The 55,407-nt window shown below is 61.8% G+C and overlaps 16 protein-coding genes across 16 annotated transcripts; all 16 read left to right on the forward strand.

The window, feature by feature from the left end:
- Window positions 1-1,461: 1,461 nt before the first annotated feature.
- On the forward strand, window positions 1,462-4,533 carry LSCM1_06526 (uncharacterized protein; the record flags this gene model as incomplete). The annotated part of the gene is made up of 1 exon (XM_067323946.1): window positions 1,462-4,533. The coding sequence occupies one exon, from the start codon at window positions 1,462-1,464 to the stop codon at window positions 4,531-4,533; it is 3,072 nt and encodes a 1,023-aa protein (XP_067180487.1).
- An 802-nt stretch (window positions 4,534-5,335) lies between these two features.
- On the forward strand, window positions 5,336-7,414 carry LSCM1_06527 (uncharacterized protein; the record flags this gene model as incomplete). The annotated part of the gene is made up of 1 exon (XM_067323947.1): window positions 5,336-7,414. The coding sequence occupies one exon, from the start codon at window positions 5,336-5,338 to the stop codon at window positions 7,412-7,414; it is 2,079 nt and encodes a 692-aa protein (XP_067180488.1).
- A 593-nt stretch (window positions 7,415-8,007) lies between these two features.
- On the forward strand, window positions 8,008-8,598 carry LSCM1_06528 (uncharacterized protein; the record flags this gene model as incomplete). The annotated part of the gene is made up of 1 exon (XM_067323948.1): window positions 8,008-8,598. One exon carries the CDS (start codon window positions 8,008-8,010, stop codon window positions 8,596-8,598), a length of 591 nt encoding a protein of 196 aa, XP_067180489.1.
- Window positions 8,599-9,337: 739 nt separating this feature from the next.
- LSCM1_06529 (uncharacterized protein) lies at window positions 9,338-11,218 on the forward strand (the record flags this gene model as incomplete). Its single annotated transcript, XM_067323949.1, has 1 exon — window positions 9,338-11,218. One exon carries the CDS (start codon window positions 9,338-9,340, stop codon window positions 11,216-11,218), a length of 1,881 nt encoding a protein of 626 aa, XP_067180490.1.
- A 2,124-nt stretch (window positions 11,219-13,342) lies between these two features.
- On the forward strand, window positions 13,343-13,876 carry LSCM1_06530 (uncharacterized protein; the record flags this gene model as incomplete). The annotated part of the gene is made up of 1 exon (XM_067323950.1): window positions 13,343-13,876. One exon carries the CDS (start codon window positions 13,343-13,345, stop codon window positions 13,874-13,876), a length of 534 nt encoding a protein of 177 aa, XP_067180491.1.
- A 1,214-nt stretch (window positions 13,877-15,090) lies between these two features.
- LSCM1_06531 (uncharacterized protein) lies at window positions 15,091-16,425 on the forward strand (the record flags this gene model as incomplete). The annotated part of the gene is made up of 1 exon (XM_067323951.1): window positions 15,091-16,425. One exon carries the CDS (start codon window positions 15,091-15,093, stop codon window positions 16,423-16,425), a length of 1,335 nt encoding a protein of 444 aa, XP_067180492.1.
- A 2,355-nt stretch (window positions 16,426-18,780) lies between these two features.
- Window positions 18,781-18,987, forward strand: LSCM1_06532 (uncharacterized protein; the record flags this gene model as incomplete). The annotated part of the gene is made up of 1 exon (XM_067323952.1): window positions 18,781-18,987. One exon carries the CDS (start codon window positions 18,781-18,783, stop codon window positions 18,985-18,987), a length of 207 nt encoding a protein of 68 aa, XP_067180493.1.
- Window positions 18,988-19,640: 653 nt separating this feature from the next.
- LSCM1_06533 (uncharacterized protein) lies at window positions 19,641-19,976 on the forward strand (the record flags this gene model as incomplete). Its single annotated transcript, XM_067323953.1, has 1 exon — window positions 19,641-19,976. The coding sequence occupies one exon, from the start codon at window positions 19,641-19,643 to the stop codon at window positions 19,974-19,976; it is 336 nt and encodes a 111-aa protein (XP_067180494.1).
- Window positions 19,977-20,605: 629 nt separating this feature from the next.
- Window positions 20,606-22,141, forward strand: LSCM1_06534 (uncharacterized protein; the record flags this gene model as incomplete). Its single annotated transcript, XM_067323954.1, has 1 exon — window positions 20,606-22,141. The coding sequence occupies one exon, from the start codon at window positions 20,606-20,608 to the stop codon at window positions 22,139-22,141; it is 1,536 nt and encodes a 511-aa protein (XP_067180495.1).
- A 4,346-nt stretch (window positions 22,142-26,487) lies between these two features.
- LSCM1_06536 (uncharacterized protein) lies at window positions 26,488-29,475 on the forward strand (the record flags this gene model as incomplete). The annotated part of the gene is made up of 1 exon (XM_067323955.1): window positions 26,488-29,475. The coding sequence occupies one exon, from the start codon at window positions 26,488-26,490 to the stop codon at window positions 29,473-29,475; it is 2,988 nt and encodes a 995-aa protein (XP_067180496.1).
- Window positions 29,476-31,545: 2,070 nt separating this feature from the next.
- Window positions 31,546-33,333, forward strand: LSCM1_06537 (uncharacterized protein; the record flags this gene model as incomplete). Its single annotated transcript, XM_067323956.1, has 1 exon — window positions 31,546-33,333. One exon carries the CDS (start codon window positions 31,546-31,548, stop codon window positions 33,331-33,333), a length of 1,788 nt encoding a protein of 595 aa, XP_067180497.1.
- An 814-nt stretch (window positions 33,334-34,147) lies between these two features.
- Window positions 34,148-35,425, forward strand: LSCM1_06538 (uncharacterized protein; the record flags this gene model as incomplete). Its single annotated transcript, XM_067323957.1, has 1 exon — window positions 34,148-35,425. One exon carries the CDS (start codon window positions 34,148-34,150, stop codon window positions 35,423-35,425), a length of 1,278 nt encoding a protein of 425 aa, XP_067180498.1.
- A 1,375-nt stretch (window positions 35,426-36,800) lies between these two features.
- On the forward strand, window positions 36,801-37,436 carry LSCM1_06539 (uncharacterized protein; the record flags this gene model as incomplete). The annotated part of the gene is made up of 1 exon (XM_067323958.1): window positions 36,801-37,436. One exon carries the CDS (start codon window positions 36,801-36,803, stop codon window positions 37,434-37,436), a length of 636 nt encoding a protein of 211 aa, XP_067180499.1.
- A 3,119-nt stretch (window positions 37,437-40,555) lies between these two features.
- On the forward strand, window positions 40,556-41,968 carry LSCM1_06541 (uncharacterized protein; the record flags this gene model as incomplete). Its single annotated transcript, XM_067323959.1, has 1 exon — window positions 40,556-41,968. One exon carries the CDS (start codon window positions 40,556-40,558, stop codon window positions 41,966-41,968), a length of 1,413 nt encoding a protein of 470 aa, XP_067180500.1.
- An 801-nt stretch (window positions 41,969-42,769) lies between these two features.
- Window positions 42,770-43,585, forward strand: LSCM1_06542 (uncharacterized protein; the record flags this gene model as incomplete). The annotated part of the gene is made up of 1 exon (XM_067323960.1): window positions 42,770-43,585. One exon carries the CDS (start codon window positions 42,770-42,772, stop codon window positions 43,583-43,585), a length of 816 nt encoding a protein of 271 aa, XP_067180501.1.
- Window positions 43,586-44,119: 534 nt separating this feature from the next.
- On the forward strand, window positions 44,120-50,080 carry LSCM1_06543 (uncharacterized protein; the record flags this gene model as incomplete). Its single annotated transcript, XM_067323961.1, has 1 exon — window positions 44,120-50,080. The coding sequence occupies one exon, from the start codon at window positions 44,120-44,122 to the stop codon at window positions 50,078-50,080; it is 5,961 nt and encodes a 1,986-aa protein (XP_067180502.1).
- Between the last annotated feature and the right edge of the window lie 5,327 nt (window positions 50,081-55,407).

A 55,407-nucleotide genomic window follows, 5' to 3' on the forward strand; every position in this document is an offset into this window, starting at 1 on the left:
GGCTCAGGGGCTGAGCGGCGGTGCGTCAGAGGCAACTGCGACCACGAACACGCTTGCGCCGTCCATAGGATAGGCAACGTGTCAGCGTGGCTGGATCACATGTCGCCTGGCCCCTGCTGTCCGCTGGTGCGGAGGGCGACGGAGGGGCGGACTCTGAGGCAGGTGCGGTGTTCGGATGACTTGGTCGGCGCGTCGGCGTAACACGTCTCTAGACGGCCGCGTCGCACGATGAGGCGCTGAGGCCTCGGTGTATGCGTGTGCGTGTGTGAGAGAGAGAGAGATGTTTGACAGGACTGAGCGGGGATGCAAAGTTAAATTCAGCTGTGGTGTTTCTCGGAGGAGTGACCCGTTGAGAGGGGAGAGAGGGTGCACACAGTCGAGCAAAGAAATGTGTGCGCTGACATTATTGTGTTGTGTTTTCGCTTTCGCGCACATCGGGAAAAAGCGGCGGTGGCGAAGGCGGCACTCGTCAGTAATCAGATCAGTGTGAAGCTCGCATGCGCATCTGCAGCTGCGTTCGACTAAGCTCCGCTGGTAGAAGGGGAGAGAAGGTGGGCCAAGAAGGGCATTGCCCTTCTCGAGGAAGCTGAGGGGGAACGTTTTTTAGTGTGTAGGCGCTCTCTCCTGCTCTGGAAGTGCGCTGCAGCTGTTGCGGGCGCGGTGGGCGCGCGAACTGGTACGCATGTGTCTGCTGCAGGGGATCACTTAACGAGGGATCGGAGAGTGCGAGACGGCTTGTGAAGTGAGGGACGTTTGAAGGAGAGTGAGCGAATCTTTCGTACGCATTGGGGCGGGCCCTTTCGCTGTGCCTCCTCCTCTGCGTCTTGGACGTGTGTTCCTCGTCTGTCATTAGGCACCCCACGCATCTGCCTCGCCTCTTTCCTGCGCTCTCGCGTAGTGCAGATTGAGTCCTCTGCTCGTGTGCAGGTCGGAGGCAGCGGCGATGCGGTGGCCTTACTCGCCACCGCTCCGACACACACACACACACAGACACACGAACTTCTCCCCGCCAAGCTTTAACTTTTGTCCTCCCCATCCGGCCACATTTCTTCCGAGATGTTTTCGTAGAGAGCCCACGAAGGACGAAAAGCACACACACCCTTTCCATTATCCGACCATCAACCCCTGTCCTCCCTCTTCAACCGCTACCCCACATCGAAGCCCGTCAGTCGCCCGGTGACACATCATGCCGCTCCATGAGAGCCTTCATGCATGTGAGCACGCCTCTGCTATCTGTATGTGCATCGCCCTCCCCTCCCCTCTCCTCCCCTCTCCTCCCCCCTTGTTTGCCAATCACCCGTTCTAAGTAAGCCACTCGGCCGCTAATGCGAAGAGTAGGTGGTGGTCGCTGGCTTCGTACACCTCGGCTTTCCTTGCACCACCACCTTAGGCCCATCCAGGCCCCCTCCCCTCCTCTTCCTCCCCCTCCTTGGGGTGTGCGCCTCGTCCTCTCACTGCACAATGGAGGATGCGGCGCCCACCAAGAAAGACCGTCGCATCTACAAAGTGCTACGCGACCACTGCGATGCCCCTCGCGTTCTCTTCTCCTCTGAGGACCCCCTTGTCATCGAGCGCCGAGGCGGCCGGCGCTACGTCTTCCTGTTCAGCACCAAGTACTACACCTACATGATTAAGAGTAAAGGCTTCAAGCTGTACGCGGTGTGGGCAAATCGCCAGCTGTCTGTGGCAGCGCAGTCGAACAGGGTCACACTCACGTCGCTGGACCCCCGCGCTATCAAAGCCACGCCACAGTCGCATAAGGAGACGACAGATGCCGCCCTCAATGAGTTCAGTAGGGTCACGCTGGAGACCAAATCGGCGCTGAAGGCGGCAGAAGTACAGGAGCGTATTATGTGTCTCGTGGAAAGTGCACAGCGCACGGCGGCGCTGCTGGAGCAGCAGGAGCGCGGCATTGCTCTTGGCGGCAGCCACCAACTTGGCGATAACGATGACGACGCTCGTTCCGGTGGTTCTTCTGATAGCGACGATGGTGACGGCGGCGGCACGTCCATGTCTATGGCGTTTGCCTCGGCAGCCGCTCGTGCAGCGGCTCAGCAGGGCGACGGGGCGCTCAAAAAAAAGGGCTGTGAAGGGGTGCTGAACATGGCCCCATCGCGCTACATCGCCATCACCTCTCTCGTGGACGGCGAGTTCGCCGACTACTCGACGCTCAAGACTGCGTACATGCGGCATGAGGAGGAGGATCTGCTGAGGGACTTGGGCGCCTTTATCAAAGAAAATGAAGGCCAAGTGGAGACGCTGTGCGAGCACCACTACCCAGCCCTCATCCACGCCACGCAGCAGTGCGTGAGCATCTCTGAGCGGGACGCCGAGCTGGTAGGCGAGGAGCTCAGCGGCGCCACCACCCTTGTGCGTGCCGCGGTCTTGAACATGAAGAAGGTTACCTCTAACCTCCTCTTGTCACGGAGCACCCGCGACAATCTGCAGCACGTGCGCAGCCTTCTGTCCAAAGCCATTGCCGTCGCCGAGTATCTCGAGACGGCGGAAACGCAGACGCAGCGCCAGCAGCTCGTTGGGGCTGTGGCCACGCTGCGCGAGCTGATTCGCCTCGCCGCGCCCCTTAGCGAGTACGCCATCGGTGATTATGTGCTTCATGTCCGCGTCCCGGCACTGACGCAGGATGTCTTCAGCTACGCCGTGCAGCACCTCAACAGCTGGTTGCGCGTCCTTCGGGACAAGGCATACCCCATTGGGAAGGCCACGATGGAGTGGCAGGGCACGGTGACCGCCGGCAGACTTTCCCCGCACCTCGTCATGTCTGAGGCAAGTGGACAGTGGTGGCTGAACGAGGAGTTCGTACCTGCGCGGTTGGAGCTGGCGCCGTTTACTGAGGCGGAGGCGATTACTGCGGTCTCGAACGGCGCCAGCATCCAAGCGGTCTTCATGGAGCTGCATCGCGCGGAATACCTCGATAAGTACTACGCTGAGGGACGCTGGCAGCAGGCACGCACCGATCTGCTCGAGTATCCACTAATGCTGGCGAGCCTGTCGCCTGCCGAAGTGCTCAGCAAGTTCCGCCAGTACTGCGCCACCGCCATGGGGTTCATGCTAATCGAGGACATTGTTTACTGCGCCACCTCGCCGCACCTCCGCTCCCGAGCTGAGATTATTCAGATGTGGGCCGTGCTCTCTGCCAAGATTGCTGAGCACGCGCTGAAGGTGCTGCAGGTCCTACTGGCGGATGCCAACGGGACAAGTGAAGCTGTGCAACAAGTCCAGGTACTGCAGTCGCTTATCCGCTGTGCCGCCGACAACGTGAAGTGTGTCGAGCTCAACAACCTGCCCCTCTTGCGCGTAATGGAGACGGCGAGCGACCAGCTGATCAGTTCATGGCTGCAGCAGGCCTGCGTGGATTGCATGCAGCTCATTATGAGCGATACCTTCGCCCCTGCCGTCGCTGCAGATGCCGCGCAGTTTGCAAGCCTCGTCACGCGTTTCAACTTCCACAGATGCACATCCCTCGAGCTGAGCATCCCAAACGCCTACACGGGCGGCGTCCAAACGCTGCCCTACAGCGCTCTTGTGCCGCGCACCGGTGAGTGCGTTCTTGGCTTCCTCGCTCAGTGCTACTCCACCATCATCACCGACACGTCCACCGCCGTGATGCAGTCGGAGCTGAACAACGTGGATGAGATGCTGCTGAAGTACCTGACCGTCCTCTTCCGCACAGTGGCCGAGTCAATGCAGGGTCAACTCATGACCATCGGCGCGCGAGCCGTGATGCAGCTCGCGGTTTTCGTGACCAGCTGCTCCATGATGCCGGTGCTCATGTCGTGTGCAGAACAGCAATACATGCTTCACTGGCAGTGCGAATACGAGCGAGAAAAGACGCAGACGATGGAGGCGCCAAAGCTGATGGCGCACTGTGTCAAGTTCTTCTCCAAGCCTCTGCAGCTGGGAATCGAGCGGCTGCTCTCAGCGTTCATGAGCGAGGTGGAGGACCGACTGAAGTCGATCGAGTGCTTGTCGTACTGGAAGGCGCAGGTGGAGGCGCGCAGGCAGAACAAAGCGGCCGAGGGTGAGACCTTCGCATCGTGCATGGAGTACATCCTCACGATGATTCCAAAGCTGAGCTCTGTACTGCAGAGCACCGTCGTGCGCAGTGTAGTGGGGACAGCAGTCACGCGAGCAGGTGTGCTCATGCAAACAAGTTTGCACACCGCCATCACAAACGCCTATCAAGAGGGTGCGCGTGACTTTAGTATATGGAGAGACGTCATCGAGGAGTACGAGAAGCAGTGCTCCATCGGCGTCCCTCTGTGGCAGCGTCGCCTTGGTGAACTTCTGCCGGGTATCAGCGGGGCCAAGCGCTTCCCGCTCAATGCGGCGGTGGCAGTGCAGGAGGTGCGCCAAATAATGGATGCAAAGGAGGAGACGTACAACGCGGAAAAGGCGAGCCAACCACAGATCTTAGCCGGCATCGAAGGCGCCGGCAAAGCTGTGGCGAAGAGTTTCCAAGCGATGGGCAAGGGCGTCGTCGCGAGGGCCAGCGTCTTTGGGAAGGGGATGTAGCCGCCATAGTTGCCGCAGCTGCTTTGATTCCGCTGCCGCCTATTCGCTCTCACGTGGGCGTGCACCGTCATATTCGTCTGTCTCCTCGTCATCCGCGCCCTCCCGTCCTGTCCTTCGCAGGTCGTGCAAGCCGTCGGCGTTGCGGTGCTTCCCCACAACGTTTTTTTGCCTCTCTCGATGTCCCCTCGTTGAGGTTGTCGCCGCCGATGTCCCCGCACATATGCACTCATCGAGTTAATAGTTCACGTCTGTGTTGACGTTCATTCTTGGCTTCTCTTGCTGCACTTCTTTGATGTTCAGTTGCCTCTTCTCTTCTTGCCAATGCGCTGCGTCCGCCACCCCCGCCTCTACCCCCGTTGGCTCCGCTCGGCGTGCGGGAAGAGCGAAGAGGAAAAGTAAGAGCGAGTCTCCTCCCTCGACGTCGCTCTTCTCTCGGCTGCCTTTGAACAGCGTGGCATGCATGTACTGCTCACGTGACCCAGCCAAGTGCCCCGCTCGCACAGGTGCCGAGAGGTCTATCACGGGAAGCACGTACACACGCCAACAGGAAAGCACCCTGTCGTCTCACCCTTGGTACCTCCGGTCTCCTTCGTTCTCCCTCACCTGCACAATTCCCCCATCCGGCGGCTGCCCCGCCGTGATGGCAGCGCTTGGCGAATGCACACTCCTGCAGCGGTTCAGCGGACACCGGCACGCTCTCCATCGCCCATAGCGACTTCTCGACACCGCTTCTGTTTGCTCAGCCCTTCCTTCGACGGCCATCACCGCTGTCTCGATTGCCCTCAGCACAGTCACCTTGGCAATGGCCTCTGCATTGGCCCACGCCCTGCAGCAGTTTCGTTACGTGACGGCCCTCAACAACCCACTGCCATGGCCGCATGTGCGCCACGTCAGCATCCCTGAGCTGCGCCACGAGCCGCCCAGCCTCCCCCTCATGGCGACCCTACTTTCCGCTCTCTCCGACTGCGGTATCTCCCTAAAGGAAATACGCGAGCACAACGACACCGACATCCTTCAGCTTGTACAGGTACTTCAAGCCTGTCTTCAGTTTTCGCTGTGGTCACAGAATATTCTGAAGGAGAAGGTGCACGAACTGCAGTCCACGCAGGCCGAGAAGGGGGTGTTGGTCCAGCAGTTGGAGAGCCTGGAGAAGCGCCACCACGAGGTGGAGCGGGAGATGGCCTCCATGCGCAAGGAGCGGAACGTATTTTCGCTGGGCACGGCACACCTTCGCACCTCCCTCTTGCAGATGGAGGCGACAATTAAGCTGCAGGAGCGCCAGCTAAGGCACGAGCGGGGGCGCAATGCACAGCTGGCGGCCAAGCTGGAAAGAGCATTGTGCGCGCAGGCGCCGTTGATGCCAGCACCGTGTTCGTCTCCCTCCTGGGGCCCACGGAGGTCTCCCGCTCGCGACCGGCGCGTGTGCGAAACAGCGCACCGCGCCAAGAAGGCAACGGCCGCCTTCGACGTCACACGACTTCCCTCATACGGCGTGGGCGCTCAGAGAGACGGCAGCACCTCGCCGGCGAGTGACACCTCCTACGGTGACAGCAATCTATCAGCAGAGGTCGCCGCCAGAGCAAACGCTCACACTCCCCGACCATGCGACACTCTTGATCCTCCCCCGCCAGATTTCCTGGATTGGCGCACCTTGGTGCGGTACATCATCCACGAAGAGCAGAAGCTGCCGGCGTGGGCCTCTGCCAATGTCTCTCACCGCGCTGCAGAAGTGGCGACCGATGAGAGGCGCGTTGCAGGCGAGCGGGAGTTGATGCCGGCGGCTCCGCGTGCGAGCCAACTGGAATCGGGCCTGGCGGCCGCATCTACGCCACGCGTCACAGAAGAGCAACTTCGAACCTTTTTCGAGGAGCTCACCGCCAGCGTCAGGACGGACGTCGCAGCGTACTCCCGCGCGGTGGCGGCGCACGCCGAGGAGATTGTGCGGGCCGCCACGCAGCAACGCATGCAGGAAAGCGCAAAGGCACAACAGCTGTTGGTGGCGGAGGTGCAGACCACCCTTGCCAGCTTCGCTGCTGAGCTGGCGGCGCACAAGCAGCAGCTGAAAGGGGAGACGCTGCTGCCTGGTATGAGAACTGTCGTGACGTCGGTCGCCAACTGTGCCACTTCTGATCACCAAGGGCAGCCTGCCCCATGCTCATCGGCTTCGGCATCCTCGACTGTGAAGAACGCCGCTCCCGCAGCGGTGCCTGCGCCCACCCATAGCTCCAGCGATGGGCTCGTCACCAAGACCGGCTCCCCGCCAATGAGCGACTCGAACCTGCTGGCGCCGGCTCTGCAGACCTCCGTATCGCCCCAGCTTCGCTCCACAACAGGGTGTAGTGTACCCGATAGCGACTCAAAGGCGCGGCGGTCTTTGCCCAACTTTTCGCCGGACATTCTACGGACGCCGCCCACCAGTGAGCGCGGCGACGGACCAGCGTCGTTAGGCGCCCGCAGTGACGAGCGACACAGCGTCGCCTCCCGAGCGGCTGGCGAAGATGAGCGAGACGTCGACGTGGGCCTCCTGCCGTTGGACAACTCCTCAACAGCCTCGCCACCGGACTCCTATCAAAGCTCCCACGACAAGGAATATGGCGCGACGGAAGTAGGCCACACACGCTCTCGCGTTCTCGCGAGGCCGTCCTCGGCGCCTCCAGTGTGTCCAACCAAGTCCCAGACATCAGCGGCTGACGTGATTCCACCTCCAGTGTCATCGCATCCATCCCCACACCACTCCCTCACCCCGCACCTCTCTATGAGCTCTGACGTGAACGAAGGCAGCTCCTACGGCTCGTCGCAGATGCTACGAGAGACACGCGCGCAACTGCAGGCGCTCTTGGAGGAGGAGAGGGTGGCGGGAGGAGCAGGGTACCATAGATGAACCTCAGCGTATCCGCATGCCGCGGGAACGAGTAAGAGAGGTGATGTTAGCGGCTACCTGCATGCGGCCAAAGCGTCTTCCCCCTCGCTGCGCGGCCTTCCTTGCCGTACGCACACACTCCCCGTGGGCACACTCACGCTGCCCCTCAGCGTATAGAATCGGCATCGATGGATAGCGCACTCCTGGTCTCGCGCGCCTTCGATGTGCTGCATAGAAGCCATACGCCCCAGTGGTTAACAAGTCCACGCCCAGCCCAAGAGATGCAAATCGGAAGGCGGCACAGTAATGATCGGAAGAGAGTCACCGCCGCTACTCTGCATCGAAGACGAGGTGAACGCCCGCGTGCGTGTGGCCTGATAGGCGCGTAGACATTCTCATGCAGGTGCTCTTACATCATTGTGCGCGTCGCCCATCGCCTCTTCCCGCCCCATCTCACTTCCGCCTCTCCGCTTGTTCATTTTTTCGTTTGACGTGCCTTCTCAACGCCGCAACGGCAGCATCGCCACACTGTCTCACGCCCGTACGCATAGGCGAACCCCCATTCCGCGCCCATCCAGCGCACGAATCATACCGCACGCGCCGGCAACTTCGCCATGACGTCATCGGCAGATCTCTTCAAAAAGTTCACGCTCGAGAACGTGGCGCAGATCGCGAGCAGCAGCCATAAAGAGCAGAAGGAAGTGCGTGAAGTGCTGGCGGAGCAGTTCCCCGCGCTAGGTGAGTATTGGGACGAGATTCTGCCCAAGAAATCAGACATCTACATAATCCGCTGCCAGGGTCAGGTGCACTGCATCACCCTCGTCAGCTCCCAGCCAGAGGTGCTCTTCTTCAACCACCACGGAGGGCCGTACCTGCCGCACCTGAAGCTGCTGCACAGATACCCCTTTATGCTCAAGGGGCATCAAGTGGACATTGGCGGATGCCGCTACATCGTCTCAGGCGCCAACATCATGTGTCAAGGCCTCACCTCTGCCGGCGGCGTCGTTGCGGATGGCACGGCGGAGGGAGAGGTGGTTGCGGTTTACGTGGAGGGCAAGGAGCATGCTGTGGCGGTGGGCATCATGCTCATGTCCTCCGAGGACATCAAGGAAAAGAATAAGGGGCCGTGCATAGAAAATGTCCACCACCTCGGCGACGGGCTGTGGATGAACCCCATTCTCAGCGCCTCGCACACTGGCGTTTAGTGTGAAAGGATGAAGGGCGCTGGCGTCCGCTTCTGGGGGCGATGAGCGAAGCACAGGTATGACGCCGCACAGGTGCGTCGGTGGTCAGACGTGAAACAGCGGGTAAGGGGCGTCGCGTCCACACAGTGCGTGCGGCTCGGTGTACGCATGCACGTTCATGCGCATCACTGGTGGCAGCGATGGGGGGGGTTGCATGAAAGTCTGTTACACGATGCGGTGCGCCACTGGCCACGTCACCACTCTCTGCTTCTTCCCTCTTCCCTCACCCACCCCACGCTCTCTTTCTAGATGGCGTTGGGCATCCGTCACGGCCCGTCAGTGGTATAGCGCCGGCATATTCGTTCAGCAGCCTGCTGAATTGGCTGTATGGCGTGTTGGCAGGGGCGATTTGTGTGTGTGTGTGTGCCGTTCTCTCGTTGCGCCCTGCGCTAAGGACTAAAAGGGGGCTCCAGACGCGAAGCTGAGCTGAGACAAAGTAAGGGGAAAGTGCGGGCGTGTCTGTGACCGGCATGTCTGTACACGTGCTAGCATCACGAATTGAGTCTGTGGTTCCTTCTCTTCCGCAGAGGGGTGGAAAGTGGGCCGCACGGTATCCACAACGGTGCCGATCGAGGACGGCACTCGCGCAGATGAGCCGTGTGTGCGCCCCCTCCCTATGATCACGCCGCTCCTCCCATTCTCATGGCCCTCCTCCCTATCTCGCCTTTCCCCTTCTGCCCTCACCGCCATCGTCGCACAAATGGCTGTCTCGCCTGTCAGAAGTGAAGAAAAGTTGTTCCCGACGATGCAGCGCCACTCCAGGCGGACACTACTCAAGTACCTCCGCGGCGCAAGGGTCGAGTACGGCGGGTCGGCTGCGAAGCTGCTTGACTCGTACCTTCACCAGGATGCCGGTGCGAGGCACGCCGCCAACCTGCCAGTGTCACAGCGGTACTTCTACGTGAAGAACATGAAAAAGGGCGCCCCCCCCCCGCGGTCGAGCACTGTCGGCGTCTCGCAGCGGCACCCGCCGACACGGCTGCGTCTCGGGGCCGCGCAAATGCTCAGCTCCTCACAGCACACCGACATCAGCAATCTCAACGCAGCACATCCGCTCTTCTACGCGCAAACCTCCCCGCGCGCGGCCGGGCTGACTGCGCCACTGGTTTTAGCTCTCAAGCGGCTACGCATTCATCGCCTGACGGAGCTACAAGGTGCGTTGGTGCCGCTGCTGCTAAAAGGGAAGCACGTCATCGCGCACTCAGAGACGGGCACAGGCAAGAGCTTTGGGATTGCGTTGGCCATTGCCAACCGCATCGTTCGCGATCAGCTCAACTACCGCCTCCATACCGTTGTTCTCGTTCCCACTGAGGAGCTGGCCCTGCAGTACGACAAGTGGCTGCGGCATTTCGGCGGATGCACGTCGCAGGTGGTGCAGGCGGCTATTGGCAGCATCCCTCTCGAGGCGCAGCTCGCCAAACTGCACAACATACAGCCTCACGTGCTGGTTGGGACGCCGCAGCGAGTGGCTGATATTTTGCGTCTAAGCCCCTCCATCCTTGGCGAAAAGCTGCGGCGGAAGGTGGACTGCGTCGTGCTGGACGAGGCTGACATGATCGTCCATGCGACCCTCACATACGGGCGACAGCAACTCAGCGGCGCCAACCTCGTGGACCGCCTCTTCCGTCATCGCCGAGAAGAGGTGCCTGCACAGCTGGTAGCGGCCAGCGCGACGGTCGACGGTGTCACAGCACAGATGCTGAACGCGTGGACGCGAAACGACCGTACAGTACGGCTGACGACGAGCTTTGTGGAGCACACAATTCCGCCAACGATTCAGTTTTACTTCTTCGGGGCGTCCAGGGTGTATCCGCTGGAGCGGTGTCTGGTGTTGTCGCTTCAGCTGATCTGCAAGCAGCGGCCCGACGCACGCATCTTGCTCTTTACTGAAGGCGAGCGCGTCGCCGAGGTGTGCATGCTGCTCACATCCGCGGACGTGGAAAGCGAGGTCCGCCGCGTCGCCCCAGGCGCGCTGTCGCCCACGAAGGCGATTGCTGGGGCCCTGCACGCTCTGCCGCAAAGCGCCCCCTCAGCAAACGCCGCGGCTTCCAGAGATCCAGACAACCCAGCGTCGCACCGCATGGAACCACTGGCAATGGCACGGCAGCGTGCACCCTCTGGCACCGTCACACGCGGGGGCGGCAGCGTGTATGAGGATGTGCGTGCCCACCAGGTTGTCCGGCAGCACGGCGACGTCTACGTCAAGAACAACAGCACCCTCTCTCGACTGAACGAGGGCAAACTGATGGTTGGGGTAGGCAGCTTCAACAGCAGCCGGGGACTGCATGTCAACGGCATCACTCACGTCATCCTCTACGGTGCATGTCCGTCGACTGCGTGCTTTGTTCACTGCGCAGGGCGTACAGGCCGCATGGGTGCCGAGGGCGATGTGCTGGTGCTCTACCCGCCTTCTTCTGGCCGTCAGGTTCAGCAAGTGTGCTGCTCACTGGAGCTTCCGTTTCATCCAAGTCGCATGAGCGCCGTAGAACACCTCCTCCGCTCTGGCGAGGCCCACGCAGCCGAGCCCGCTTCTGTTGCTACAAGCGAAACAGCGAGCGGCGAGGCGGCCTTCGTCGCCTGAGTGTATCCTTGCGCGTGTTGGCGCGCCATCTGCCGACTTGCAGCAACAGATGTCAGCGCCTCAGCAGTCACCCAAAGCGATTACGCGTACGATGGGGAGAATGGGAATGCGTGCATGAGCGCGTGTGCGTCGGTTAGGACGACGCTTCAACCCCGGATCACAACTTGCGCCCAGGATCGCTCTCTAGCTGAGGATGTTGCAGCGCGTCTCCGCGGGGGGGAGGGGGGGGCTGGGCAACAGGCTCAGGATAAGGAGAGGGGGTGCCACGCAGCAAGGCACCACACCCTCGCGCCTCCGCTCCTCAGTGTATGCGACGCAGAAGGTGGGGTCAGCGCGACGTATTGCCACTCTTTACTCCCGATTACTTCTTCGCATGGCGAGTCTCGCCTCCTCACACCCCTCGTGTCGAGAGCCGTGCAGCGGCCTTCCTTAGCCCCACGCACCGCGGCGCAAGCACGCACGCACACCGGAGTGCCGCCGCCGTGCACACCCCGACTGCGAACAGACCGATTCCACTGATATCAGAGCAGCAGCAATCGTCATGGATACCCCCCTCTCCTTCTCTACCGCCACCTCCCGGCCAGGCTGTGAGTGCGAAGCCGCCACAGCCACCATCTACTGCGGTACCGCACCGCAGCAAGGGGACGCGGAGATAGCGTTCGCACCACACATGCGGATGCTCAGGAGCGAGGAGACGGCGAGAGCATCTTCACACTTCCCCGCAGCGCACTGGAAGCTGAAGGAAGCCATGGCGCACATCGAGCAGGGGCTCATGGAGGTGCTGCTGAGCGGTGGCGAGGGTATCCAATAAGAGGTGCCGGCGCGCCTGCGTCGGGCCCACTGTGACGCAACGTACTTGTCGACGCTACAGCGGATCGCGGCGCTGGCCTGGGTGACTCTTGCCAACCGAAATGGCACCGTTTGCACGCACGTAGGCTGCGTTGCGGCGATCAGTGCCAACGGCACCCAGTCGAGCCGCTGAGGGTTGTCGAGGCCGCCGCTGCGCTTCGACGACAAGACGAATGAGGTTCCCTCTCTGCCGGGGGCGCAGCACAGGGCGCTTGTACCCTGGGCGAAGATATGCTGCATGACCTGGGTTTACCAGACGCTATCTACTCAGTGGTGCTGCGCAGCTCGACGCTGAAGGGTGCAGCGCCCCATTCCCTCCCCGAAAACACACACAAACACGCACACACACACGCACTCATCTCGGAGGTGCGCTTCTGCAGAGGAGGAGAGTTGGCAGGGTTTTCACCGCTGCCTTGCCGACACTGACGACCACGCTGTGGCACTCATCATACAGGCAGGCGACGGACGCGTTTCCCAGGGCAGACGAGGCGTACTCTTTTGGACGAGCAACGAGCCCAGTCGACAGCCCACCTGCTGCGCGTCAAAGAGGTTTGATATCGCATACAAGCGTACCGCCGGCGCTGGCCATGACGAAGCTGCCGCTTGCTGTGAAGCTTGCCGCGTTCATCCAAGCCGTCGTGCTCACCAGCGGCCACCTGAGCAAGAGGCAGCTGACCAGAGATCGGGTATCTAGTGGCGCCGCAAGCGGTATCGAGGGGCCAAACGAGTTATCACCTGACGCGCCCACGGCACTGCCGGCAGAAGCTGAATGTAAGGAAGGGCGGTGCATCTGCTGCAGAAAACCATTCTGCGGACGAGACGGGCAAGGCTGTCCTCTTGTCAAGGATGCGCCCGTGTGGCGCGGGTGGGAGAGCACCGCCCACAGAGTCGAGCCGACGTCCCGGCGCCCGTGAGCTTCGTCGGCGAAAAAGCGGCTCAAAAGAAAACGTCATGGCAGCACCGGTGCGACTCTGTATACAAGTGCGCGCGCTTCTGAGGGTGGCATGCGCTTGTGAGCTGCCGTACCCAGCCGCTCTGTGAAAGAGTGGTGTGCTTCTTTCAGCTCAGACGTATACGGCTATCCATGATGGACTGCCTGCCCACCAAACGAAACCTCTCTCCACACACGCACACGCACATGCAGTCCTCTACCACTCCCTCTTACGCTATCACTCGTTGATTTTGATCCCCACACACATCCCGCCCTCACCGCTGGTGCAGCACAGCAGCTGAAGCGCCAAAGGGCTTTTTTGGCACTGCCGGCCCGGCAAGACAATGGCCTCGACGGTCGGTGACGCAGCGGCTTCGCTGCTGCCTTCCATGCCACCCACATTACGCCAGCTCACCATCGCAGTGGAGCGGCTGAGCGCTGCCTCTTCTTCGCCTACAGATGTTAGCGCTAGCTCACTAATCGGGTGCTCGACAGCAGAGCTCCCAGAGCATTCTATATCAGCCCCTCCGGCAGATGACCACATCGTACCCACGGCAGAACTGCTGCAGCAGGTAGATGCATTGCAGGAGCAGTACAGGCGCCTCTTGGAGCTGGCGCAGGAGTCTTATCGCCCACAAAGTGCAGCCCTCGCTGAGTTACCATCGGGCAGCGGCAATCTTGAGGCGCAGGCGGAGGCTCTAATGGCACAACTCGAGGCAGCAGTCGGGCAGCTGCAGCGAGGCATCCGATCAAAGCAGGCGCAGGTCACCCGTCTCGTGCTGCTCAACACGCTGCGGCGCGAAGCGGCCGAGCGTCGCCAATACGTGGCCAAGATGGAAGGTATTCTGAGCGCCTCCCGCCAACATGTCCGTCTGTGACACATCGCACCCCCGTTGGTCCGTTTGGGGTAACGTGTAAGCCAATGTGTGGAGTGGGGGATGGAGACAGATAAGGCGGCCGATCATGGAAGCACTGCGAAGTTCGGCTCGCCATTCTGCAACCACTCCCCTGTGCCATCTGCCGGTCGCCCTTCTCTCATCATCTCTCCCGCGCCTCCCATCCCCTCTTAATCTCACCCCGCCGGGCACCGTACGCCTCCGCCGGCCCTGTCGCGCTGGTGGGCGGGCAAAGGACAGTGGGGGTGGAGAGGACAGCGACGGTTCTGCAGAGGGAGGGGGACTGCCGTAAGGGAATACGCGCGCTTTGCGGCCGCTAAGAATGTGAATGAGAGAGGGGGGAAGAGTGCAGCCGACCGCTTCTCATGCAGAAGTACTCACAGGGGGAGGGCCGTGTGTCACAGATACCGCTGTCATGGCGCGTCCTCCTTATCGATAGCTATTTCACCTCTTCAGTCGCTGCCGCCTCCACCACCACCCCTCCTCCCTCCCAGCTTTCAACGCCCAACTCCTCTTCCTCGCCTCGCCTTTTCAGTTTTCCTGCACTCCGCTCCCCTCCCCCCGCCCCACTCCAGCCGGGTCTAAACAGCAGTGTTGCCTCGCCGACGCAGAAAAGTGCACCCAACGCTTTCAGCTGCACACAGGCACACACACACACACACACATCTGCTTATACATACGTACCAGCGTGCAGTGGCACCTGCGGCCACCGAGTGCCAAACGGAGACAACAACGACATCGCCCAGTCCCCCATCATCTCCCTTTCCTCGCTCGTGGCCCCCGCCCCCGCCCCATCTTCCTCCTCCCCCCACCCACCCACCCCGACAAGCGTAAGCACGACGTGGTCTCTCCTTATCTTTACCTCATATTTTGCACACTTTTCCTCTGTGACTTCTTTCGAGAGCCCAGCGCGAACGCATCTGGGCGTCTGTCTCGCGGCACAGTCTGCTTCCCCACGCGGGCCTCTTTCGTGTGCGAACTCCTCTTTGGCCTCCGCGGACACGACGTCCGTCACGCGCGCCGTTTTCGCGTAGCGTTCGTTTTTTGTTTTTGGCGTTGCTTTCCTCCTCCTGATTGCTTGCACACGCACCTGCACATACAGGCAACGCTACTGACCCGCCACAGCGCCCTCTCTCCCCGCCCGTCCTTCCCATCGCTTCCCTCCACCTCATCATTCGATTTTCGAGAGGCTCAGCATGTCTGATGAGATGCACTACGTCTACCCGGCGCGTAGGGCCCACGCGATCGACCTCGGCTCCTCCCTCAACCCCGAGGGGGAGCAGAGGAACGCGTGGGAAAGCGTTGCCTCAGTCGCTGACATGATGTCGCCCACCGTGAAGGAAATTAAGCACAGCGCACCACAGGTGACTCACTTTGGCACCGGTCTTGGGACCCAGGGCTCGACCAGCGACCTTACCCTGCAAGACCTCGAGAGCGATGGCGACCAGCCCGAGGGCGTGAACGAATTTGACCTGGCCGCCTACTCGAAAGAGGATCTCACGCAGACGCTGCACAAGCGCATCATGAGCCGCATGTTCTCCGCCTTTGACGTCACGCAGGTGGGCCACCTGGACATCGACAAGCTCAAGGAACTCTGCGTATATGTTGGCCGCAACATGTCCCAAGAGGCGACAGAGAAGATGTTCGATGCGCTCAAAGGCATTGACGGGCACATCACGTTCGACGCGTTTTGGAATTGGTGGACGACGTATCCGGACACGAAGATGACAAAGGACACCTTCTCTCTCGTGTCCGCCGACTTCTCCGTGCCGTATCACCAGCAGCAACTGAAGATTAAAGAAGAGGGTGAGATCTTCACCCCGAGCTACCGCGTGAAGTACTATTTCAAAGATATGGAGACCGGCCTCCGCCGTCGCGTAAGCCCGTGGCACGACGTCCCGCTCTATGTGCGCGACCCGGTTCGAACGAAGCCGGAGAACATCCGCGCCAACCGCTTCAACTTCATCTGCGAGATTCCCAAGTGGACACGCGCGAAGTTCGAGATCGCCACCAGCGAGCCCTTCAACCCCATCAAGCAGGACATCAAGAACGGCGTGCCACGATTCTACAAGCACGGGGACATGATGTGGAACTATGGCGCCTTCCCGCAGACGTGGGAGAGCACGGAGGTGATCTTCGAGGACGGCGTCAGTGGCGACAACGACCCGATCGACGGTGTGGAGATCGGCATGCGCCAAATGCGGGTCGGTGAAATCCACCCTGTCCGCGTCCTCGGCGTCCTCGGCATGATTGACGATGGGCAGATGGACTGGAAGGTGATCTGCATGTCCGTCAACGACCCAGTCGCGCGCTTCATCAAAGATATCGACGACGTCCCGAAGTTCTTGCCAGGCTGCCTCGATGCTCTGCGCGAGTGGTTCCGGGTGTACAAAATTTGCCAGGGCGGCGTTGAGAACAAGTTCGCTTTCAACGGTGAGTTCAAGGACAAGGCCTACGCCATGAAGGTCGTGGACGAATCCCACTACATGTGGGAAAACCTGCGCAAGATTAAGAAGAAGGAGGAGGTCTGAGGCAACGCTGCGCACGCGTCGTGTGTGCCCTGTGCCGCGTGGAGGTGACAGCGCTTCTGTACGAAGATGTCTGGCATCCACCTTATCCCTCCCCGTGGGTCACCAGGTCTGTGAGTTGTGGGTGACCTTGATGGACCTGCGGGGGCAGTGCAGTACCTCGCCCTGCTGTCGGCGCGACGGCATGAGCCGCCTCCCCCTCCTTCCCTCATGCTGATCGCCGCCGCCTCTACCCCTCCCCCCTGTCGGGCCTGAGCACCTGAGTGGTCTATGGAGGTGTTTGAATGTATGAGAAGCCGTGGAAAGGAAGAGCCACTGGTCGCATGAGGCCCACCCAACAGCCGTCACTTACCTTCAATGCCTCCTCTGGCTCGCCTCCTCGTCTCCCGTGCCGCTTCGCCTGGCTCGTCAAGGTCGACGGGCCTCTTCACTGCTGTTGCGGGCGCCGTTGCGTCTATGTACTCTGTGATGGCGGCGGCTGGCAGCGTGCCCACTATTCCCGCTTCGTGCGGCGAGGCGAAGCAGCCCTCCTCCCCTCCCCCCTCCTGCCCTTCTTTCTCACCGAGCACTCAACCATACTTGGCCCATGTGGACGCCAACGTCTACAAGTAGGGGAAGAGAAATCGAAAAGGTGTTGCAGTAGCAGCAGCACTTCTGTCGCCCAACGCCTGGCTGGCTGTGTGTCGTGGGGCTCACGTGTGCGCTGCTGAAGTGTGTGTGTGTGTGTGGCGGCGGGGGGGGGGGGGGTAAGGTTACAGACGTGAGCGGACTCGGCAGCATCGCAGTACTTCCAGTACTGCGGCGCCCTATTGATCATCACGCTGACTCAGGTCCACATTTCCTTAACTGTCGCCTCTCCATTACATCCCCTTCACGTCACCGCCGCTCACACGTGACGCTTCCTATCGCTGAAGAGGTCAGTCGCCGTCGTGCCTCTCTCCTCGCCCGTTTTCCCCAGGTGCGGCGGCTTTTTTTTTGTCGGCTCAGCTGTCGGTGCAGTTCGCCAATCGATGTCCCTCTTCCCCCTCTTTCTCTTGCCTTCACCGTAAAAGTTTTGACGCAGAGCCCGCCCCCGTGTGGTGCCTCCCTCAACCTCAACAGATACGCGTTCGCGCACACATTAGGCAGGGCTGCAGCAACAGCGGTATCGCCCCCCCTCAGCGCTCATGTACTTCACGCCATGTAGCGGAACCGCAGGCGCATCCTCGCCGCATCCAGGCCTCAACTCATTCCTGTCACTTTAGTGTCGTGATGCGGGTTGCTTTCACGGCCGGCAAGCCCTGTGCCCGCACTAGCGCCAAGGCTATGTACTCTTGGGGCACGGGTGCTGCACAGGTGCGGTCAAGAATAGTTGGGGGGCGCCACGCCAGCCGGTCATGCAGTTCGGTCGGGAGCCCATTGGAAGCGCAATGTGCATGCTTAAGAACCCCTGCGCACCAGCAATACAAAAGTGCTCGTCCTTGATGCGCGCACCGCTCCTTCGCGCCCCGCAGGGGCGCACCGATTTCATTGCCTAGAGCCAGCGCGGAGGGCGGCATCGGTGCAGTGCTCAACTCTGCAACCTCTGCACTGACAAGCGCCTCGCTTATCCGCTGAGACCGTGCTCTCAGTGTCATGGGCACCACCGCCCGCTTCAACAGGAACGGCGTAGGCGGCAACGTGGCATTCCTCAACAGAAAGGCGGTCCCTTGTCTCCCACAAATCCGTCTTTGCAGCCGAGGCCGAGACCTGCATGGCGCTGCACGAGGCGTAAGCTGAGTGGTGCGGCGTACTTGCAGTGAAGTGTGGGCCCTCCACGAGTGACATGCACCATGGGTGGCCACGGCGGCAGAGAGGGCGACGTACGCGACTCCTCACCTCTGCTCATACCCGCGCCTTGCGCCAACTGCTGCCGTGAGCGTTATAAAGATGCCCATGTTGCCCCCCCTCGCCATTTCGGCCACCGATGCCCCTTCGCGGATCGGTACTGCTACGCCACGCCTGAACGGGCGACTTCCTTTGAATGGGTCTAACATTATGATGCAGCAGCCGCAGAGGTCTGGCCATACGGCCCGCCTCTTTGGTTTGGCCAGATTAAACAAGCGTGCCAACGCGCTGATGCAGAGGTGCAAAGTGTGCGCTGCCAACCCCATGTATCACTGGTAGGCGCTCGGCATTTCACGCGCGCGTGCCCTTGTGGATCCTCGAGTTGGCATCGCAAAGCTTCCCTTTCCCCCTCACTCCTCCCCTTCCCCATCCTCCTCCTCCCGTATTCTCTGTTCTCTTATCGTCAGCCAACGGCCGCACGCGCAGAGGTGTGAGGAAAGTAAAGGCGAGAGGTGCTCGAGAGGCGACGCCTTTGGTCAACCGAACGGCGCCATGTCGCGCTCCGTCTCGAGCTCTTCGGAGTCGCCACCTCCGCCAGCAATCGGCCACCTCGCAGACGAGACGCAGCGCCAGAGCCTCTTGCAGTACATCGACCAGCGTATCCAAGAGCTTGAGGAGGAGCGGTGTGAACTCCGCCAGCAGCTGAGTGATCTCAAGGCGGAGCAAAGCATCGCCAAGGCCAAAATTCGTGAGGCTTGACTGACCCGAGAAGGCAGTGGTGGCGCTTGGCCGACAGAAGAGGCTGCAGGGCATCTTGCGCGCGGCATACGCCCCTTTGAAGGCAAAGATTATGCCATGATCCTCGCACGGCATCCCCGAAAGGCTGGTCCACCTGCATTACGGGCACTCGCAACGTGCGTTTTCCTTTTCTAAAGGATCTGCGTGTGGGTCAGTTGCGAAGCGAGGGCCGCACTTCGTGATGCGAGCGCACGGCAGGCGCTATCCGTGTCGATGCAGCTGCTGCTGCTGCTGTTCGCCCTCCGCTGGCTCCTTCCGCCCACCTCCCTGTCGTCCCCCATTACCGCCGATGGGGATACCGAGTGTGGTCATCTCGAGTACCACCGGAGACGACGGCAGCCCTCGCTGTCGGTCCTCGCGCGGGTTGCAGGGGCTGTTCATGGCGGTGCACGTGCACGCGCGCGTGTACACGCCCCACGCACCGCTGTGCATTGAACGTCTCTCAGTGCGGGTGTCGTTTCTCCCCTCATACTCATCCCCTCAGCCCCCCATCTCTCGCCCTCTTCTTGTGCCCACGCCATCCCAAACACTTTGCTTGCTCTCTCACTACCTCTTCTCCTCCTCTCGCATCAGCGCAGCTTGGCGAGGTACTTGGCAACACCACCGCAACAGCAATGCGTCAGCTCTCCTTTCGCCGCGCCCCCAAAGCCTTTTCGGCACCGGAGGTCTCCCAAGCGCTTCAGTCACTGCCAGGCTGGAGGCTGAACGGAAGCAACCCGAACGCCATCGAGTGCGATTATGTCTTTCCCAACTTCGTAGAGGCGATGCGCTACATGAGCGCGGTGGCGCCCATGTGCGAAGAAATGCAGCACCACCCGTCCTGGTCAAACGTGTATAACCGCATCCACGTGCAGCTGACGACGCACGACGCCGGTGACAAGGTGACCCAGAGGGACGTGGATCTTGCGAAGACAATGAATGAGGCGTACAGCGTCATGCGTAGGAAGTGAGCTGTGGAGTACAGCCGAGGAAGAAAATAGAGGGATACCACCACTTGCCGCAACGGCGCAAAGCGTGCGCCGTCCACATCCCCTTTCTCGCCGTCGCCTCGTGGGCTCTTCCTGGGAATGGGCCACTGTTCGGCAGCGCGTGCGCCCATGCGTCGTCGCGGAGAGACCCAAGGGGGGGCACCTGATGCGTGCCGCCCTGGTGCAGTCGTCTCAGCAGCTGCTCCGGCAGGTGCACAGGCACCATTGACCATCTGTGTGCTCTCCTACCGCACTGATCCTCTCCTGCTCTTCATATTTCTTTGCCGGTCTTGCTCTTCCTCCCCACACTCACACACACGTACAAACCCGCTCTCTCTCCCTCTCCATCCCTTTTTGTCCTCACCGCACTGACTCCTGAGCGCCGATATATACGAGCACACCTGTCTCTGCAAGGATGACTGAGCGGCTCTGTAGGTGGCGCTTGCATGAGCATGTCGCACTTCTACACGCTGCATGGCGTGTACGGCGGCTTGCCTGAGGTGCCGCCTTCTGTAGTGACCAAACAGCGCCCCGACAGTCAACGCGGAGCGGGAGAGAGCGTAGCACTGGGCCAGCCCTCCTCAAATGCTGCGAGCGGCGCTGCTCGCGCCATGGACCTGCCCGGGGTAGTCCTGCCGAGCAGCAGCCAAGCGCATTTCGCTCACCGTTGCATTCCACACGACAGTCGTTTCTTGGTAACGCCAGACGCAGAGCTGTGCACGCGGCATCACACTTCGCTGGCACAGGTGTGGGCCTGGCGAGCGCGGCTGAGTCAACAACAGAGTCCTCCTCTTCCCAGCACATGTACAGGTAGCGCACCATCAGGAAGCGCTTACCGGGAACTGAAGGAAATATCAGAGACTACGCTGGAGGGTGGCGCACGCCCCCCTTCGCGCCGACCGTGCACGGCAGCGGACCTTCTCCGCAGCAGCCGGCAGTCGACTTCACCCCTCCCTTTGGCAGGTGGTGGCAGAGACGCTCACGGCTGTGCTTCTACTATGGCGCTGGCCGCACCCTCGTCCACACACACCTCTGTTCCGACTGGTCTGCGCTCCCTTGACGCAGGACTGCTTGGGGGACTGCGCCGCGGATGGGTAACGGAGCTAACGGGACTCCCAGGCACTGGCAAGACAACGCTCGCAGCGGCGTGGTGCCGCAGCTGCCTCCGTCACGCCGTATCGTCTGGAGTGGCGCACAGCTGCGTGTGGTTGCAGTCCGGCAGCGCCGTCGACTCTGCCGTGCTGGCCATTGCTCATCAAGAGGCGAACGTGGTCGGAGCACCGCCCTTGGCGGGCGCTGCGCACGTCGTCTGCCTCGCAGATCTCGACGAGTTGCAGCGGCTGATGGGCCGCTGGCAAATCACGGGCGCATCTGGGCCTCCGCTCACTACTGTTGGGCTAATCGTGCTGGATAGCATCACCGACCTCGTGCGGCGCAGCTTCCGCTTCCGAGACGACGACGTGCTGCAGCGGCATGATGCGCTGGCGATGGCATTGCAGTCGCTGAAGCGGCTGGCAGAGGAGCAGCACGCGGCGGTCCTCGTCATCACGCAACAGCAGCGCCATTCCCCGCCCGCGTTCGCGAAATCGACTACTTCGCGCACCTGCCGTGGCACGGACGAAGAGGACGGCAACGAGGATGAGGAGGACGAGGAGGCTTGGGGCAGCGGATGTGGTGGACGTGCGAGTGTCGTCGGCGCTCACGCCGGTGGTGGCAACTTCAGCGCCGAGAACGTGGGCCAGCTTGGCCGGCTGTTCTTCCACAATGTGCATGTCCGGCTACAACTGCGTGCCGGCGTGCCGTGTGCCGGCTGCGGGTCCTCGTCACCAACACCCTGTGACGCCGGAGACGGTAAGTATGAGGTGAATACTATGCGGCTTAGGTGGCAGCTTGAGGTGGTGAAGTCCCCACTCTGTGCGCCGTTCGCCGTTGCCCTCCGGCTGAGGGCTCCTTCGTCCCCGTGGTGTCCAGATGCCCCTCCCTGCGTGCCAGGGCTTCCTCTCTGCGTAGAGGAGATCAACGGCCAAGAGGGGAGCTGCGGGGCAGTGGGGCCGCCGGCGCCGAACACGCGGTTCGAGGAAGGGCTGGCCTTATTCGCACTGGGCCCGTGGGACTACACGGAAGCTCCATACTTCCTCTACCTGTGACAGGCGAGTGCGCGCGTCTGCGTGAAATCATTGCCGCCCTCGCCTAAGTAGTGGGGCCACGCGGCAGTCCTTCACGGGAGGCACGCATGCTGCGTGCGTGCATGTGGGTTTACATATTTTGGTGTACACGCGCGCCGCAGCGGCTCACAGCCAGCGCATGCCACTCCCTCCCTCCCATGCGTTGCGCACTCCTTCTGAGCCGCTGACGAACGCGTTTCATCTCCGCTTTCGGCATCCGCCGCCGGCCACGGCTCTCTTTTCCGTGCCCGTGCACGTACGCGAGTGATGATGTGTGCCCTGCCCCCCTCTCTCATCCTTCGCCTCGCCGCCCTTTCCGCGCGTATCGCCCGCGGCTCCCCGTGTCTGTCACCTGTCCTCCCGTGCTTCTCTATTCCTCCTGCGCCATACACGCGAACCAATTCAAAGGTTACCGCCCTTGTCGCCTTCAAGTCAGACCGTTTCCCCTTCTCCTCCCTCGGCAAGTGAAATTGCATATACGCGGTGTAACGGTGTCCGTGCGCGCGCTTTTGTGTCATCTTGGGCTGCAGCTTCCTGCGCCTCCGTCACACACCCATCACCCACCCCGGCACCCCCTCTCTTACGCAGCAGCAGACCCTCACAGCGCTCACGCGGTGCATCAGGCTCTCAGGGATCCCTACAAGTCTGCACGCCGCGTATCGTCTCCCCACCCAGGCGAACTGTCCGGCGCACTCGCCATTTTCTACTCCGACTCAGAAGCCCCTCAAGATGAGTTACGATCGCGCCATCACCGTCTTCTCCCCGGACGGGCACCTCTTCCAGGTCGAGTATGCTCAGGAGGCGGTGAAGAAGGGTCTGGCGGCGGTTGGTGTGCTCGGTAGCGACTGCGTTGTCATCGCGGTGGAGAAGAAGTCAGCCGTCAAGCTACAAGACAGTCGCACCATCCGGAAGATTTATAAAGTGGACGCTCACATATACCTCGCCTTTGCCGGCCTCTCCGCCGACGCGCGCGTGCTCATCAATAAGGCCCAGCTGGAGTGCCAGCGCTTCTCGCTGAACTACGAGGATACGATGGACGTGGACATGCTCGTGCGCTACGTGGCTGGAGTGCAGCAGAAGTCAACGCAGAGCGGCGGAAGTCGCCCGTTCGGCGTGGCCACGATTATTGGTGGGTTCAACGAGGGCGGCAAGCCGCACCTCTGGAAGACAGACCCATCTGGTATGAGCTCTGCCTGGCGCGCTGTCGCCATCGGCCGCCACGACCAGACGGTGATTGAGTTCATGGAGAAGAACTACAGGGACGGCATGTCGCGCGATGAATGCGTGCATTTTGCGATCAAGTCGCTGCTGGAGGTGGTTGAGAGCGGCTCGCGCAACATTGAGCTGCTCGTGCTGCAGTACAGGGAGGAGCGCCACCTGACCGAGGAGGAGCTGCAGAAATGCGTCGTTGAGGTCGAGAAAGAGCGGGAGGAGGAGGCGGCGAAGAAGAGGCGCCAGGCAGAGCAGGAGTAGGGCCCCCCTCCCGGCCTCCCTCACGTGGGGCGGCAGCGCTCACATGCCGCATGTGCAGATCGCGGTGGTGGGGGCCGTTTATTACCTTCTCTATCTTCCTCCTCTGCCTACCCCGGCGTGCGCGATGGATGGGCACATCGCGGTGCACCTCTACTCCCGCCCTTCCCCCACCGCCTCTTCCTGCGCTCCAGACTTGACTCCCGTCTCGCTTCCCCCCTCACCCTTCCTGTCACTGCCTCACACGGGCGCACAATGATGCGCGAGGCGTCGATAGAGAAAGCAGGAGCGGTGGGATCGGCGAGCCCCTCTCAGAGAGCGTTCATTGAGAGAGCGAGAAGGGGGAAAGGGCCATTGCCGCGGCATCGACGTGTTTGAAGCGTGCGTGTGTGTGTGTGTGAGCGCCGGAATACAAAATGTAAAGCGAGTCGGGCGTTGTTGGGGCAGCAGCGTTGACTCGAGAGAGCAGCAGCTGTGCTCCTCAGGTACGGACTGCCCCTCCATTGTGTTCCTTTGCTGAAGTGTTTGCCCACGATCAGGTGAACTAAAGGGAAGGGGTCTTGCGCGTGCCTCCTTGCTGAAGCAACGGGGGGAGGGGGGCTCACCCGCCACTGCCACTTATCGAAATGCTCTCGTGGCGCTATGCGGTCTCGGGCGCGGGGCATCGCCGGGGCCTCTGCAGCCCACCCTGTCTCGTCATTCCTCGCCCTGCCACTTGTTTGTATGGCTGCGATACGCAGCCGCCCGTTGACTTGTGAGCCTCGCGAGAGCGCATACGGACGCGCACCTCTCATGCGTACGCCACTGCACTCCTCTCTCCGCTTCCTCAATCGCTTTTCTGCTTAGACCCGCTCCATCCCAGACGGGATGCACATGCCGCCCCCATTCCTCCCCTTCCCCTCCCCTTTCTCTGCCGTCGATCTCCACGGCGTGTGCAGAGAGGACGATATATATGCATAAGCGTGTATTTGTGTGGGGGTGGGGGAGGGAGGGTTGAGCGTCCCAAACACGCGTCAGAAAGCGGCACCCTCCCTCTCTCCCCTCTCCAGGCCCATGTGCATCGTTTGTGGGCCCTCTACGCCGCGCTTGTTGCCACTGTGAGGCGATTTCCCTCGCTGTAGATAATGACGACGACAAGTGGAGATTGGTGCGGAAGCCCCTCTCAAGACACGCGCCTGTATGGAGTGCACGACGGATCGAAAGTGAATCGCTCTGAACGGACGGCACGTATGCACGGTCCTCGCCATGTGTTCGCTCGTGAGCGTGTGTGTGTGTGTGTGTGTATGTGTGCGGCTGCCAGCTGCTTCTCTCGCGGCTTTCCCTCCCCTCCCCCGCGCCATCACTCTTGGATTTCTGCCGCTCCCACACGCACTGCATGCCCCTGATAATGTCGGGGGAGGGGGGCACCTTCGTCCGTGGCATCATGAGTGGATGTGTACCTACGCTCTCCACAGTGAGGCAGCGCGGTTTGGCGCCCCACCCTCGGGCCCAGCCATGGGCTCTCAGTGAGTCGGCGGAGAGCTGTGAAGTAAGGGAGGAGAGGGGGATGCGCTCATCCTTCTGTTACGGGCCGCCCCACTACGACTCGCGTCGACGACGTGGCCGGCTGTGCGCGACCGCGGAGCGTTGGAGTGCGCTGTATGGTGTGGGGTTTCCATGGGCTGAGCAGCCTCGAATGGTGCCGGCCGACACTGCTCCTTGGCATCGTCGCAGTGCAGCCAAAGGGGAAGGTGAAAAGTGGCTGTACGGGTAGATGTGTTTGCTGGCGTGATCTCAGTAGGGATGGACGGGCCGCAGAGACGGGCAAAGCTCACCACATGCCCTTCGTAGGCTATGCGTCAGTGTGCAGGTGCGTAGGCGCATCACTTGTGAGTGTCTCTGCGTGCGAAAAAAGGCCCCTCTCGCTGCTCAACTCCTTTCTTTGCCCTCAATCTGTGGTGCTCATTGCCCAGGTCGGGGGGGGCTCTGCTCACACGGAAGCTCGCTCCATTGTGCATCATGTCAGATGATTCGAAGCGAACGAAGTGAACTGCATTGCACAGTGGCGGTCTTTCGGCGGGCGGTGTGTATGTGTGACTCGAGCCGCCCTCACCACCACCACCATCACCCAGCACCCTCCAGCACCCCACATCTAAGGAGTGCAGGTGAAGCTCGGCGGACCCTTCCCCTATGGCGGGGCTGTACCCTTACCACCACCACACACGCATGCACCACCCCTGTAAGTCCCTCTTCGATCTTATGCCCTCTTCTCTATCCTCAAACACACGCTAAAGCGTACACGCGCAACTAAAATACTTTTGGTAGTGCTGTGGGGGACTGCGTGGGATGTAAGGCTCGCTGCGGTGGCTGGATGCATACACGCGTCATCTTTCGTCACTCGCACCAAGCGCGCCCATCGTGCGTCAGAGGAAATTGAGCCCGCCAAATGAGCGTTGCCGGACTGCCGCCACCATCAGTTACGCACACCCTGCAGGCTCACGTAGGGGGACGAGGGTCATCGCCGTAGCCTTTCACGCGTCTCTGAAAGGGCCTGGGAGAGACGCGGCGCCTTCGCGGACCGCCCGCACTTGCTGCGTGTGTGTCGTGCCTGGGGCACTCCCTGTGGCCGTGCATGTGTGAAGTCTTTTTGTTGACACTGTTGCTGCAGTTACTGAGCACACACACGCACGCACCGTCAGCGGTGAGCGATTGCTGCGCTCGGAATCGCCACCAATCAAAGGCGGCCTCCTCGCGAGGGCTTTCGCGGCGACCGTGGCAGAGCTGAAGCACAAGAGGAGCGCGTTGTTGATCCCTACGCAAGCACGCAAGCGCACCCATGCTGACTGCAGCTGAGCCTTTCGCCCACGACGGAGAAGCCGATGATGGCGAACAGTCGCAAAGTCGAGGAGCTGCACGCCGCCAAGAGCAGAAGTGAGGAGGACAAGAGCTGCGACAGCAGCCATTTGGGCGCTCTGGACTGTGCCAGCGGCCGATCCCGCAAGTTTGACGAGGTCATGCAAGTCTATCAAAAGTCTATGGCCGTGAGGCGACGCCTGACAAGCGCATCGCGCAGCCCCAACCGCATTCGCAACGACAGGAGCGACGCACTCGCTGAAGCAAACACCCCTGCGCAGACTTCCGGCTCGTTGCGTGGGCCGCAGCTCCAGCCATCGGACCGAATCACGCGTGGGGCGCCCGTGCCATCCACCGAGGCCTTCGCCTCTCCGCAGAGCCCACAGGTGCTGCCGAGGGCGGCCCTTGGTGTGGTGAAAACGTCTGCGACGACAGCGACGGCTTCGCAACCCAAGACCAAACTGGGCGCCGAGACGCCCGTCGTGGCTCGCTCGTCAATAGGAACGCCGAAGATGCCGCACTCTCGCATGCCGCTGCCTGCGCTCCATGCAGCCACGCACCTCTCCAACTTACCTAACGCCCTGCAGGAAACGTTGCCGTCGTCCCCATCGTCCTTCTCTGCCACCGCCGCAAGGGAAGGTTGTACCAAATGCGGCGATCGTGGCCGCGACGGCAGACGTAAGTCCAGTGCCAGTAGGAATGACGCGGCGCCGCGGAAGAGCGGTCTCACCGGTGGCGTCTACCTAAATTCCCCCTATCTGCTCCTCTCCACCTTGGGATGGAGGTGCACCGCCCATGTACCGGAGGTCGCCGCCGAACAAGAGCGCACTGCGTCATGGCACAACGACGGCAGCGCGAGCGGGAGCTTTGACGGCAGCATCTGCAGCCGCGCTGGCCAGCCCTTGGTCTCCGCAGCGGGCTCGCGGCCGCCATCGCCGACTCCGTCCTTCCACCAGCTGATAGGCGGCTCCTATGATATTCCGGCATTGGAGGCGATCTTTCGCGGCCCCAGGCCATCGCGGGCACCGCCTCCTCTGGTTCATGCAGGCATATCGGCAGTCATGCCAACGCGAAAATGCCCGAGAAAGTCGGCCGCAGCAGCAGCCGTGGCGCCCGCGTCGTCGCCGTCAAGGTCGACAAGCCTAAAGCTATCGTCCTCAGTTACCCTGCAGCCGTCTGTGCCGCCCCCCGCCGTTGCAGCTGCAAGCCAAGTGTCAACGCTCCCGGCGCCAGCATGGCCAGCGGCGACTGCCGCAGCACAAGCGCCACCAGCACGAGGTGACCATAGCGGCCTCCCACACTTTCCTGCGAAGGCAGCGGCAAAGGAGACTCGGAGAGGCTCGTACCCGGCCGATAAGGCGCGCCCAGAAGCGAACGGGCCGCGCGCGGTCAGTCGCCGTGGTGGTGTGCAGACGGGTGAAGCTTTGGCGCTGGCCGGGGCAACGGCGCAGTTTTACTCGACTGCCTCGCTGGCAAAGACGTTTGACGGCGCCCAATATCTCAACGACTACATCCTACTGAACGAGATCGGCAGCGGCTCCACAGGGCGGGTCGTTCTGGCGTTCAGCACGAGCATGAACAAGAGTGTGGCCATCAAAATTGTTCTGAAGCCGAAAGCAAAGCATCGGCTGCACCTCCGCACGCTGGCGCCCACATCGGTGTCTGGGCAATGCAGCGGAGAAGGTGGTTCTGGTGTTGGTGATGGAGCTACGGACGTACCAGCTACGACGACATCCAAGACGATGCCGAGTTTCATGTCGTCGTCCTCTTCGAGTGGGAGACAGAGCCAGTGCAACAAGACGTCACCGACATGCTTCACTACAGTTGAGAGCAAGACGCGTAATCTGCAGCGCGAGATCGAGGTCATGAAGGACCTCAACCACCCCAACATCGTTCGCCTTTACGAGGTCATCAACGACCCCAAGGCGAACTCCCTCTTTCTTATTTTACAGTACGTGGATAGCGGTGCTATCGCGCAGCTCGACTCCACTGGGCATATTCGATCTCCGTTGCAGCCGTCAGCTTTGCTGCCCATTGCCACGCAAGTTTGTGATGGCTTGGTGTACCTGCACGGGCAGCACATCGTGCACCGCGACATCAAGCCTGAGAACATTCTCGTCAACCGCGACGGGCAGGCCTTTCTCGCTGACTTCGGCGTGGCAGAGCTGATGAATGCGGAGGCAGGCCGACCAAACGCCGCCACGCTGGACTACCGGGGCACACCGTTGTTCATGTCGCCTGAAATCTACGCTGCTGTCGACGGCGAGGAGGGGGATGCGGACGCGCTTCGCTCCTCGGGCGGGTGTGCACGGCGGAGGGGGAGCGGCGTTGCTGAGCGGAGCAGCAGCATGCAGAAGAGTGTCTCGCTTGAGGAGCGGCGTGGCACGCACGTCATCGACCCGTTCGGGCTCGACGTCTGGGCGTTAGGGGTCACGTTCTACACACTACTCGTTGGCCGCGTACCCTTTACCTCGATGCTCCAGATCCGGCAGACGCTCGAGCACGGGGTCGACATACCAACCTCGCTCCCAGAGCAGTGGCGCACCGTGCTACGACGCACCATGGAGCCTCGGCACGAGTTGCGTATTTCCTCGGCTGAGCTGTGCCGTATGCTACATGCAATGGCAGCGGAGCAAGCGGTTGCAGAGGATACCGGTGGCGTGCTAGGTGAGGAGGCGTCACGCAGCGCACGCTCGCGAAGCGCAGCGTTCGGCACTCGCTGCACCACCTCCCACCAATCCCAAACCGAAAGTCCATCGGCGCGTAGTGCAAGCTTCGCTGCCGAGACTGGAGAGGAGAGTGTGAACCTTGGCAGCAGGAGCAGCAGCAGTGTGAGGAGTCGAAATGCTGTGAGAGGCACCATGAGCGGTGATGGCCACAGCACGGCGCCATCGTCATGCGTCAGCGGCAACGAGCAGAGCACAAGCGAGTGTGATCAGTGCAACCTCACTCTCAGCATCACCTCCTCCGTCCTCGATGTCCAGCGGCCGACGAGTCCTCGAAAAAAGAGGTGAGAGGCGGAAGCGATCTGCGTTTGGGGGGGAGGGGGCACAGGAGCGCCGAAAGGGTCGACTCAGGATAGAGCGATTATGCGACATGTCGCTTACGTGTGCCTGTTGGCGTGCACTTGTGCCGGTCTCTCTCCCCCTCCGCCCCGCCCCTCATGACGCACAGACACACGTATGGATGTGTCTGTCTGTTGAAGTGCACGAAGCGCCATCACTGCGCCCACGTGACGTACTCTTCTCCGCTTCGGCGTCATCTGTTGTCCTTTTTGGTTTCCCATCGTGGCGGGCCGCAGGAGACAGCGCTGGCGGAACGCCCCAACGACGGGCATCTGCACGCGTCCCTCTCCCACCACACACGCACACAAACGTTTGTATTGGCCTCACGCGTCCTTCTGTCTTCTCTCGCCTCTCCATGCGCACGTATGGTGCCTCATGTCTCGACAAGCGCACTCATTCACACACACACACACACGTTTGGTCTCTCCCTCTCCCTCTTCCCTTTTCTTTCCCTTCCCCCCTCCCCCTTCCTCCCTGGCCCTTACCGCTGCTGGCCACTCTGCGCCTGCGTGCACTTGGCCGGGAAGACGGACACGGCGCGCCTATCTGTACCTTCACTGTATATGTGTGCTCCCCATGTGTTCTTACTCTCTCTCTCTCGCCCTCTCTCTCTCTGTGGTGCAATGCGTATGCGCTTAACGCGTTGCCGCTTCGTTTGCTGACTTTGTGGTTTCCCCTCGTGTGTGTGTGTGTGTGAATGTCGGATGATCCGCTGCTGCTGCAATCGCCTAACTTTTCCTTTTTCGCTATGTTTGGGTGTGCTCATCTGATCTCGCTTTGCTCGGCACTTCTCTCTATGCCCTCACAAGCAAAGACGCACCGGCACGTGTGCCCTTCTGTCCCTCTTTTCGATTCGCACGTAACTTTCTGTATATGTACGCATGTGTGTGTGTGTGCAAGAGAGAGAGGCCTTATCATGCGCTTGTGCATACCCCCACTCCCTCCCTCCCTCCCTCTACACAACACACACACATACGCGCACACACATACCTCACAGGTCTCTGCGAGACGACCATGGGTCTTCCCTCCCCTCTAAATCGCCTTCCTCCCTCTCTCGTTCCTCTTTCCCATTCTCTGTGCGCGACTCGTGCAATCGCGGTCGTCTGATTTGGTAATGCAGTCCGGGTGACGGCCATCTTCGAGGCAACGCTGTCGATGTCTGCGGCATCCCTCTTTCGGCATGTGCGCGGATGTGTACAGACGTTGCGACCTATACACAGTCGTTGTGGTCCGCTTGGCTGCGGATGCCGGCATGGGCTTAATATACAAATGAGGGCTGAAGAGAAGACAGCCATCGCTGACGAAGCGCAGGCGACGTAGTCGGTGTTGACGACGCGGATGCCGGCCATGTCCTTCACCCTTCCTCTCTTAGCGACTTATCAGCAGGCGCGCCGTATGGACCTCAGAGGTGGTCCGTATGCCTGTGTGTGTGTGTCCTTCGGGATTAGGACGCCCCTCTCTCCCACTGAAAGCCTATCTCAACCCTCTGACTCCTCCTCGTCCTTGTAATGTCCTCACGCTACCCCGCTCCCCTGGCCCCTCCCTCGCTCATCTACCACCCGCTCAGCACTTTGTCGCCAAGGTAGCACTCGCAACAGAGACATTCACAGCATGCGCGTAGGCGTGCTTTAGTGGTGATTAGGCGTGTCACTGTTGAAGGAACTCCCTCAGCTGTTGTCGCCGTCCCTCTCTCTCACGGCAGCAAAGAGGAAAGGGATCGGCTTAGCAGAGGTCCACTGTGAAAGGCACCGGCGCACGTCTCGTCGTCCCTACCACCAGCACCCGCGGATCGACCGAGTCGGAGAAGGGCGCGTCCCGCGTCAGCCCATCCGTTGCTTTTTCCTTGTATATTCCGCTTTTTTTGTGTGTGTGTGTGCGGTGCTCAGTGAAGGCACCGCACGTCTTCGTTATCGTCTCCCCTCCCCACCCCACCCCACCCCCCACACACACATACGCGTACATACACACGCCCTCTTTGCCTCTCCCCAGCCCCTTTCCACAAGAAGGGCACAGAGGAAGATGATGCGTCACTACCCTCTTGGCGTCATGCCCGCCGCGGCCGCGTTTCTGAGACCGCCGCTGCTGCTTCAGCAGCTCCGACGGGTGCGCTACGCCAACATCCAAGAGACGCTGAAGCCCATCCCTGGCCAGACTGCCGGCCAGATGTCCATCCTGAACGAGATCTGCTGCAACCCGGATGCAGAGGAGGAGCGACGCAGGCCTGTTTTCCGGCCTGAGGTGATGCCAGATGCGGCTGCCGCGGCAGTGGACGACAACTACCTGCACGCAATGCACAAGTGGGGCTATGACTCGCTGACGCTCTTCAAGAAGACGAACGAGGATCCTGGCCCGTGGTGGAACGCGAACGCCAGCACTCTGGTGTCGAACTGGTCGCAGGTGGGTGACTACGCGAACGCCGGCATGTGGTCGGGCGTGTGGCGCTACACGTACGGCATCGGCGAATATAACCTGCGCCCTTACGAGCTACGTGGGCGTGCGTGGGGTCGCAAGGACCCCAAGACCGGCGCCATCACGATCCGCTACGGCAAGCGCAGTACCAGCAAGCCGGTGCAGAAGCTGTGCTTCCCGCATACAAAGGAGCATGAACAGCATCATCGCATCAAAGCCCCAGCCAACAAGGGCGTGGAAGAGATCTCCGCGTTGCACGGCAAGCGTATTCTACGCGAGCTGCAGTACCACCTCGGTCAAGGGCTTCGCTTCTACCTGGTGGACGGCGTCTTCGGGAGTGACCCGGACGCCGCCACCCCGTACCGCATCATCACAGACAACCCGACGCATGCCTACTTTGCATCCATGGCGGCGATTCGCACGTTCAACTACGTGGCGCGGCAAGAGGTGACACTGGTGAAGCGGCTATCGCAGTCGCCGATCGACGAGTGGGGGTGGCGTCGCCCCGGGGTGCTCATTTATCACGCCCCCTCCTACGATTTTGAGATTCCGCGCATCGTCGAGGAGTTCGGCGGCCCGCGGCCAAAGGACATGAGCCTCACCCACAACCGCTTCATCGCGATGGAGCCGTACAGCATTCCCATGAAGTGTGCCATTGGCGGAGAGCCCAGCTGTGACGCACTGCTGGACAGTACAGCCACCCTATGCGGTCGCTGGGGCTTTTACGCCGACGAGAAAGGCTACCTCACCGTCCCCGGCGAGTCCATCATGTCGAAGGATGGGCGCTCGCTGACGCTGGTCATCACAGGCAGCGAGGCCGACGCCGATGCCCTGCGCACGTCACCACAACTTTACGGTAGCCGGCATCACCGCATCGCTAACGGCGTGGTGTCCCGCGCGTGGGATGTCGTCTCGATGCCGGCATCTGCCGCTGCTGCAAAGCCGCTGCCGAGCGATATAGTGGAGCAAGACTTGAAGCGAGTGCAGCGCAGCTTACCGACGCGCGTAGGCCTCCCTCACACCCTCTCACACCGCTACTACGGTCGCCGTCACGTCAGCGAGTACGGCTTCAAGTGGCCGCACAACTACACCGAGGATGCTGCGACGAGAGCGTACGCTGGCGGGCATCTGTTCAAGGCACCAAAGGTCGACAAGCTTGCGGGTCATCAGCCGCGCCCGTCGAGGTTCGCGATGAGGGATGTGAATGTTCTTGTGATTGGCGAAGGAGCCGACGCCGCGTCAGCTGTTGTGAAGGCGCTAAAGGATCGTGGCATGCTCTACGCCGAAGAGGCGCCGCTGAAGGAGGCGCTGGCGACGGCGCTGAAAGCGGCGAAGAGCGCGAAGGTCGTGCCACGTGTTGCTGCAAAGGACGTCTTGGAGAAGCTGAATCGAGCGTAGCGATACGTGCCTTGCTGCCTCCCCTCTCCACCCCCTCCGCCTTCCGCTCCCTTGCTTTCCGCTGTTGTTGTTGTTTTAGAGGCGAGAAAGGCGGAAGGGGGAGGGAGACTGTGCAAGTGAGAGCCGCTGCAGTCATCTATGCTCGTTTGCGCGTCCAGCACGCGTGGGTGTGCGTGCGTCTCCCTCTCTCTCTCAGCGCCAGTGTATACAAAGAGCGGCGCGGGTTGCTTCAGGAAAGGAGATGATGGGTTCGAAAGGAGGAGGAGGAGGAGGGGGAAAGGGCGGTTGGCTGGCAGGTTTGGGTATCACACACATACACACACCAGACAACCACCCCACTGGCTGCAGCAGCTATTCCGCAGACCTGCGGCTCCTCTTCCTCCTCCTATCCTCGTGGTCTCTCGTGGTCTCGCCTATAGGCATATGGAACTCGGTCAGCCTGCCGGCGGTCTCGCACCCACGCACGCTCAGTCGCGTCATTTGTGCTGCTGCGGTGCGGCAGGGCAGAGAGGGACGCAATCGAACTAGCCGCGTCGCGGGCTCGTTTTCGAGGTCGAAGCAACAGGGGGGGGGCGAAAGCGACGAGGCCGTCTCCCCTAGGACGGGGGATGGCGCCGCGGCGTGTGGCATCCACTCTCGCGGCCGCAGGACACATCGGCGCGTGGTGTATATGTCTCTCTAACCGCTCTTCTTCTGGCTTTGTACTTCGCCACTGCGGTCACGCACTCATCCACGCATGCGAGCAGTGGCATTGCCCGTCGGCCGATATACCCCTCTCGGCACATACACACATACGCATATACGCACACCTCGCATGCCGCCGAAGCCGTGGGAGCAGCAACTCCTTGAGAGCAGGCTGTCGGAACGGCGGCCTCCACCGGAAGAAGGTAATACCTTCTCCGACTACGAGTATCACCACCAAAAGCGCGGTGGACACGATGGGGCGTCCGGCGCGTCACAGTCGCGGCCGGCCAATGCGCAGCGGTGTGTTCCCGAACGATCCCCACGGCGATGGTCCTTCATCTTGCAGGACATCCCGGGACTCGCTCAAGGCATCCTGAACGATGTGAACAGGGGTTACGTCGCCCGCGTGACCGCCGTGGCCACGACGATGTTTGGTGTAAGCTACGCTGTGTACAAGCTTGTATTGGAGCCCGCGCAGCATCGGCGGCCGCTGGCGAAGCGCTGGAGTTGGTGTGCCCCGTCGGTGCCTATCACTCTGGTGGAAAAGAGTCGGGAGACGGGCAGCAGTATGGTCGTGTATCGCTTCGCCCTCCCAAACAGCTATGACTACGCCGGGTATGAGCCCGTCAGCTCGGTGCAGATGATAAGCGGGCGCGTGCGCGAGCTCTCCTCACTCTCCCGGTGGTACACCCCCATCAGCCACCCGGACGAACGCGGCTTCATCGAGTTCGCAATCAAGGACTGTGACCCCGGCCGCATGTCAGCTCGTCTACGCTACCTTCAGCCGGGAGATGTCGTCCACCTCGGCCGATGGATGCGGGAGTTCCCATATAAACCGAACACGTTCAAGGAGTTAGGCGTGGTATGCACCACCTCCGGCGCCTCCGTCGCGCTGCAGCTAATGAACGTGCTGGACAAGAACAGGGCCGACGACACGAAGCTCCGCCTCCTCTACTGCCACCACAGCGCCCTTGACATCCCGTTCAGGCGCACCCTCTTCCAAGAGTACGAAGAGCGCAACAAGCGCCGCATTCAGGTCTCCTACAACGTGTTGGCCGGCGGGCGGCAGAAGGGGAGCGCCGCACCGATAGGGCAAAACGTGTACGTTGGCAACATCGACCCCGAAACAATCGCGGCAGCGCTGCCGCCACCGGTGCGCGTTGTGGAAGCACGCGCCGTGGGCAGCAGTGATGATGCACCGCAGCTCGTGACGTACCGTCCCCAGCTGCTGATTTGCGGACCGCAATCGATGCTGTCATTCCTCTGCGGCCGTGTCAGCTCCATCGCCAACTACACCTACTGGCAGGGGCCCTTCTATCGCTACTCGGGCTTCCTCAAAGACATGGGCTACACCCGTTCTCAGGTGTACAAGTTCGGCGTCTCGACGCACTTCATCGCTGATCATTGACGAGGGGTGGCGCTTGTGGTCGCCCCTCCCCGTCAGGGGACACACGCGAAAGACGATGCAGATGAGGCGTCCAGCGGGAGATGCGAGCGATCTGTGGTTCGAGCTACCTCTCCACGCACGGTGCTCCAGCACAGTTGCTGGCGATTGTTTGCTTGAGCCTCTGCAGCTGAGAAGGTTCTGTTTGGGGAAGCAGCAGAGAGGGAGCGATACCGATGATGGCGGTGGTGGCGGCGCTGCTCACCATCAGTGTGGTGGCTCCCCGCTTGGCGGAGTCCCTCTGTGTGTGAGTGTCGGGGGAGGGGGAGAACAGTGGAGGCCAAAAGACGAGAGAAGACGCGAAGACTCGCTCGCTTCGTCCCTTCCCGAAGTCAGCAGACGAGTGCAGGTACTGCCTGCACCCCACTCGAAGGTCGCACGTGCATGGCTCCTCCACCCCTGCCCCTAAAAGCGCAGCGATCCGCTCAATGGCGCACACATACTGAGACGCAAGCCGTCTTTAAACTCCTTCCGTGGGGGCGCTCGCCCGCTCCTGCGGGCCGAGAGCGCATCGTGCCCATCACTCCCCAACTCGCGCAGAAGCCGTCCACCACCGTGCAGTGCCATCGCCTCTTCCCTCCCCCCTCCCACGAATGCCCGCCGCTGAGCGAAGCAAATACATCACCGTGTGCCCAACCTACCCCCCTCCCCCCTCACACACACACACATTGATGATGGCTACTGGCGTGGTGCGCGGCGTCTACAGCGACGCGACACGGCGCGGATGCGGCGCCGCGTGCATGAAACGCGCCGCAGAGAGTGGGCTACGATTTGGGGCACGCGTTGGTGGCACAGCCCCGCCAACTGTACACATTCAGCAGCACTCGGGGTGGCGCGCTGCGCGTTCGCGCCCGTTCGTCCCTGTCAGCTGGAGGTGACCGCTCACCGTCACGTGGACGGCACGCCTGCTCTTACGCAACAATGGCCCGTTGTGTGCAATTCAGCGTAACGTGCTCCGGGGGGCGGATCCGTGATGGTGCATACGAAACCCGAAGGGGTACAGCTGGCGACATCGCGGGGGTGCGGCAATCAGCTGGATGGAGGGAAGGGGGAGGATGGCACCGCCCTCTCTCTCCCCCTCTGTTTTTCATCGGAACAGCCGTGGCGTGGGTGGCCCGTGGGCACGCGCACTGTGACGGAAGTCGCGTCGATCGAGTTGAAGATGACGACTCGCTCGCGGCTCCAGCGTGCAACTCTTTCTCTGCCTCTGTCCCTCTCCCTCTCTCACGGATCGGCTACGGAAAGGGCACATCAGCGCTGAGCTCTCACTCGCCTTCACGGAGCACCTGTTTTCTCAGCAACACCAGCACGAAGTACATGCCGGAGAGCACCATCAAAGATGCCCGTGCACTCAGACGAGGATGCGGTGGAGACGGTGCCGCTGGAGTCATCGAATGCCAATGCTTCGACAGAGGCGGATTCGCATGCGATACCCTCTGCAGCAACCACGCGCCGACGAGCTGCACAGGCAGCCGTGCGCGGCTTCACAAAACGTGCGGCACCTGACTTCCGCCGACGACGCTCCCGCGTGCAGCGCTGTCGCCGCTGGGGCGTCAGCGTTGTGGTGCTGTTCACATTTTTGTTTGCGGCTCAGGTTTTCTTAATGCAAACAGTGTCAGGGCCCGTCGTGTCCCTCGCCTCCGTCGGCACTGAAGAAAGAGAGCACTGGGCGGCTGCGCGGCAACAGGTGGCCTCATCTACAGCAGTGTCCAGGAAGGATGTGGTGGATAGCAGCAAGGACAACATGGCGGTGACCTCAGTCATCCAAGATTGCAGCAGCGGAGAGCAGCTGCCCCCCACGGCAGAATCTGTTGTGGCTACCGCCTCCGCGCCCTCGAACGCGCATGAGGTGATGTCATCTAAGTGGAAGAGGGCATCGCTACTCCCACATGGGCTGACAGCTGTCGCAAACCTCTCAGACAATGCTGAGGGCGACGCTTTGGAAACGCCAGCCACTCCGAAGACGCCGTGTTAGCCCGTGAAAGGCTTACTGACAGCATCGGTTAACACAAGCGCCACCGTCGGCGATCCGCCGTCACAGCAGCAGCATCCGACCCCTGCCACGCAGGAGCCGCCGGACCAACGAGGAGAAGAAGGCATGCGTGCCGACGATGTGTCTCCACCTCGTCCTGCGCCGTGGGCGACGGGCGGCGGCAGTGTTCGCCTGCGTCATTTGTTTTCCATTCTCACCGTCCTGGCAGGCCCGCCCTTGACGGTGGCGCGTGCCGCTGCCGATGCCGCCCACCGCAGTCAGAGCGAAGAAGTGCGACTGCTGAAGAGGGCCGCGACGCGCCTCTTACGATCGGGCATGACGCGTCATTCGAGCTTTCACGAGTGGCTTCTTGTTCACAACAGGGTGCTGTCGGTGGCGGCGCAGAAGGGAGAGGAGGCAGTCGTTCGGGAGTGGTGGCGCGCGGCTCGCGGCGAGCAGAGGGCAGCAGCGGCCCCCTTCGCAGCGGGGGTAAACTTCGCTTCGTACCCACTACCCCGTGTGCGCGTGGAGGGACTGCCGCCGACGGCATTGAGAAATCCGCAGCTGACCACGTTGGCATTCGCACTCTTGCATGGGGTTCGCCTTGTCGTGACGGAGTACGTCATTCTGCATGACTTGCGCTGGGTCCTGACAGGGGCAAATGGCCTTGTCTTCGATGGCGCGGCGGGGGCCACATCCATCAGACGCAGCGACTCGACAGACGCCAACGTCTCGCACAGTTCGAAGGACGGCGTTGTTCAGCGCGAAATCACGCTGGCTCTTCAGACACTGTCGAAGAACTCCTTACCAGGCCTACCGACGATGTTGGTGAATCAGGAGCGTAGCGGCGCCGCAGAGGACGTGCATGCCTACCGCCTGCACGTGTATGCGTCGCAGGAATGGCGCCAGCCGGAGCGCGAGGCGGCGCTTCAATCTCAGCTGAGCGCCTACCTGCAGAAGATTCGCGTTCCAACCACAGAGGTGTCTTCCGCGGCGGCGCCCGTCCATAAATCTGCGTCAGACGCCCTCATCCCCAGCTCAGCCACCAGCCAACACATCAACGCCACGACTGGTGCTGAAGTGGCTGCAGCGAGTGAGCTGCGGGTGCGCGATGGGTTGCCGACGATGGCGTACAGCGCATCCGCTCACTTTCACTGCCAGCGTGCGCCTCTCTACGGCATCCGCATACCCATCACTACTCGAGGCAGCGGAGTCGTATGGCCACCTCCTCTCCGCCCCTCATGACCCTGTGCGAAGCGCTGGTGAGCAACCAGCTGGGGCTCGGCGCTGGCTACGCTGTGCAGGGGCTCACGTTCCACCACGTCTTCTGCCAGCAGTGGCTGCAGTTTGCGCTGGCGCCCACCTCCACGGCGCCACCTCGTGGCGCTGCCGTCCGGTCGGCGGCATCCGAAGCCGAGGATGTGGGCTCCATGCCCAACCTGCGCAAGGCCACTCCACAGCGCGTGAGCGACGCCGAGACGGAGCAGAGGGACATGGCGCAAGCGCTAGTCGATGGAATATGCACAGTGGAGTGGGTGGCGCACCTCAAGGCGGCTCAGCTTCACTACCGCGAGATGGCAGAACGAGAGCGTGGGCAGGCCGGCACTCCGACGCTCGCATCGCCTGCCACATCCACCAGCAACGTAACCGGACCCGACCCCGATCGCTTCACCTCTACTGCGGCTCCAGCCGCCGCACCGTGGCTCGCGCTCTCTAACGCGGCGGGGCGGTCGCCGTACTTGGACCAGTACGCGACGCTTCTCTTCTCCAACGACCTGGCGCAGCTCTCGCGAGTGGCCGACGTGCACTTCGCCTTCCTTCCGAACGCCAGCGACGCCCTCCAGCACATGCGGCGCACGATAAGCGGCAAGCTTGCCTCGGTCTCTCTCAAGTACGCGGTAGAGCGGACGCGGCGCTTCACCTCCGTGAAGCAGCCAGGTGATCACAAAGTTGTTTGTCTCGCTTCCCATCTCGCCCGCGTGCATCTGCAAGCGGCCATGTACAACACGCAGTGGTTCCTGAGTCACCTCGCCCTGCGTTGCGTGTCACACAAGAGCTCCTGCCTCGGTGGCCTCTTCGACTCGGATGAGCGCACGCTTCAGAACATGGGTCACTACCTGTCAAGCACCGGCAAGTGGAGCCGCGGCGAGTTCCGCGTCTGCATGTCGGCTGGCGTGTACATCTCAGACCCCTCAAAGGACCTCCCATGATCCCGTGTAACGAGCAGGCATCCGTGCTTGCGTGCGTATGCGAGGCCGGGTAAGGGAGGGGTGGGCTGTGAACTGGCTCGCGTGTAGAAGTGCTGCTCCGAAGCCACTGCGAGATCGGCAGCCCAAGGACAGTGCCGGCACCTTGATGTCTGGTCAACAGCATTCATGTTCAGCGCAGGCCGGATATTTGAAAGTTGTCGCTCGGCACTCCGACAAAGGTTAAACGAAGTGGGTACATGACGTCTGTGATATGAGGCGTACGTGTATGCGCAAGCGCGTGCAGGGAACGCCAGCTGTAAGATTCTACAGTGCCTGCGTGTCTCTCCCTGTGTGTATGTGTGTGTGTGTCTCTTGCGTCCACAGTTACGCCGGCACGCGCCCTATGCTCTCCATCAGCCATCACCACGATCTCCTCCCCTCTTCACTCTCTCTGCCCCACGTTACCTGTTCGCTTGCTCCGTCGTAGCAGTCGAACCGCACCGAAAGCGGTCATGAATGGACTGCCTCATCGCGGCCTGCTCTGCTTGCCACGTTCTCTTCTGTTGCGCCGCCCCACCCCCACTCCAGTCCTCACACTCTCTGCATCGTAAAGCGCGCGTCAGTGCGAGGTGGATTCAAGCGCCCCTGCGCTCGCCCTCGCATTCTCTCGCATGCTCTTCCCACAGCTTCTAGCGCTTCATAGAACTGTCAGACGACAGAAGCTCATAGAAACTTTGGCTCCCGCCTGCCCAGTCACGCTCGCGGGAGCCCATACATTCACGCATACGCATCCGCGCACGTTACGCACGCGTAGCCCGTGGGCTACTCGTCCTGTTGTGGAAGGGGCGAGGGGGAGTCCTCCTATGCTCCAGCCACCGCAGACGCAGGCCAATATCGCTACCGCGTACTCGAGTGCAGGCGAGCCAACCAGTCATGGCGTCCACCGCTTCCTCGGCTTCAACCTCAGTGGGCGCAGGCGACATCCTGCAGCAATACGAGAGGCTACTGTATCAGCTCTCCCAGCAGGTGTTGGAGCAGGAGGAAGAAATTCGCTCCTTGCGAACGACACGCCAGGCCAGTCGGTACGGCCATCACCGCTGCCACATCGACGGCGGCGGTGCTAGTGGTGGCCGTGGGCAGTGCAAGCGTGCAGCGGTTGTCCTCAAGGCAGAGAGTCTTAGCGTGCTCGTGAAGGAGGGCCAGCATGACTACACGCACAACGCCGCGGGCACAGAAGCGGCCTACACGGCAAGGGTGCATGGAGGCTCTCCACTACACCTCACTCTCCCACTGCCGTCGACGCCGCAAGTGTCCTCCATCGGCTCCGCCGAGGACGCGGACGACCACTCTGTCATGGATCCCTCTTCAGAACCTACCGCAAAGCCACCGCACAGCCCCCAGGACAGCGCAGCAAGAGCTGCTGTACCGTCGTGGACGCGCTTCGCTGGCAAGCGGAGCGAGCAGCACACTGCCATGGCGGTGCTCGCCTGTTCATCTGCCATGTGTGACGTCAGCGGCTCCAGTGACGGGGCGAGCATCGGCCTAACCCCCAGCGCTGTGTGCGATGCGCCTCCATCTAGCGAGAGAGAAACCGCAGCAGCCCTTTGGGGGTCCTCGCTTGAATCGGAGATGGAAAAGAGTGGTGGCAGCTGCGCTCCCTTCCGATGCCACCGCACCACTGCGCAGTGGACGCAGCATACACCGTCGGAGATGCCGCAGGTGACGTTTGATGGTCAGGATGCCATGAGCTACCTGCTGAGTGTGTTCTCCAGCGCCCGGTCGGCCCGTGAGACCGATGGCACCGGGGCAGAGCTGATGGCAAAGTCCAGCGGTGCAGTTCCGTGCGGCAGAGAAAATGGCGGGGCCGGATCCGCGCGCTCCCCAAGCGCAGCGCTGCAACAAAGAGGCCGGCACGTCGCGCGGCGGCTCTTTCACGTCGATCTCCTCGAGGAAGACGAAGGCAGCGAGCGCGGCAGTGAGCCCCTGAGTGGTGGCGCCGTATCTGGATATCTCCGTCCTGCGCCACGGCAGCCTCCTTCGACGCCTTCGCACGACAAGCGAGGCGTCGGTAACCGCATTGCGCCGGTCCATCATAAGCTGGATGACGGCTTCGATCATGAAGAGAAGCTCTTGCAGGAGCGGTACGTGCGCATTATGACATGCGCGTTAGCCGCCGAGGGCGCAGCCACCACCACAGCACTGGAAGATGGATCAGAGCAGCAACGAAGAGCGGAGGCGAGGCCTCGTGCCCCTGCGGCGGCACGGCACCGCACTACATCTCTGCACGATCACGATACCAGTGCGACAGTAGCGGAGCTGCTGCGCCTCTTCGCTCACGACCCATGAGCCAGAAGCAAATAGCGCCGGCCTTTCCAATGGCGGCGACTCCTTCGGCACTATCGCGTAGTAGCTGATGGCACTCGCTGCTCAGCAGAAGCGTCGGCCTGTGTGATAGCATGCACTGGAAGTCCGTGGGGGAGGGGGGTAGCAGTGGCAGTAGCAACCGCGGCGAGACGGGCAGGAAAAGGCGGACGCGATGCTCCCGTATGTGCGCTACTCTGACATAGAGCCTCGCGCAGGTGCAGCACTTTGTGGGTGTGCCTGCGGAATATTTGCGACTCCCTGACGAGATCTTTGTTTCGCTATTTTTTTTCGGAGGGGGTATGTATTGGCTTGTCGTCGTTTTCCCTCTGACCCTCTCTCGCGCTGTGCGCGTGCACACTCCCGGAGGGGGAAGTGTGGTGCCCATGGGATCTGCGCTGCATCCATATTCCGCAACATCGCCATTCCCATGCCTGCGCGCCTACCCACACCGCCGCTGCCTCAGCACGTGATGTGCGGAGTCGAGGTGTGCGGCGGCCGCCGCCGCATCCCGCGGTCACTCATGGCTGCTACCGTGTAAGGCTAAAAGCTCTTTTCTGCTTCGCGGTGGCATGCATTGCGCGCGCAAGAGGGGCGATGCGCTATTGTTCTCGCAAGCTCTGCGAGTGGCACGCCTTTACCTCAAGCCCTCTCCACCGCTCCCTCATCACACACGGCCACCACGCGCGAGGGCCTTTGATGCTCCAAACTTCCCGAACAGCAATTTATCTGCTGCATTTGGTTTTTTTTTTTGAAAGACGGGGGAGGGGGAGAAAATTTCGTTTGATGCAGGTGGCCCCCACACTACGCGAAGCGGCGGCAGCGTCGCCTTCACTCGAGTCGGTGTCGCCGCTTTCCCCGAAAGCAGCTGAGGTACTTGCTGCCCTGACACACCATGCAGACCAAGCGCTATGCGGGCTAATCACCGCGCACCGCGCTTTCGTCTCCAATCGTACGCAGCACTTGCACGGGGCCCTCTCGATCGCTGTCGCACACGCGCAGCAGGTGCTTCGGGTATTAGAAACGGTGCGGGAGCAGCGCGAGCGCGACCGGCATCTGCGGCAGCAGCCGTTACGCCCCTGGATCTCACCCGACACTAGGCCCGCATCCCCCCCCGTGGAGGGTCGGGCGCAGACAAAAGAGGAGCACCAGCTATGCGCGCGGCTGGAGAAATACCGCATCGACCTTCGCCGCGTGCTTCCACGCGCTGTGGCCGAAGCTGAGGGCGCGGATAACATCGGCGAGGGTGGCAGGACGCTCACTTCAGGTCGATCAGCCGCCAGCGCTGCGGCGGCGCTGCGCTCGCTGCTTCACACGCGCTCCATGCTCTCGGTAGAGCTAAAGAAGATGGACTCGGCGGTACAGGGGCTCGCCGGCTCCAGCGAGTCGCTCGCAGCCCTTCAGCAGTCGCTCCAAAATGTGCACTCATCGATGGAGATGGCTCAGCGCATGGTGCGCACGCTGCTGACAGTGCAATCACGCGATGACGTACTGCTGCGCGTGTCTGCTGTCCTGTTTACGGTGGTGGTGCTGTACGTCGTGGCGCAGCGCGCTTTTCGCTTCTTTCCCGCAACCGTGTACGTCATCGTTGACGGAGCATGACAAAGAGGTTGGGGGAGGGAGACGTAACCGGATGGCACCGTTGCCGCCCGCTCTCTCTCTCCCGCCTCCTCCCACGGTGTGCTTGGCGTACGCAGCGGTGCGCCTCTGCGTGGTCAGATCTGTATTCTCCCGCCCTTAGAGCTGGGCCATGCGAAATGTGGATGGCTTCGTCATGCCTCTCCTCCGCAGATATTATCGCTCTACTTCGGGGGGAGGAGATAGAGCGGCGCCTCAACACACTCACACACACACACACGTCGGGCCCCCTTCTCCCTGGCCTTGCGCCTCGCATGGGTTGACCCCGTAAGGCAGTACACGAATGGGCGTGGCGAAGACGTGTGCTGGCGCGTGTCTGCGTGCCACCGCCCACGTCGGGTGCACACACAAAGCGGCAAGTATGTCCGCCCGTCAATATCGTCCCGCTCCCTTCCCCTCTTCCCTCCTCGTACACGGCCGCCACGAAGACCACACGCACAGACGTACGAACTCATTCCTCAGCATTCACCTGCGGGCGGACTCTGCGCTGCTGACGCGATGCCCTCCTACACGTCACGCTCTTCACCACAGCAGCGGCTGCCCCCGGCCGTGTGCTCCTTCACTCACGAAGATGTAAGTGCCTTTCGCCTGTGGCCGCTGTCTTCTGTGAACGCGGCCGCTGCCCCGGCGAGGGTGGCGGCGGCGTTCACATCGCCACTGCCCGATTTACAGGCACCGACTGGCGATAAAGCAGCAGTGCGCATCCCCTCCAAGACTGAGCTGGAGCACCACACCCGAAGGGCAGCTCAGCCCGCGATCTCAGTTGCCTCCATAAGCAGCGTTGAGACGATACGCGTGCCGCCTGTTGCAGCCCCGCGCGTCTACGCATCACTCATTCCTACACGCGTGGAGCCCGCCGGGGCCCAGAAAGGCAGGAAAAAGGATGCCAGTCGACCGACCGTGAACTCATCTCCGCGCCCCAGTGCCGAGACCAGCGCTACGAGTGGTACGAATGTATCTCTCGATGAAGCGCCCGTGGCCTTGCCCGCGGCAGCCACAGAGTACATCGTTGCGCCTAACTTGAGCGCCGCCGAGTCGCGGCAGCTGGCTCTGTGGACGCGCAGTACGTCAGCCTTCACCGCCTCCAAAGCGCTAGCCCGTGTCCCTGCGGCCCCCTTCAACGTCAAGCTGCACCAGTGGTGGCGTGAGCGGCAGACGGCCCGACTACATCAGCGCCATGTTGAGGCCCTTGCTGCGCAGCTGAGACCAAGCCTCGAGCAAGCTGTGCGAAGCCTGCTGACGGCGGAGGAGCACCACTGGCATCTTGAAATGCAGCGCCAGCAACAGCGAAAGAGTGGAGTGTGTTCGTCAACGGCGATCGGATCACCAGTGCCGCTGAACAAGATGGCAGCGCTCCTGCAAGCGGTGCAGCTGGTCCTTCATCAGACAAGCGTTTCTTTCATGGAGGCTGAGGGCAGCGAGGTCGCCGCCGCAAAGAGCGCGGGCATCGGAAAACGCGGCGCAGAAGGGCATGGCGGCTTCGCAAGCATCTCCAGCCGCTCCGTGGAGGAAGCGGAGGAAGCAGAGGCGCAGCAGACACTATCGCGGGCCCAGCGTCGCGAGGTGCTGCAGGCCGCCCTCCACACGGAGCGCGCCCTTGCGGAAGAGGTGAAGCGACAGGCGTCTTCAGCCCTGCCGAGTGGTGCTAGCGTCTCCGTCGTCACTCTTCCCTCCGACCGGCCTGTTCCTGCCCCCGTGCTACAGCTGGAGGCGGCGGCCAGTGTTGTGCTGCTCTCCAACATCATCGAAAAGGCGGAACTCAGCATGCCCGGCATGGCGTTCGCCGGTCATCTCCTCCAGCAGTACATTCTGCCTCACATGTACGCTGACTTTGTCGGGTGGGCGACGGTGCGGCCGCGGCTGGGAACGCTGAGCGAGCAGGTCACCCACCTCGCAGCCCTTTCGCTGCGCGTGCAGCAGCAGCGGAGCCTGACAGAAGCAGCAGCGCAGGCCCAGTCCGACGTGACCTATCTCGAGGGCGTCGTGAAGTCGTGGACACTGCGTGCCTGGCTGCACCGGCTCCTACAGGACCGTCAATACCTCGCGCAGAAGGCCACAGCGGAGCGCGTCGTTGCACGACTGCACAAGCGCATCCACCTGCAGCGTGTGTTCAGCGCGTGGTGGCGAGAGGCGCAGCACGGGCGGGAACGTGTGCGTGCGGCACAGATGGAGAGGGCGTACATGGCATTCCTCGAGGAGTCGAAGCAGTCGGCGCAACGGGACAGTCACGCATATGTGGGAACGGCGGCGACAATGGCGGCAGCGCTGCTCATGTGTGACCCTCAACCCTCCGCCCCACCCGCCGCTACTATGTGGCCCCGTGGCCAGCAGCAGGAGAGCTGGCGAGGACCTGAGGAATCACCTGCCGACAGCAGGGAGGGGTCTTCGGCAGCAGGCATCCTTGTCAGCGGCGCGTCCACAATGACGGACACCCGTGCTGGATGGGCACCGGCCCCGAGAAATCCGTGGGGGAAGATCACTCATGCGTCGTTGTCGCTCCCCCCCAGCCGCGCTCGCTACGAAGCTCACTCGGCGAAGCGCAAGGGAGCGGGCCACAGCCGCGTTCACCTCTCCTTCATACGCCGCAAGGCTCGGAACCAGGACCCAGAAGCCCAACGCGAGCTCCATGGAGCACGGGCGGCTGGCGCTGGCGGCGTGCACGGCAGCAACGCCCCACGAGACGGAGATGGGCAAAGTGATATGATGGAGAGGTACGTTGTGTGCGACGTCAACAGCGATGACCAGCACAGCAGCAGTAGCGACGAGGACGGAGCCGTGGATGGTGGCGGCACGCTGACGCAGCTCGTCTACCTCGCTTCCCGCACCGACGATATCGACGAGGAGGGCAACAGTCTGTGCAACGTCAACGCCAACGCGTCACCCGCATACGTCACACCTGACGCCAACGCATCCTTCGTGAAGAGCGCGGCTCCCCACGGAGATGAGGCCGGCGAAGTCCCGGAAAACACCCTCTTCCGGGTGATGCTGGCGAAGCTGCGCGAACTGGACCAGGTGAATGCGTATCTACGTGCGGAGCTAGCCGTGCAGGCCCGGCGGCTGCGCAAAGTGGAGGCGGCGAACAATGGCCTGCGTCAGCGGAATCAGCGGCTGGAGGATGACGCACTGCAGCTACTGCGCGAGAAGATGGAGGCGCTCAGCACCACACAAGAGCAGCTCATGGCGATCAAAGAGAAGAACCGCCGGCTGCGGCACTTCCGCTCTCGCCTGCGCGCGCACCGCCACCGCCCGTGGCAATGTACCGTCCTGCGCGTTGTCGGTGATATTTGCGGGGTTTCGACGGCGGCAGCGGAAGATGCCGACGAGGCGCGCGTGCACGCGGATCGTTACGGCAGACACGGCACCAGCGACGACGATGCCGATGGCAGCGAAGGCGAAAGCAGCAATGCCTCGTCTCAGGCCACGAAGTCCGCCCTGGCTGCCGATTCGCCGATGAGTGGGCAAGGTGCGGCAGCAGCTGCGCCAGTGACGGCCCGCTTCACGCGCCGTCACGCTGCCCAGTCAGGCAGTGAAAGCGATGAGAGGCGACTGTTCAACCGAATCGCCCCAATCATGCTGCGCTCCGCACGCCAGCTTCCCGACGCCCTCCTCATCGTCTCAGATTGGGCCAACAGCTGCCTCGACGACCTGGAGAGCCTCGATGACATGAAGGACAGCCCTCTTGCCGAGCGCTTCAGCAGCTTCAGCGAAGAGGCCCGCAGCGGGGTGCTGATCAGTCGGCTTCTCTACTACCTCGCCTTGCCGCGGTACCGCACCACGACACCAGCTGCCGAAGTGGAGCGAGACGTCAGTGCCGGCTTGGGCATGGGCGACCCTGCCGGGGCCAGACTCGATGGCTTCGGCCGCCGACGTCAGCTGCTGGAGCAGCACGGCGTGCAGCTCAACCCGCCCTTCCCTGTGTACATAGACTGCTTTGGGGACTTGCTCAACATGCCGCCGGCGGAGCGCATGTGTCACCTCCTCGCGTTTGCGACGGAGCTCATGGCGGGCCGAGACGCTGCCCCGCAGAGGGACGAGGTCAGGTGGACGGGCGCCACAAATGGGGCCAACAGCACGAACGGGCAGGCGGGCCTAAACGTTTTCCTCGGCGCAGGAGAGGCGGGGGATGCGCGGCGGGGAATGCGAGGTGCCCCTGCGTCGCCGCCAACGCTGTCGGTGCCGTTGCCTCTCCACACCGTGGTCGACCCGTACGCCATCGTGCGTGGCGAGAAGTCAGCTATTGTCACGCTCTTAGCGCTTCTGTACGTGCGCTTTGCAGAGCCTTTCAACCACAAAAGTCGCGAGTGCGCGAGGCGCGAACGCAGCGCACTTTTGCAGCTTTGGAGCAGCGGCCAAGCGACAACGGCCGAGCTCAACGGCACCGTCAGCGACGGTGCCCAAGGTGCCGCCCGAGGGGGCGGGGACCCGGAGGAGGGGGCGTCAGCTCTGGCTCGGGTACCGCCACCCGGCTACTCGATCGAAGCTGACATGCTGCGACAGTTGCCGACAGAAGACAAGACCCCATGGCAGCTCTTCCGTGAGCGTTGCCTTCCCGTCTTCGGCACAGAGGCACACCCCTTCCTGCTGCGCGGCGGCTTCTGGCCAAGCGACGCTTTCGAGAGCCCTGAGCTGGCTGCAATGCTGAGCAGCCTCGCCATGGCGCTGCACCGCTCACTGGAGCTGCATCGCTGGCACGTGACACTTAGCTGCCTGGTGCCAGCACGCACGTACGGCGGGCTGAGCCGCGGCGTCTTCACTGGGCCATGCGCGTCAGCCTCGGCGCTGCTGCTGGGGCTCCGTCAGGAAGGTACCGAAATCCTCTCGATCGAGCTCCCCCTCATCCGTCAATGCGTGGAGGAGCGGCATCGAGCCTACCTGGACGCGCTGGCAAGCGAGCCCATCAGTGCCTCTGCCACCTTCGTGGAGGATGAAGCAGCCGAGCCGCCGACGCCGCAACCGCAGCTGGACGACTCCGCCACTGAGACGGAGTCTCTGACGGCCTCCATCACTGGTGTTTGGCAGGAGGACATTCTGTCGCTCTTTTTGCAGCGCGCCACCCTCTCTGCCCACCTCGCACTTCCGGTTCTGGACCTCGGCAGCTGGCGCCTGCTGTGCAACGACCTCGGGTTGATTAGCATGGCGAGCCCAGACATGGAGTCTTTCAGCGCGCACGATATCACGATGTTCAATAAGCGCGCATCTAGCTCGCCTCGGACGTCGATACGCCAACAGGCTCCATGCCTTTTCAGGCCACTGCTGCAAGGGTTAGACCTAGAGGTGGTGACAGAGCTCTTTCAACGCGCTGTTGTTGGGGTGTCATTCGCTCGTGATGAGGTTGACCCCGCTGTGTTTCAGCCGGCGCGGGCCTCCAGGGACGCGTCGTCGCAGGTGGCGTTAGCGCCTGCAGGGGAGCACAGCAAGGGTGAAGGAGGGCTGTGTCGCTCGCCACATCCTTCGACGCAGAAGACGCTACCGCATATACAGATGGACATGACGTATGCGTCGTTCGTGATGGCGCTGGTGCTGCTGGCGCACCGCCTGTATCCGGCGCGCGCCTCGGCGACTGCAGTCAGCTGCGGTGGGCCCAGTGCCCTTGAACGTGGTGACAAGGAGCAGCTTGGGGTGAAGCCATCGCTACTGCCAGATGGCGTGGAAGCGAGGTGCAGCCGCCCCGCTGCCAGCAGCAGGCCGGCCTACTACACCCTTACCGAGGCCTTTGGGCTCATGATGCAAAGTGTTGTGCTACCCAGCACCACCGCGCGCCTGCAGCCTACAGACCCCCGCTTTGTCCTCCACCAGCTCACACGGGGCGTTAGGACGCAGGCGGTGTTGCAGAAGTGCGCCACGGCGCTGCTGCTGGTCTACCAGGCCTATAGCAAAGAAATTTGGGGGGAGCCGGGGATGGTGCGCAAGGACCTGCTTCGACTGCTGCGCGATGCGATGCTCACCAGCACCGAGCTCTCGCAGAAGCTGATCTTCGAGCTCTTTTCCAAATGTTCGGTGGTGCGGCAAGCGAGTGAGGAGGTCGCCATTGCCAACCGCAAGGAGATGGATCGACTGGCGCATGTCAAAAGTGGCGCCGTGTTGCCAGCGAGACGGACCGGCTACCGCGCGGTGCGCATCGTCGACTCGGATGCCGGCACGGAGTCTGTAGCCACGCGTACGGCGCAGCGGAAACGCGTTCATGTTCTCACCTACGAGGGCTTCTGTGACTTGCTGTGTGTTCTCTGCGGCTTCAAGCAGCCGAACGTCTTCGTCCCGTTTGAAGAGCGCCTCCTTTCCTTCCTGCATCGCTCGCTACTGCGGCCGCTGGTGCACATGGTGCCTAATCTGGCGCCACTGCTGCCGAGCACTCAGTCAACCGGCGTGTCGAACAGCTTTTTGATCTCCTCTGGAACGATGGGCGCGAGCAGCTTCACCGACGGCATCATCAGCGGCGGTGGCCAGAGCAGTATTGGATGAATGGCCGCTCACGACCCGTCCTCGTAGCGCATGGGGGGCATGCAGAAGAGGCATGCAGCAACGCCACAGAAGGACTCAACGGGCGTGAACGACCGCCTGTGTGTGTGTGTGTGACTGTGTGCGGCTGTCGGTGCTCAGTTGTGTGGTTGCTTCTCCCTCCCTCTGCGGCATGTGGCGCTTGCTGTGGCTGTCGTCGTCCTTGCCCACTGTACAGCTGATCATGTCTGTCATGAGTGAAGACATTGTGTGTCCATTGTGCGTGCCGCCATAGGGCATGCGGGCACGCGCGCATATTTTTTTTTCTTGGGCCCCTTTCTGCGTTCGAATAGCGAATGCTCTCCTCCTCTTTTCCCTTTGGGACGCCCACCCCACTGGCGGACTTGTGACGCAGCGGAGGGTGTGGCCGTCTCTCTCCCTCTCTCCCCCTCATGGAGGTCGCACATGTACATACATCTTGAAAAGACACACACAAGCTGCGCAACGGTCGTTGCAGTACAGCACACCCGCCACCATCACCCTCCACTCAGTCCCCTCCCCCCCTCTCTCTTGGGGAGGGTCTCGTGTCGGGGAAGCAACAACACGGTGTCGTCACCCGTCCCAATGTGCATCCCCTTCCCTCCCTACCTCCCTCTCGGTGCCACCAAGAGTGAGAGGGAGGAAGCTGCGCTGCTGCGGCAACCGCACCTCACCTAAAACTTGCTTCGTCCTCCTCCTCTCCTTTTTTCCCTCTGCATCCAAGCAGACCTGGGGGAGAGGCGGCAGGGCGCTACCGCTCCGTGCGACGCCGCCCCTGCTGCCCCCAGGCGCCTTGTCGGCCCGCTGTGAAAGAGAGAGGTGCGGATGGCGGATGTCACCAGCGAGTGAGAGACAGAGCGAGTCCTGCATCTGCAGCCCGGCACACCGCTCCCCCATCACCGCCCCTCCCCCGGCATCGCCCCACGCTCTTACCTCTTATGAAACACACTCGCACATACGCGCGAGCACAGGGGGAAGGGGCACGCGGTGGCCATAAGGAGGTGGCGTTAGGATATACCCGATTCCGGAAGTATTGGTCTCCCTCTCGTGTCCGTCGCCGCATGCGCGCACACCTCATGAAGCGAAAGCGAAGCCGACAGGATCGATGACCTCACGCGCCGGTGGAAATCTCAATCCGCTCTGCATCAATGCTTCGGCCTAACGCGGCAGGGCTCCATGGGGAGTAGTACAGCCGTCGTTCGCATTCCTTATCGTCGGCGCCACCATCACTGCAGAGCTGGGGCGCTTCGCCCGCAGTGAGCCCCACTCAGAGCTGTTGAGCGGTGACCATCTCCCATCCGAGTCTTGCACGACCCTTCACTGTGGGCGAGTCAGCGTCGCCACTGCTGTGCAGCCTGGTAAGCATCCTCGCAGACTGGCAGCCGACGAATGTAGAGCCGAACGCGCAGTCGTCTGCTCTCTCGTCCTTCGCCGAGCGTCGGCAGGGCCCATACACGCGCATACGCACGCCGCGTGCCAAAACAGGTGTGGACTGAATCAGCGGGCTCCACTGCAACGGCCAACAGCGTCGGTGTGCAGCCGCTCCAAAGGCCAAAATAGACTTTGAAGGCGTCGCCTGTGGGGCCACCCCGCCCCGCCTGTCGAGGAGGAGCCGAGCGGCGGCCCCGGTGTCGTGTAATCCAACTAGCTTTTCCCGATTACGCAGGCAGCGGTGTCCTCATGTTGGGCACGCGATACTGTCTCACGTCTACCTCGGAAGCGGGCAGCAACTTATGCCACTCCCCACCCCCACTCCCACCACCAGCACACAAACACACACACGGCACATGGCGTCGATGGGTTCTTGCTGCTATTTCGGCGAGAAGCAGAACCGCCCATGAGTCAAGGACAGTCAGATGTGAAGCGAAAAAAGGGGGAAGGGTACTCGCACTCGCTCCCTTCCCCTCACCTAGACCGCTACAGCCGCCGCCCCCCTACACACTCACACGCTAAACGTCCTCTCTCTCTCTGGAAGTTTTTGTTGCGATGAGTTTATTGAAAGAGTGGAATGACGCTCTGGAAAAAGGCTGCCCACGCGATGGACGCATCCGTGCTTGTTTACCGGTAGGCACCTAAGCCTCGTACCCTCATGAATCGGTGGCCACGCTGAGCGTCTCGAGAGAGCGGGAAACGTGCAGCGCACGGTTCAGCGCGCAGCTTCTGTAGCCACGCCGCGCCGCAGAAGTAGCCGTGGCAACTGCTGGTGAAGGCCTCTGCGCATCATTCAGCATCACTGGGCGCGGCAATGCCAGAGAACTTGCACCCAAGTGCATAGGTCGCTGGTGCAACAAGCTGTCGCGATCGGCGCCCTCTCTCGCTCCTCCCTCTCTCTTTCTCTATCCTCTGACCTGTCCATTACCACTCGGCTTGCCTGGCACGCGCACACTCCCATATGCATCACATGTGTGCGCTCGTCTGCATTCATGCGCGCTCTTTGCCCTCAAGTCACCACCAACAGCACCCCGCCGCAGCACCTCAGGAGGCTGGAGCTCTCCTCCCTCCCACCGACCAGGCCACACCGCATCACAGTAGGCAGAGTAGTACGACCGCCTTAGCTCGAAAGGGCGGATAGAGGAAAGGTTAGAGCTGCTTGGCTTTTTTATGGGGCGGAGGCCTCACATCGTGTGCTAATGCGCACGGGTCTGCCACTAGCGCCGCACCATCACTGAAGGCATCATCACCGGGGCCCCATAGAAAGCGGGGCCGCACCTGTTGTGCCGCGGCGCACGCATTAGAAGGGGTGGAGTGCCGCTCTTCGTGTCTCTGGCTGGCTGCTCAGTCTTCCATATGCCTCATCGACGCACGAGGAGGCAGGGCGAACATCTCGAAGGGCAACACGCGGACACGCACGTGTGAGTCAACACTCCCATTCGCACTGTCTTTCGTTGCTGTTATATATACACATATATATGATGTGCTGTGTGCTTTGCAGTCCCTCGCAATCTCTTCGACCCGCGCCACACACCGGCACATCGCCCACCGCCATCATCTTCAGGCTTGTGCCATCAGCGGGCAACCGAATACGCGCACCGACTCCTCCACACGAACGCCTCTACATACGCTCTGCTGATCGCGTATATTTTATTGCCGCCCCCCCCTCCCGCTCACTCTGCCGACTCCCTTTTCCCCTTTCTCACGCGCGAAAGTCGGTGGCGCAGCCGCGCTTCTTTCTACCGTGTCTTGATCACGGCCCGCTTTGCCGATACGCACAGAAACGCGCGCCCGCCCTCCCACAGCGATCATGCTGAGATACAGCGCAGCCGCTGCTCAAGGTATTGCTCAACTTCAGCCGATCCCGCCTGTGGATCCCTCGCTCTATCGGTGGCCTGCGCCGGCGTTGCACCGTCGGCGTAGTGCTGTACCCGCGCCTCTTCGAAGAGCACGAGGTAGAAGAAGGGCGTGACGCGCACCGGCGACGGTGCTCGCGATTGTGGCGGAGTGGGGGGAAGGGAAGGAAGCCTCCCCCCTCCTCCCGGTGGTGTCCTCTCCGCAAGGGCAGAGGCGCGGTTCTCAAGACTCACGAGGTAAGCAGCGCGCAGAAGAAACGGTGACGAGAGCGTTTGACGGTGGGGGGAGACCTTTTCGCCAAAATTGTGTCTGTCGACAAGCTTTTTTTTGTATTCAGTTTTTTCTTTCGGTCCGGCGACTTAAATCCAACAACAGCAAACTGTGTGGCAGCTGAGCGCCTCAACTCGTCAGTCTGCCTCGCTCTCGTTCGCCCTCCCCCTCTCTCGGCGTCAGGGGTCTGGGCACAAGACCAGGTGAGCGGCTCGCCTCCGCTTTGCCGTCTTGTGTGGTTATGCGCGTCTTCTACGGAGCATCCAACAGTCCAGAATTGATCTGCAGCAACGGTGACGGCGGTCGAAAAGGCTAGTGGTAGAAGGGACCTGCCTGCGGATCCCACGCAGACGCGCCATCGCCGGCGTCTTCCGTGCACGCGAACGCTTTTCTTGGAGTGCTGCCTGCAGGTGTGGAAGGCACCAGATAGAGAGGGACAGAGAGAGACGGGTGCGGGCGAGAGAGACGGGTGCGGGCGAGAGAGACGGGTGCGGGCGAGAGAGGCGAGGTGCGGATAATCTTCTGTCGGAGAAGAGACGCCCACGCGAAGCATTCTTCGGTCCTGTTTCACTCATATTTTCCCTAAAGCCGTGAGGGGGGTGTCTGTGCTCACCAGGCACACGCGCTTGCATACCTTGTACGCTACAGCGTGTGAGTCTGTGTTTCCATGGCCAGCAGCCTACTCGCCTGGGTACGTAATTACCAGCGCATACAGATTGAGCCCGTACACTGAGAGGCACGTAAGGCGCGCTTTCCAACATATTTTTCTTCAGCTACTGGCTCTCTGTGTGTCTCTGTCTTTGCCTGCGTGACAGTGTGTGTGTGTGTGCACCGGTGCGCTGGCGCCATCAACACCGCAGCGCTGCTGCTCCGCACGGCGACAGGGAGAGACTGAGAGACGATAGAGAGGAAGAAAACGGGAGGCGTCGTGTGCGGAACAGATAGACGAGTCGAAGGGGTCTCGAGGGGGGAGGGAGGAGGCCGATAGAGAGCAAAGAATAAAATCGGCAAGAGAGCCATACGGCAGCAGCGAAGGGTGAGGAGTTGCAGAAACGGTGAGCAACATCGGCATTAGGTGCGTGGAAGGTGGCAGTAGTGCAGTGCAGTGCAGCGCAGGTGTGCGTGCATCCGTTCTGCTTGCTTGACTGTCCCTTCCTGCCGTGTGTGCTCTCCAGCTCGGCCGTCGACTTCTCTGTTGCTGTTGTTGTTGGCTTGGCTGTTACCGGTGGGGGAGAGGGAAGGGGGAGAAGGCACAGAGGAGGAGACTAGGTAAGATCACCCGGAAGCGGACACAGAGGACACCGCAACACGCACGCGACGTACTCCGATATTGGGCGCGGCCGTGATGAGACGCCTGCAAGTGCTCCTCGCGTGCCATCGCCACCTCGCTGTTGCATCTGCTACGGTTCCAGTTTCGAAGGTTAGCACGGCCGACGCTGCAAGTCGCTGTAGCGCCCCCTCGCCTGCATGTATGCCTCTTGTTTCTCTTGCCCCCGCCCCCCCTCCCTCCCCCATGCCGTTCACGGCGTCCGCCCGCGGCCCCCTTCTCTCGCCCCCTTCCGCATCGTCAGCGGCGCCTGCGTGTGCAGCAGTGAAGCGCAGACAGGTAGTTGTGACGGTGAGAAAGCGGCAGAGGGGGCGGTGGAGAGACGACAATGATAGGAATGGAAGAAGGGGTGGAGAGAGTGCCGGGGCCAGGTACGCGCACGTCGAAACAGCGCCAGCAGTGGTAGAGCCGCTCAGCTGCGGGCGAA

Source organism: Leishmania martiniquensis, chromosome 11 (genome assembly GCF_017916325.1).
Source record: "Leishmania martiniquensis isolate LSCM1 chromosome 11, whole genome shotgun sequence".
NCBI lineage: Eukaryota > Euglenozoa > Kinetoplastea > Trypanosomatida > Trypanosomatidae > Leishmania > Leishmania martiniquensis.